The sequence below is a fragment of the Ahaetulla prasina genome, chromosome 1 (assembly GCF_028640845.1).
Source record: "Ahaetulla prasina isolate Xishuangbanna chromosome 1, ASM2864084v1, whole genome shotgun sequence".
Classification (NCBI taxonomy): Eukaryota; Metazoa; Chordata; class Lepidosauria; order Squamata; family Colubridae; genus Ahaetulla; species Ahaetulla prasina.
Window position 1 is genome coordinate 109,151,582 of NC_080539.1, and position 72,089 is coordinate 109,223,670.

General features: G+C 41.2%; 1 protein-coding gene across 1 annotated transcript; it reads right to left on the minus strand.

The window, feature by feature from the left end:
* Positions 1–19,857: 19,857 nt before the first annotated feature.
* On the minus strand, positions 19,858–27,435 carry CENPW (centromere protein W). Its single transcript, XM_058172268.1, has 3 exons — positions 27,257–27,435; positions 22,791–22,904; positions 19,858–20,845 (listed from the first exon to the last, which is right to left on the minus strand). Exons 1-3 carry the CDS (start codon positions 27,344–27,346, stop codon positions 20,819–20,821), a joined length of 231 nt encoding a protein of 76 aa, XP_058028251.1. The 5' UTR covers positions 27,347–27,435; the 3' UTR covers positions 19,858–20,818.
* Between the last annotated feature and the right edge of the window lie 44,654 nt (positions 27,436–72,089).

Sequence of the window (72,089 nt, forward strand, 5' to 3'; positions counted from 1 at the left end):
TCAGTAATAAGAATTCCCCTGATTCTATGAAAATATTGTTTGTCTAGCAAGCTTGCAAAAAAAACCAACACCCTATAATTGAAAGTACATCAGAAGTACCCCATTCAGAATTGCTACGAGTTGGGTTGCATATATATTTAATTTAATAATATTTTTAAAAATAAAAATGGCTGAATGTATGTAGGATCTTTGCCAATTCTAACACCAACTTATTTTTTAAGTGGCATTACTGATTTAGTCATTGGCAGCATAGTGGGGATCTAGTTGGGTTTAGATTAAACCAAATGATCATTCCATGTTTTTAATGATTAGTTTTTAAAAACAGATCTTGGTCGAATGATTTATTGGCCTTGTTTCCACAGGTTTAACTAGGTCAGTGAGAGAATTATTGTGAAGGACTCAATTCTTCCATCCACACAGCCCCCAGAGAGTTAAAATATAACCCAAAGCATACTTACTCACGCACATGTTAACTAACTTCACCCAGTCAGTTGTGTTATGGAAACATCTAACCTAAGTTATTTGATCCTTTCAGCTCACCTAGTATTCAGAAAAAATGCTAACTGCCCAAGTCTGTCACAGAGACCTTATTAAATGCAGTGGTGAAACTATGCCTATAGCTGCCTATACTGATGATGTTAGGAAACCTTCTTCCTGATATAATAACTCATAGGATACTAGGTACTTTTGGAAGAATGTAGATGGGGATTCTGTGTTCCCCAATTGTGATTTATGTGTCATCAGGCACACTAATAAAACTTGATTGGCTTTGTGGCTGACTGAGTTACATGTACTATGGGAAAGCTCACAATGAATAAAACAGGCAGAGGAACTATCGCCAAATGCCGACTATGTTATAAAATAAACAGAACTATCAAATGAAGAAAGTTGACTTATAGTGCAGATGGACCAGGATGTTCGAGAAGCACCAACTAGGTTTTGGGTTTCTGTTTCTTAAGCAGCCACATGCTTGTAATTTTAAAGCACTATCTTTGCTGCAAGTATTACTTACATAGCATGGAAATTTTCAAATATGATTTTTGTTTGAAAGATTGGGTGTGTTTGCAGGATTCCCTGAGCCGCAAATTAGCCAACCAGATATAAGACTAGCATGTTATTAGTTCAGTGTGTCATGCACACTGGATTGAATACATTCCGGTTAACCAAGGTAAATGAGTTGTGAGAACACAGCTACTGTAACTACTGACTAGAGCTACTGATTGGAACCATTTCCTGTAATCAGAGATATATAGGAATCCTTTGATGATACTTAGCAATTCAGGAATACTTTATTCTTTCAGTGTTAATAAAGTTTAACATAGATATTGGGGTGGAGCCAGGTCATAATTGGAGTTATGTATAGGTTTCTTAACTCCTTTTGTATAACTTGAAGGGTATCACAGAAATCCAAATACGTTAACATTTATTTACCTTTTTCTCTAGACAGAATGAATCATTCTCCACCATTGTTTAAATGGGAAAGTACCCAAATCCAATGATTTAATAGATTTTATTGAAGTGTGCATAAGCAGTTGCGATATCTATATAACCTCCTCACCACAGAAATTGAAGTAATATTATGCTTGCAAGGTACAGTATCTTCACGCTGGGATTTTACCAGCACTTTTCCTGATGTTTTCTTAACATTGTGTGTTTGTTTCTGTGCATGAGCCAGTCTGTGGGTAATGCCTGTAGATTTATAAGGTTTGGGTGGAAAAATTGAGTAAAGAGAAATGACCAACCTCTGGAAGAGTTCCCAAGATGTTCTCTTTCTTCCAAGAATACTTTACTTCAAAATACAGGGCAGAAAATGTAATGATTCTGTTAAATGTTTAGTAGATTTTCCAATCTGATAAAATACAAGTATTTTTCCAATCTGATAAAATACAAAAGCATCTTCACTTATTAGAAAGAATTATATGTTGTAGTTATTTACTAGAGGAATGAAAATTAGGTCAGATGATCATGCAATGAAAAATGAAGCTTTCTGTAAGATATATAATTCAGATGATATAATTTATTGTGACATTTATAACCAAAGAGTTCAATATAAACGCAATATGCTTGCTACTGGTTCCAATAGAGAAAAGTGCTCTTTAGATGTACATCCATACAAAGCTTTAACATTGTGTTTACTGTGGCCTCAGCATACTTTGGAAATTGCATAATGGATGCTGAGAGGTAAGAGAGGAGGCAATTGGTTCTAATGAAAATATATCATGTTGAGGAAGCTTTGACTGAACAGTACGCAAATATGACTAGTAATGAGATAGTGATCTCAGTTCTGCCCTATAAGGGGAAAAAATCTTCCTAATATAAACATTTTCCTTTCAAATAAATATTTGAATCAAAAACAAATTTGCTTTATATCGGCCAAAACATTGCATAATTTCCTCCTTTCTTCGAAACATGTCTATTTTTATAGTAATTTTATTTATTACATTCCTATATAGTGCCTTTGGCATTTAATCATACTGGCCACATGACAACAGAGACATCTTTGGACAGTGCTGGTTCTTCGGCTTTGAAACGGAGATGAGCACCGCTCATCTCCATTTCAATTAATTAATTTTATTTTTTAACAATTTTTCTAAGTTGATTGGGGATCCGTTTTTATACATTTTATAACACGCAGTCCCTTTATCCTTTCGAGAAAAACATCCAATTGTCTTGTCCATGAAAAAAAGTATGTTTCTACTTTCCTGATCTAGACAATGACAAAAAAATTATAATCAAATAAAATATATCACTTGTGATGGGAAAGTATAGGTTCTCAGTCTGTTAAATGTGTCATTCAAGATAGAGTGGGGCTTCACTTTTCTTGTTAGGGTGTGCAGTTCCTTTGAATGTTCAACTATCAGGATAAATACCAACAGCCTAGTGTAGATTATTGATCTTTCCTTCTTAAATTTTATAATCATGGTCGTCTTCTTCCAATCCAGCCTCCCTTTATATTCAGCCTGTAGGTTGAATAAATAAGGGGAAAGTATACAGCCTTGTCACATTCCATTACCAGTTTATATCACCATGTTTTGCCCATCCTGTGGCTTCCTGGCCTGTATAAATTTCTCATGAGGACAATGGGATTCCCATTTTTTTTCTCTCCATAACTTACTATGTTCAACACAATTGAACACCTTTCTATAATCAATGAAGAACCTAGTAACTTCTTTTTTTATATATTCTCTGGCTTTCTCAGTCATCTAGCATGCATCAGAAATAATGTCTCATGTTTGTTGGCTTTTTCTTACACCAGCTTGAATCTCTGGCATACCTTTGTCCTTGTAGGACTCTAATCTGCATTGGCTAAGCATTATTTCACTAGCATGTGGATGGAATTCAGGATGTTTTACAATAATTTGCACATTCTGTTAGGTTTCTTTTTTCTTTTTTTTTCTTTTTTGTATTATATTGGAAGTTGACCTTTTCCAATCTGTTGGATACTATATGTCATTCTCCAGATCCAATGGCATAAACTGGTTAGGTTAGAAACTTAACTAATTTGTATTCTGCTGCTTATCATACTTCAATATTCCATCAGTTCTTGTACAGGTTTTTTTTTTAATTTGGTAATGACCAAAGTGCAGATCTAACCAGGGGTGGGCTGCTGGGGGTTCACAGGGTTTGGGAGAACCCTAGCTAAGATTCTGTGCAGTTGGAGACCCCCCCAATCCCACTCCTGGATGGCCCCACCCAGCCCTCTCAGGAGTTCCCACGCAGCCCGTTTTGGATGCAGGTAAATGGAGGGCACACACGGAGGCTCAGGCAGGGCAAAAAACAGACTACTAGAAGTTCCAGAGGGCCTCTGGAGCCTGGGGAGGCCGTTTTTGCCCTCCCGCAGGCTCGAAAAAAGCCTCCAGAGCCCGGAGAGGGCAAAAACGCGCCTGCCCCCCAGTGGTGCAGGAGGCCGACTAAGCCATGCCCACCATGGCTATACCCATCCAGCAACCGGGCAGAGAACCCCTTGCTAAAAATTTTAAAGCACACCCCTGGATCTAACTTCATTTTCTTTCATCAAGAGCATATACCTTGATGAAAGCTTATCATGACATAATGCAAACTAATTCAAGTATTTCCAGTCAATGGATCACAAGAAATAATATTTTGATTGAATGCTGTAGCTTGTATGTCCTGATGTAATGTATGAATCCTTTTTTAAAAAAATAAAAAAATCCTTTATCAATTGGAAGTTGCTTTCCCCTCACTAAAAATATGTGACTAGGGACAAATCTGTAGCAATCCAGTTTAGTACTAAAGATGGCTACATTCCAGTATTTGTTTTATCCTTGTGACTAAATAAATTAAATGTCCTATTTTATTTTTTTTTTAAAAATCTTCATTCAAGTCTCCTTACTTTTAAAAAAAATATCCTCCTAAGATTTCTATGAGTCCATCTTTGTAAGGCAGGACACTTCAGAACAGAAAGCAGCTGCACATCTTCCAAGCACAAGTAATATTTATTTTCAAAGTTTTGTTTTTGAGATGATGAAACCCTTCACAGGCACAAGGTTTCATCCTCTTTTTTTTTTTTTTTTGGGGGGGGGGGGGTCAAATAAAATTAGCCTATTCAGCTTTCAGTGCACAGTAAACATTTATTTTCATAGATTAAAGAATGGGGTCACTAAAAGTATGTGTGGAGTGGTGGAAGAATTAAATGCCATCCGGCTGATGAAAATGGTATCATCAGGATTAACTTATCATTTGGTTTCTTGCTGAGTAGGTTTGCACCAGCCGCTCCGATTCCTGCCATTTCCTTAAACTGACCCAGAAGAGTCTCACTATTGTTTTTTTGCTGATCTTACATGCTCCTTCATTATTTGCTGACTATGCACGGAGGGTAATATTCCTGCAATCAGCTAAAATCCATCTTTTGAAAATGTGGTTATTCAATACAAGTTTGTTTAATGAAGTATAACAGTTTAGATACGTTCTTAACGGCAAGAGACAGAAGGCTAAATCTACTCCAGATGAAAAGGATCATCATTCTAGTTAAAGATGGTTAAAGTTGGATTTTGTTCCTAAGAATTTAGTTTAGCAAGAGAGAGGGCTGCATTTGTGCTACTCAGGAGAAGACCATATGATTCTATGCTATGTTCTCAAATGATACCATTTAAGCTTTTAAATACAGATGATAAGATTCCACTACTACAATTAAATTACAACCTGGTGAACACGAACTCTGTCTTGACTCAGGATGTCTTGGGAAATGAATTCGCTATTCATTCTGCAGCCATGCAATGCTTTAGATTTATAAAATGTGTCGAAAAAGAAATGGAATTATAGTTCGATAACACTTACATTACGAGATTATTTTAGGTAAAGTTCTTAAACCATAAAAATCGGAAATAGAAAAGAGAAAGCATATCCTGGTCAGATTTGTGATACATTAGCGTTTTTTTATTATACAGCATTTCCTCTTTGATAGATACGGAGTATACATAGAACTGAACCTGTTCATTCTGTATTATTTCCATCTAAGAGCTCATGTTTAGCCTAAAACTTAACAAGGGACATGCTTTAAGTTATGAACAAAATAACCTAATGGACATTTTTTTTTAACTGGAAAAAAAAAGTGTTCTTGAACTTTCAAGGGACGCATGACCAATTTTATATAATTATGTTTCTATTTAATGTTCATACTGCTTTCCAGTTATCTGCTTATTATCATTGTTCAAGACTTTCACATTGCTGAATAACCTTGGAAAACAGACCATAATTTTTTTCCTGCTACATATTTATGACCCTTATCCAGTTTTTTCCATGTCTGTGAACAGGATACAGAAATTGTCTTAGCTTTTACAATTATTATTATAAACAGTAGTTCATTATCTGCAATGTTTAGTTTCTTCCTTCCTTCCACACTCTATATCCAGTTCTATCATGTAACCCAAAATATAAGTTATAGTTGGCTTACCCAGCACCACTCAGTCATTACAGCTTGTTTTCTCAATTGTCTTATATGGCAATTACAATTTAGTACCATCTCTCATATTTATACAGTATAAGACAGATATGTTTAAGCCACATTCTAATAGATTGCTATGCCTATTCTTCTGATTTAGAATATCCTTGGAAATAATCCATAATATTGCAGCCTTTTAGGATGGTTTTTTTACTTCCCAGTCTAGCCCATAAATCTGAGATATCATGGTGTTCTTCTATGCAATTGCTAACCAGTTCTGATTTTGCTGTTTTTTGAAAAATCAAATTGAGGTGAGATTTTGCCATCTCTTTTAATCTATAATTCACTTCTAAGCTGTACTTTATGCAGGTATTAATATGTATATGCCATTTCACTAGAATTTTTAAAGCTATGATTTAAGAGTGTCGATAAATATTATAGAGCACACATTAGCTTGATGTATACACAAGCTGATGCATATTCAGAAACCTCTGCACAAATGTATAATGATATAAATACAGAATTAAAAATAAAAATTAAGAAAAATCAAAGGTCTTGGGCTCTTAAGGAGAAATATATTTAACACTTATATTTTATATTTCTGTCCAAAATTAATATAATCTATTAGGTAAAAGATTGATAATATCACATAAGTATTGTTAAGATTTAAGTAAATAAGTCAAATGTAGTTTTGTTCCCCAGATCTAATTTTAATTCTTCATATAAATTGGTTTATCTATATATTTGACCCACCCAAGCAGATAATATTGCAATATTTGTGCTATATGAAACTAAATGTTAGTAATATTCCTAAATATTGGAAATAAAATTTTAAGTGTTTGGAATAAAAGCAAGACTTTAGGAAGTATAATTGCACACAATCTTTATAAAGGATATTGCATAATTTAAACTCCATTTTAATCTTCCACAAACGTTATATGTCATTCTTTGTAATGATTATTCCAAGTCAGACTAATATGAAGTTTAGTAATTGTAAAACTAGTTTTTATGATTCTTTAAAAGTATGATATTGCACAACTTCAGCAGATTAAGTTCAACTCTATTCCGAAGCAAGGAATCCACTATTCAACATCTAGCCTTGCTAGCCATGTCCTGCCATCTTCCAAGCTTGTTTGTCTGGTAATTCTTCATGTTGTTCAGTGTAAATCATTTTTCTTGACATTTGAACCTCTAATTTTGGCCCTTGGTTCTCAAAAAAAAAATCTATACAGAGGCTTATTTGAAGGCAACAGTGTTCGAATATGAAGATGTCTTCCACTATATGGTGAGCCACGGTGGCACAGTAGAGTGCAGTACTGCAGGCTACTTCTGCTGACTGCCAATTGCCTACAATTTGGCTGTTCGAATCTCACCAAGCTCAAGGTTGACCCAGCCTTCCATCCTTCCGAGGTGAGTAATATGAGGACCCAAATTGGTGGGGGCAATATGCTGACTCTGTAAACCACTTAGAGAGCGCTGTAAAGCACTGTGAAGTGGTATATAAGTCTAGATGCTATTGCTAAACTTCTTGAGTCTTTATTTTCAAGGATAAATTTGCCAATTCTTTTCTCATAAGATTTGCCTTAATTTTCCGTGCTACAAATGGGCACCTAAAACTGTGCCATGATTTCTGTTTTATTCTTGTTTTTCATTCTTTCCAATCCCATCAAATATTTAAAAGGGCTTAGCACTTTCTCCCAGTCGGGGAAAACGGCCGTCAGGACTGGGTATTTTCTCCTTGTTGCTGATTGGACCGAGTCTTTTAATTTGTTGTTTGTGGTCCCCGCCTCCTCCTATTTCCCTCCAGCTTTTTCGACTCAGTTTGCTACGGACCGAACATGTAAGCTTTTACCTCAGGCTTGATATTCAGGCTTTGAGGTTTAAAGAGTTGTTTGTCCTTTTCAATTTTTACCTCGTTTAGTTAATTGTTCTTTATATTTAATTTTTTTCGGAATTTTTTCTATTTTTTCTATTTTTTGTACAATTTATTTTGGTTGGACGCAACAGGAGCAGGGACTAGCTCCCAAGCCCGCGGAGGGCTGCCTCGGCATTTTCGCCGGCTGGAGGGCCATAGAAAGCGCTCACGGGCTTGTCCCTGACGCGCTAAAAGCCGCATTGCTGGGACGATTCGGAGAGGCTCACAGGCAGGTCCCCGCAGCGCTCTTCATCAGCGGCTTGCTCTCTCCCTCTCTCTCTTCATTTCGGCCTCAATCAACGCCGCGAGGCGACCGGCCCGCCCGGCCTCGTTTTTCTTGGCGGTTTTATTTTTGAGGCTAGAGGCTCACGAGGGAGCTCATTAGTTTGCCTATCAAGGCGAGCAATCAGGCGGCGGCCTTTGGAGAGCGTGGCCGCAGGCAGAATAAAAAAAAAAAAAACCAGAGCCAGAGAGAGAGTATTTTTTTACGCTTTCCGCTTGAGGCCCAGCAGACAATATACTGACACCAGCGGAGCGTTTACGGCCTGAATCCTCTGCAGTCTCCATAGGAAGCCGGTTATTCAACTAAACCGTGAGTAGGCCGCAGCGGCCGTAAATTGGCGGGACAATTTTCAAAATGGCGGACGCCATTGATATTCAGTCAGATCTGCCGGCGTCACCTCAGGAGGCCTTGCGACAGGATGATCCCGGGGAGGGTCCTTCTTCAGCCCCCCCAAGTTTCCTCCCCCAGGGGTCGAAAAGTTTCTCGCCCCAAGGCCAAGAAGGGGGCGCAGGTGGAGGAGAGGCGCCATAGGGCGCTCGAAAGAGTTTTTTCCAAGGCCTCCAAGAGAGCTTACAGGTCCCCTTCGCCAAAGGAGATGGAAAAGCAGACCACTGTAGTCCTTCCTGCCCCTCCAGGCCCAGATCCATTTTCCCAGCCAATGCAAGGGTCTGGATCCTGGTCCCCAGATAGGATTTTCCCCCTGCCTATGGGCCAAGCTGGATCTAGCCCATTGTTCCGCACTCTCTCTGAGATGGAACTTCAAAATTATACGGGGGTCCCTCTGGCCCAATCAGCAAATGTGACCCAGGGAGTTGGGGCTCCCATGCAATTCGCAGATGCCAGACTGCCACAGCTGCCAGTGTTTCAGCTTCCTGAATCCTTTGGGCTAATGATCCAACAAGCCATACGTCAGGAGTTAGCTCAATCCCTTCACCGAGAGGCAACATCCTCTTCCTCTTCCAGATCCCACAGTGGGAAGAAAAGGAGAGAGCCTTCTGCTTCAGCATCACCCATGGTCAGTTCTCAAAGGGAAAAATCTATTGAGGAGGACAGCCACGCCTCCATATCAGAAGAGGAAGATACAGGAGAGGCTCTGTCAGAGGATGAGGGTCTTGGGCCGGATCAGCCTTCATTTGTGGGGCTTTTTAAGCCACACCTGTTCCGTTCCCTCCTGTTCAAGGCCCTGGCAACCACGGGCCTTGGTACCATTTCGACACCCCCAGCAGAGCCTCAGGCCCTGCCTAGCACATCAACTAACTTATTTGTGGAACCCACGGTGGTGGCAGAAACTATTCCTGCACCTAAAATGTTCGTTGACGTGGTCCAGCGTCAGTGGTCCCATCCGGGTTCGGGCTCTAACCCCAATGCCACAGACAAAAAATTCTATAATTGTGCACCAGATCTTGAAAACATCTTGCAGGTGCCCACTGTGGATGCCCCGGTAGTGGCCCTAACAACAGCCTCCCACGTCATGGGTCCTGAGAACGAGGCTCTTTGTCTGGAAGATAAAAGAGCTGACCAATCTTTGGTCAAATCCCACCAAGCCTCGGCCTGGGCCGTCAGGTCCTCCATCGCGTCTTCATTTTTTAATAGGACATCCATTATGTGGCTTAAGCAACTTCAAAGCCAGTTACCATCGTCGGACGTGAGGGCTCATCAGGACCTTAACAAGGTTATTGCAGCCTTAGAATTCTCCGCCGATTCGACACTGAACGCAGCCCGCTTTTCAGCCAAGTCCATCGGATCTACGGTCACATCCCGCAGACTCTTATGGCTGCGTCACTGGCGGGCGGACACCAGAAATAAATGGCGCCTAGCTTCCTCCCCCTACGCAGGCTCGCACTTGTTTGGTGCCTCCTTAGATCCGATCCTAGTGGAAACCAAGGACAAGAAGAAGGTGTTACCCTCTTTATTTCGACGGGGGGAACTACGACAACAGCCCTATTTTTGCCCCTCGGCCTCCCCGGCTTCTTCTTCTTCTTCCTTTCGTGGCCAGGAATTCGGAGGGTCGGGGTTTCGACGACATAGATTTCCATCGTTCAGAGGAAACTCTCAACGGACCGATCAGGTTAGAACAGGGACCAAATTCACTGCCCGTAAACCTTTCCGAGGGGGACGAGGCAAACCGTACAACCGTTTCAAATAGCCTCGCAGCAGATCTCCCCATTGGAGGCCGGCTGGCTTATTTCTCTTCCCAATGGGATTCTTCCACTTCGGACCAATGGGTCCGTGATACAATTCGACAAGGTCTGGCCTTAGAGTTTCTCTCCACCCCCCCAACGGTTTTCCTTCCTTGCCCTGTTTCCAATCGCAGCTCAAGCGCTTCCCTCGTGGAGTCGGCGGTCAACCACCTGCTGGCTATCCGGGCCATTCAATTGGTCCCTATTGATCAACAGAAACAGGGTTTCTATTCCAGGCTCTTTGTAGTAAGCAAACCGTCAGGTGGCTGGAGGGCTATTCTAGACCTTAAAGCCCTAAACAAATACATTGTGTACCAGAGCTTTAAAATGCACTCTTTACGTTCCATCTTGGAGTGCATTAGGCAGGGGGATTACATGGCCTCCATTGATTTGACGGACGCCTATTTACATATCCCCATTAGACGAGATCACCGTAGGTTCCTCCGGTTTTGCTTTAAGGGCTCTCACTATCAATACAGGGCCTTACCCTTCGGGTTGTCCTCGGCCCCCAGGGTCTTCACTAAAGTCATGGCGGTGCTAATGGCCCACATTCGGGGCATTCCTGTTAGGCTTCAGGCCTACCTAGATGATATTCTCATTCTGTCGACTTCTAAGGAAAAGGCAGCTAGGGATATTTCTTTGACCATTGAAGCATTACAATCACACGGGTTCTCGATTAATTGGGATAAGAGCCACCTTATCCCTTCTACCTCCATTGTCCACTAGGGGGCTCAAATTGATTCACAAAGCTCAATGGTCTATCTGTCGGCTGAACGTCAGGTCAGTTTAGCTGAGTTAGCTAGCATCTCTAGGATTTCACTGTCAGTCCCCTTAGAACAACTTTCCCAGCTCCTAGGGAAAATGGTGTCATCGTACGATATTATTCCATGGTCTCGCCTCCACAGTCGGCCTCTTCAGTGGTTCCTCTTGCCACACCAGAGGAAACGTTGCAGTTCATCCAAGCGACGGGTGAGTCTTCCACGGGAGGTGGCCGACTCTTTGGCTTGGTGGAATCCAGAGGTGGTGGCCAGGGGCACGGTCTTCAAGGAACCAGTGGGGGACGTGATCACCACAGATGCCAGTCTGTCGGGCTGGGGAGCACATCTCGAACAACACCTGGCACAAGGCAAGTGGTCTCCCTCGGAAACACGTCACGGCATCAACTTTCTAGAGCTACGCGCCATCCGGCTGGCACTTCTGGCCTTCGAGGATCTCATTCGGGACAGGAATGTCCTTGTCCTCACGGACAACGTGACGGCAAAGGCGCACATAAACAGGTGGGGTGGCACTCACTCTCGCGCGTTAATGACAGAAACACTCACCCTCGGTCATTGGGCCGAGTCCCACCTGCACTCATTGAAGGCGGAACATATTGCGGGGACGGACAATTGCACGGTGGACTCCCTCAGCCGGCAGACTATCGACCAATCGGAATGGTCCTTGTCCCCAGCGAATTTCCAAGAGTTGTCATCCCGTTTCGGGCTCCCTTTGGTGGACTTGTTCTCCTCCAAGACCAACAATCAAGTGCCTCGATTCTTTTCGAAGTTCCCTTCTCGGGGAGCGGAGTCAGTGGATGCCCTACGCAGCAGATGGCCTCCGGGCCTTCTGTATGCCTTCCCACCAATTCCACTGATCCCCAGAGTAATTCGAAAGCTCCTCATGGAGAAGGCAGAGTTAATTATGGTCGCCCCCTTCTGGCCCAGGAGACCCTGGTTTGCGGACTTGATGACTCTATCCATCCGGGACCCGTGGAGAATCCCGGACAACCAGGTGTCTCTCTGCCAGGGACCAGTTCGACATCCCGAACCGCAATGGCTACGCCTAGCCATGTGGAGATTGAGCGGAGCATCTTAGCTAGGGCAAGGGTTCCGGATCAGGTTATCCCCACCATGCTGGCCTCTCGCCGGGACTCTACCAAAAGAATTTATGAGGCCACGTGGCGCACATTTGATAGGTGTGCTCATCTCAAGGACTAGTAGCCTCCTCGGCTTCTGTCTTAGACATTTTGGCATTTCTGCAACGGGGTCTTGATTCCGGGCTGGCGACCAATACACTCAAGAGACAAGTTGCGGCGCTTTCCTCCGTGCTACGATGTGGTTCGCTTATATCCCTTACAAAAGAGCCTCTCATTCAACAGTTCCTCCGAGGTGCTACTAACGTCAACCCACCTGCTGTTCAACGATTTCCATCTTGGCGATTAAACGCGGTGCTCAATGCTCTAACCAAGACACCGTTTGAACCACTTAGAGATGCCTCTCTCCGTGTTCTGTCCCTGAAGGTGTCCTTTCTGATAGCCATCACCTCGGCCCGCAGGATTTCGGAACTATCGGCTTTATCAATTCGGCAGGACCTCTGCACGTTCTTCAATGATAGAGTGGTGCTACGTCTAGACCCTACCTTCCTCCTGAAGGTTAACAGTCAATTCCATAGAACACAAGAAATCGTACTGCCTAATTTCTGCCCAAATCCCAGGCACCATTTAGAAAAGGTGTGGCACACTCTAGACTTTAGGAGAGCATTGAAAATTTACATTGATCGAACATCGACCTTCCGCAAGACAGAGGCTTTCTTCGTTTCGTTCCAACCACTTTCTCTGGGTCAGAAGGTGACCAAGTCGGTTCTGGCCAGATGGATCAGGGCGGCAATAGCCACAGCATATGAGAGTCAGTCTCTCCTGGTGCCGCGCAAGATTACGGCACACTCTACCAGAAGCGCAGCATCTTCTGCCGCTTGGGGAGCCCAGGCGTCAATCGAGGAGATCTGCAGAGCGGCGACGTGGTCCACTCCCTCTTCGTTCATTCGACACTACCGGGTGGACTCCTACGCGTCGGTTGACGCTGCATTTGGCAGACGTGTCCTGCAGACGGTTTTTTCGCAACAACGACAAGCCGCCATCATCCCTCCCGGTAAGACATTGGGCTTTGGTATGTCCCAGTCCTGACGGCCGTTTTCCCCGACTGGGAGAAGGGAACGTTGTCTTACCTGAACGTCCCTTCTTGGAGAGGGGAAAACGGCCGTCAGCCCCACCCAAGGCGACTGTCAAATCTGGGTTCAGGGGCGGGAGGGCGCTAATTCTCTCTCATTTCAGTACAACACGACGACCTGCAGTCGGATCCTCGCTGAAAAAGCTGGAGGGAAATAGGAGGAGGCGGGGACCACAAACAACAAATTAAAAGACTCGGTCCAATCAGCAACAAGGAGAAAATACCCAGTCCTGACGGCCATTTTCCCCTCTCCAAGAAGGGACGTTCAGGTAAGACAACGTTCCCTTTTCCATCTACACAATAACTCCCCAGAAACTGAACAGACTAGAATCAAATTTGATATGTAGGACCAAAACTGGCAGAAAATTAAGATTAGGGTCAACCTGGTTTGGGGTTCTATTGAGAAAAAGAATCCCCCCCCCATTGCATCCTCATTGTTGTTTTCAGTCACGAAGTCGTGTCTAACCCATCGCAACCCCATAGTCCGGATCATCTTATACTCCAAAAAAACCTGATCTCTGTACACCTTATACTTGTGTTTCTGTATAGGCGCACTCTGGGTCACATGACCATGAGTTAACATTTTCTGATGTTGTCCAACTGCTTCATGTATGTATTGGGGAACTTTTCTGGTTTTCCAGATGGCTTGAGCCCATTTTCAACCTTTTGCTAGAATCTCATTTAACTGCAAATTTGGTTTTCAGAATAGTATCCTGTTGATGGACAGAGCCAAGCCCCTTTGCATATATTTTTTCCAACATTCCTTTGGCTTGGAAATAATAAAGAAGTTAGGAAAGTAGCTAAAACCAGGACTTCTGGAATTTTGCCTGGCGCCTTAATGGCAGTCCCATTCTGGATCACATAACCAGGAGAGAGGCGGAGGGTGAGGCGCTTAAGAATAGAGCAATGGGCAGCAGCTTGGAACGTCTGTCTCTCCCCTAGGGATGCATTAGAGAAAATATTTCTGGATTTCTTTTCTCCAGTCCCCAATCAGCTCCAACCTTATTTCAAACTAGGTATCTTTCGCCAGCTTCTACTCTCACCCTGAATTTGATAGTGTTCCATTCTGTTTTCAAAGAATAATCTTGCTGATGGACGGATGGATGGACAGAACCCCAGGTATCTTTATCTAACTCCTTTCCAACATTCCATTGGGTTGGAAAGAAGAAAGTGAAAGAAAGATATATTTTATTACCTTTATCCGTACAGATCATGGAGGGAGCCAGACTGAAGAGACAATTGGCAGTCACCATGACTATACATAATGCAGAATTTTAAATAAGGGGGTGATTATTTTTTAAATGGCATCCTAATAATTACACATTTGAGGAGACTCTTGTATCATTTGCTAATAAATCACCAACTATGTAATTATTCTGACAGAAGGTGAACACTTAACCTAACTGTGGTTAATATACCAAGTGACTCTAATCCAGTGCAGTTTACTCTGAAGATTGTCCAATATTCTGATTGCTTTGAATTGGAATAAAGATTTGTTATTATCTGATTTGAGAAACATGAAATGGGGGAATATCTGAACTTTGGAACCGCCTTTGTGATGTTTGGATAGTCTTTATACATTATACGAATTATTACACAGTGCTCCTAAGAAAATGAAACAAAAGAAAAATCACTGGAACTGCTTTTTTTAAAAAAAAGTACTGGCGTATGGATAAACTAAACCTATTGCCACAATCAGATTGAAGTTGGGTGCACATGTCCAATTTATACTTACAAGAAAATCTGTGATAAATTTCTCTACAGATTTTGCTTCCAAATTAACTATTATTCATAATGAAAAGCATGCAGCACTTCAGCCTAACGTTACCTGTATTTATACTGCATTTTTTTCCCAATAAAATTAATCATTTGATTTAGTAACTTAACTGTAACGTAACTTTGTAAAGTTCAATTTTACTAGTAGGAACAAAGTCGCAATTTGGGCTCAATGAAGACACATCTTCAAGCGGAATTCAATATTTAAGTAAGAAATCCAAAATGGCAAAACATCCAATTTGGGAGGGATCGGATCTCTCACTCTCTCTGGTACATGACCCAAATGAGAATCTTAAAAGGTCAAGCCAACACAGTGCTCCTCCCACTTAAAGTATTACAATAGAAAGTCAAGTATTTTTTCACTGGAATTGGCCTCCTGATCCTCAACCAGTAGCAGCTTTAGATTGGCACCCAGGCAAACAATGTCCCTGGCCTCAGAAAAAAAATCTTCATTCAAAATGTGGACCCTATTTAACCTGGCATTACAGGTAACTGTCCATTTTCCATATGGACAGGTCACCCCAATCATCGCAGAATCAGATACAATCAACTATTAATAAGATGAGAGGTAGTCACAGAGTATCTTTAAAAGGATTGTTTTAATTCTGATTAGACTCTAAAATATTCTGAAAATTGAAAAATGAACACCAATGTTTTAACTAAATAAAATGAGACTATAATAGCTGAGCAATAGTAGGTCAACATTTCCAAACTCCAAAGGCAGATTAAGAGTATTTATTATTATTATTATTATTATTATTATTATTATTATTATTATTATTATTATTATTATTATTATTATTATTATTTGCATTTATATCCCGCCCTTCTCTGAAGACTCAAGGCGGCTTACACTATGTCAAGCAATAGTCTTCATCCATTTGTATATTATATACAAAGTCAACTTATTGCCCCCAACAATCTGGGTCCTCATTTTACCTACCTTATAAAGGATGGAAGGCTGAGTCAACCTTGGACCTGGTGGGGCTTGAACCTGCAGTAATTGCAAGCAGCTGCTGTTAATAACAGACTGTCTTACCAGTCTGAGCCACAGAGGCCCCACAACTGCACCCCACAACTGCAGCAAAGAGCTGAAACTGCAGGGTTTTTCCCAACAATGCAAACTTAAAAGCAGAATGGAAAAGCAAAAGTATGGGAGGCCCCAAAAAACCCTCCAAAGTGCTTATTTTTTCAGCAAGTTACTGAACCCCTCCAAAAATACAGATATTTCTTTGTCCTTTATCAGTACTTTTAATCCGACATTGTTAATGAGGGCGGAATGGCTTTAAACTTAAATGTAATTTTTAATGAGTGTGGAAAGGCCAAAAGCATATATATATACACACACACACACGCATCAGGGTGTATTTGAGACATTTTGTTTACATGTTCATAATTTTAAAAAGTGGTGTTGGGGTTTTGGTAGTGATAGTTGGTAATATATTCTACTGTTCAATTATCTATATTCCACCAAGGAGTAACACTTTTTTTAAAAAACCAGCTAAAATAAACTATGAGTTCAGGAATATAAAATGAGCACTTTTACACTTTTGTAATGAAAATAAGCAATTAAACACCAGAACTATGTTATATTGCTTTTTATCCATCAACTGCAAGATTCTAAAGGCTTACTTTCTTGTTATTGAGCTTTCAAGCTAGTGAGGTAATTCCCTTAACACTATAAACCATAGGATATCCTCCCCAGTGTTTAATGTTTTGACTTTGCAAAAGTTCATAAAAATGTTCTACTTCATACAATGGAGATAAGAAAAATAGAGTTTTGCTTTAGTCTTCAAAAGCCAGTATTTGTAATCTATGCAACATACTTATCTGAACTGTCAAGAAAAAAAACACAAACACATAGCCTAAGATTAGATTTTGTTCAAAATAATTGACACCATTAACATTTTCAAATAGGTTAAGCATTTAAGCACAACAATAAGTCTATTTACTAGCTTATAGGACCAAGAAAAAAAAATCACTATGTGAAATTATATCTCAAGCCCATCCCACATTGATCCTTCAAATATAAATCTGATTAATTCATAGAACTTTCCTGACAGGCAGCTGTTTACTTTTTATGTACCTTTTTTTTTTACTAAAATGTTTAGGAAGAGGACTACTTTATTAAAGTATACATGTTGTTTGATTTCCCAGTTCTTCAAATATAGATGCTATTTAATTTAAAATTTGAAGAACAGGATAAATGCATAACAAAAATATGAAATATTTCAATATTTAAGTTAGATATAAAATGCTGGCTAATATTAACATTCCATTCTGACCTTTTGGTGAGGAAAATATATGTATGCTAACACCATCAGTTTTTAGTGAAATAGACAGCTATATAAATTTTATTAATACATAAATAAATTAGAACACACATTGAAACCATCAGGTTACCATATTTAGAATAAGTTTAACGTATTAGTAGTTAATGTTATCCTTTATAAGAGGTGATAGTATCTTGGTCATACAAAGCCATTCTCAGAACAATGACTCAGAAACAACTGGATTTATTCCCTACAGAGAAGGGAAAACAGTCTGAGCACAAACCACTTCAAGTTCAAAACAAGTAAAACATTTCAACTTTCAAGCTGAAGAAGACACCCTCTTACAAAGTATTTAACGACTTGTTTGTTGTTTTGTTGAGTAAAGAATGTATGCACCACAACAGATTATTCTCCTGTTTTCAATAGCTGAGGCAGTAGCAGGGGGAAAAACTGCTTTGTTTTTTCCTTGTGCTGAGAGGAGCAGCTGTGAGCACTTTTGGAGAGAATCATTATCTGACTTACCAAAGAAAAACATGCAAAGTAATATTGTTAAGTGGAGAGATTGTCCATTATGACACAATTATAGACTTACCTATAATCAAGTTGGCCAAGGGGTTGCTATGAAAGAAAACCCAGTGCATTTATTACCTTATTCTGGAAATTTATTTATCAGACTTAGCCCATCTCACTCTCATAACCCTAAATTTTACGCTAACAAATTGCCAAAGAATATATTTAGATTTTGTCAAGCATAAGCCCCTCAAATAATATATAAAACATATAAGTACATTTATATAAACAATTACTTCCAAAGTTCTTAAGTTTGCAAACTTTAAAATCTCCCCTTAGCCAATTTCACTGTAGTTTAGGTAACTGCTACCACTTAACATGGACTGTCATTCCAAATATGCTTATGGCCCTTGGCTTAAAAACAAAGGAGCAAGAAATTAAAATGGAGCTCCCATTGTTTGCTATTGCCAGAACACTTCTGAGTTTTGTTCTGGCAGCAGAAGGTACACTAGTCCCATTTAAAACTTTGGTCCTTAGAACACAGTCAACTCAAAATGTTGGCTTATTTTACTCCAATGTCAAAACAATACACAATCCTAGTGCTTAGCTTTGAATATTGGCAGAGAAAAAAATTCACATCCTTCAGCCAAGAGTAATACATGCATAGCTCTAAAAATGTCTATGACAACTTTTTCTCCTTGTTCTAATAACAGGGAAACTACTATTCCAATTGTTCAAAGATACTATTTAAATAGGAAGGTTCAAGGATGCTATTAAAATAGGAAGGTCCAGGATTTTCTACCTTACACTAGAAGCATGAGAAAAAGCTCACCTCCCAGACTGCTAATATTAAGGTGGCCTAATTGCCCTAATGTATAAATACCAAAATTTGTTTAAAACTGAAGTTAACTAATGATTTTTAAACATGTGAAGAACTGTTGTTGTAAATATGAATACGCAAAACAGGAAGAATATCAGCCAACAGTTAGAGAAGATGCAAAACTATATCTCCAGAAATTAAGGTAGAACAATATAAAGCCAGGTCAAATGTATAAAACAGAGACCTATTCAAGCATGACTAGACTGTTATCCAGTCTTCAAAAATGTATTTGGGGTTTTTAAATAAATGTGATATTACAAGCTTCAAACATAGATATGATTTAAAGCTTCAATATGTAACTTATAATCTTAAATGTACTTCATTGCATATTTCCTCTAAAACTTCAAAATTTTCTAAATCTGGCCAAAGAAAAAATATCACATAGCTTTCTCCATAAGAATTATTTTGGGGTGAGGATTATTACTATTCTACTTTACTGCAAAAAAATCAACTGATAGCCTGTGCTTTTATCTGTAGCTTTTGTTAAGTATTCTCTGTATTAAAAACACTTCTATATTGACTAATATAAACACTGTTTCTTGACAATAGCCTCTAAAGCGTTAACCAGCCACTGTTGATTAATGACACTTCTTAGTGTGAAAAATAGAATATATTCAGCACACTGTCAAAACAAAGAAATTTAACTTCTCTCTTGTCAGATTGCATTAACAAGAGGCATGAAAGTTCTGAAGCTGTTCCCTTCCTTCATATAAAACTGCAATTAAAATGAAATCCTTAATCACCCTACATCTGTCAGCAATAAGATGCTTCCTGACAGCGCTTTAATGTAACATAATAATTCTTTAACAGAGGCAGATTCAATGAACCAGAAATCTACATAAAAGGGAAAATATATGGGATACTTTACTCTATCCCCATCTTATGGTTGCAAAAGGAACAGCCATTTTGAAAGAGATGAGATTTCTAAAAAGAGCACTGACAAAATGAAAATTACACTGGTTGTATTGTTGTCTGTATCAAAGGCGTTGATCATAGTACTGATTTACAGAATTAACATATCAGATTTCATCATAGAATCATGAAGCAAAACACTATAATCTGTTTAATTAAAATGGGACTCAGTCCAATACTTGGTATATTTTTTACCAAACCATAAAGTTGTACAAAAGAATGGACGTTTTAAAAGTAAGCAGCTTTCTTTTCCAAAAAGAATTTATTTCTGCCTGAAGGGTGTCATGGTGTAGAAATTCCAAAAACTGTAAGACAGAAGATAAATCTCTTTACAGCTAGTAATACACACATATACAAACTGAAGGTTCCAGTTATATTCTTCCTGTGTAACGTTATGCATGTAGAGTTCAGATGACAGAACTGATATTTCTACTAAAAATGAAAACTGAAAAGAATAAATCTGCTTCATGCTTTTCATTTCCTTTATGATCATCAACATCAGTAGCTGTTTAATAAAAGAAAAGAAATATATCACTGCTGTCCCATCCAAGGAAATATTAAAACTGGGTCTGGCAAAGATTGTTTATCATTTTATTTTTTTTGTCCAACAAATAAAAAAATAGCATGAAAAATAACATGAGAAGAATACAGTCTATAATACAAATGGTATTATGGCTTTATTACTACAAATGGTACTATTTGAAATATTTTTATATTTCATTTATAATTTTGTGTTTTAAAAGTCTGTCTGCCAATACAAGAGTACGAAGTCAAGTACAAAGCTATTTCTTTAGCTGAAAGATTATTTATTTAAAATGTGATTTAGGATTAGAAGTTTAAAAGGGTATAAACAGTAGACAACTTGCACATTAAAAATATCCTCTGAATAATAAAGTTTTGGTTTATAAAGGTCTGTAGGAATACATATTGACTATCAGTTAAGGTAATGTTTAAAAATTTCAGATAAGGCACCTTATATAATCATTACAAAAAAAAGAAATATTTTATAATAAATATTTAAACTATTTCAATCACTGATGTTGGTTTTACTAATTAATTTACTAAATTTCATCAAAAGCTACATTTAACTGAGATTTATTTCTGAGACATTATTTAATGCAAAAAAAAATGCAAAACAAAAATATCTAAACTGCATCATGTATAAGACCCTGTGAATGTCAGTGAATTTAAGAACTCTTTCCTTTAGCCTCGACTCTTCTTTAAAATTATCTGAAAAGAAAAAAAAATATAGATCCTTTAGATACAAAAGCTTAATATTCCATTTAAAATTAATCATCTATTTAATATGAAATGCTTTAGATGGTTTTCATTTTTTCAAATTCCTTTCCTCTAAACCAAGTGTCAAACTGGCAGCCTGCAGACCAGATGCATCATGCACAGGCCACGCCCATCCTGGGTCCGCAAAGGCAAAAAACTTTGCAATACGTCACATGATGGTATGTGACGTGATCAGGTTCGACACCCATGATCTACACAGTGTATTATTATAATGGTCACTCTAGTAAAACAGTGATCTTGCGCCTACATAAATAAGGCTTTTGTATCAGTTAAGATGTGTCTTTTCATTTCTAACCAGCAGTGCAAATAGAGTTTAGGATTTATTGATACCTAGTAGAAAAATACTTATGTAGGAGTGAGTGAGGTAAATATTTACCTGTAGGTAAATATTCTATTCCATATTCATTTGAAACAGGGAGTGTGTGAGGTCTTCTAAAGAGAACCATAACTATTGTGAATATTACTCTACTGCAAATATCCCACTGGAGAAGATAGTGGCTTAGTTTCATATGTTCCTGGATGATACTGATTACCTGATCCAATTCATTCAAAGTTCAAGTTTGATTTTGGCAGTGAAATTGCTTTGGTTGGTCTAAGCTAAAATGACTTGCTTTGGGGGTAGGGAGGAGTGTTCATCTTCTTTAACCTTATGGCAGCTTTTTATACCATCTGGCTGAATCAATTATTTTGGATGAAGGAGGAGGATGTTATTTAGTAGTTCTGCTGCTCCCTCCTGCTTTGGCCTTAGCAGGCTTTGGCTTGGCTTAGTAGTCATGGGATCCTTCATTCTGTTACCTTTGTTTATATTCTATACAAAGGTATCAAGTGAGGCCATCAGGGGCTTATGGTTGGGTGATACGATAGAACTTTATTTTCTCGTTATTAAAGTAAGGCAGTGCAGGTACCAGAGAAGTGTTTGAGTCCTGTTACTGGCAAAAAGGCAAAACTCAGTAAAACATATGGATTGGTAGCTCAGAGTTCCGGCTATTAGATAGGTATCTAACACTCTTTGGCGCCGCGCTCCTTGTGAAGTATCAAATAGACAGGCTCTATGTATTCTTGAATTCATCTTTATCTTTTGAGGACTAGATGGCATAGGTCCGTGATGGCAAACCTATGACACACAGAGACCTCTCTGCTGGCCTGCGCATCGTCGCCCCAGGTCAGATCTCCATGGCGTTTCTTTTGTGAGCTTGTTTCCACGCAAACGACGAAACAGAAGCTCACAAAAGAAAAAGATCTTACCTCTTGCTGCGCTGCCGGTGTTCTGATGCCCTGCCTCCCACCGGCCAGCTGGTCTCTGCTGAGCATGCACGCATGTCCACGTTTGTGCATGTCTGCGCACGTGCGCACACACACACACCTTTCAGTTTGGGCATGCACATGCACGCAGTTTGGGCAATCGGTGTCTAAAAGGTTCGCCATCACTGGCATAGGTGATCATGTCTTTAGCCAGCAATGCCATGTCCAGCGGCCCTGAACTTTTTGGGCAGGAATGGCCTGGTCACAATAGCCCATACTTTAGTAATCTTCCATTTAGATTACCACAAAGTTCTTTCTGTGGGAGTTAATATCATTGTGATGAATATTCCTTTTACTGTATTAATTTAATTATATTTTAGTGCACAGAATTACTGTAAAAAGCAGTTACACTTAATCCAATCTGCTGAGTAATGATACCCTAATTTGAACATACTTGTTCTAGCATAATTTTATAATAATATAATACAACTGATTATTTTTCTCACTATAATAAAGTTTTAACAAAAATCTTCTTTATACAGGGTAGTCTTATCTGAATGTTCTCTTAGACTTTAATACAATTGTATGCAGCTTTAACATTATAGTATGCAAGAAAGAATTTAACTATGATTACCTTTGCGGAAGACACAACATGTTCATATTTAATTATTTTACTCTTTTCTTCAATAGCCTTGGTCCTGGCTTCTTCTGCTAATCGAAACAGGAACAACAAGAAGTTCAAATGTACCTTTTAAAGAAAAATACAAAATTCAAAATCTTCCAAAAAATGTCAAGTACATTACACATACTAGGTTAAAAAATGATTTATAATGATACTAATTAAAATGTTTTCAAAGTGGAATTTATCAGTATATCTGTCTAATTTCATTTTTTTTTACTTCTGTGACATTAACATTTCCAATCAAATGGAGAGTTATACATTTCTGATAATTTTTGAAAACGATGAATTAATAAATTCTGTTTCAAAAACATTCTTGGACGTGGAAAGGCATGAATCAGTCTACAACTCTTTCTCTAGAATCATGTCATCTGGCAGCCACATGATCCAAGGAAAAGATGCATCTGCTTTAAAGAGTTGCAAACAAATGATATGCTCAAGCATATTCTTAAGTATCTTTCTAAAATTAGACATGAAGTTTTATACAACCTGAATATACCTATTGTTTTCTCCAATTTTTTAAACCTTACGGTTAATGTTGATGCCTGATAATTACCTAGGTAAGTCACTGAAATTTTCTAGGCAAGATTTCAGAAGTGATTTCCCCTTGTCTGCTTCCTAGGGCTAAGAGAGAGGGCCTGGGCCAACATCCCACAACTTTCTTCATGTCTGAAGCAGACCTAGAACTCAGTGTCCCTACACCCAATTAGTTCTTTCTTCCAATAATCTACCTAAAAAATGGGATTTAGATCAGGTACAAATCTAAGAAGGAACGTAGAGTTTTTTATTGTTTTCTTTTCAGGATTTCTTTTTCAGGATTACTGCAGAGCCAGTCTGGAGTAGTGGTTAGGATGCTGTCCTAGAAACCAGGAGAATTTGAGTTGTAGGAGTCCCTTAGGCATGTAAGGTAACTTTTGGCCAGACACTCACTCTCAGCCCAACCCACCTGGCAGCGTTTTGTTGTGAGGAAAATAGCAAGTAGGAGTATTAAATAGGTTTGCTGCTTTCAGTTAGTTAGTTGATGTGTGGGTAGGTGGGTAGGTGGGTAGGTAGGTAGGTAGGTAGGTAGATAGATAGATAGATAGATAGATAGATAGATAGATAGATAGATAGATAGATAGATAGATAGATAGATAAAAATGGGATAAAATGTTACTTAAAGGTCATAAAGAAGCATTTCCTTTCAAGTAAACAACATGCAACAGCATTTTACATTAGTTATGGATAATCCTGAGCCAATCCAGTAGATACCATCAGTCTTGTCCCAACCCTTCTGGCATTTTATCTTAAAGGTTTTGTCATCAAGCCTGGGTCCCTGATGAAATGGACGAGCCCGTTGGTTGTGTTAACTATGATTATCAGTGCTTTTGTTGTGGGATGTTATTCTTGGTTGCTTTTTTATTTGTTATTTATAATTTTTGCTGTTTTTAGTTTATTATTATAATTTTTTATGTAATTTACTTGGGTTTTTAATTGTTAGCTACCCAAAGTCATAACTTAAGATGGGCAGCCATAGAAATTTCATAAACAATCTCCTTTTCTTAGCCTGGTTTCAAAGTGACTGATATACATAACAGTGCAGTATTTTCATTCACACACACATATACACATCCTATATTTATATCTCTACATATGGAACAGATATAGGTTATTGAGGCAACGATATTGAGGCATCCAATTTCAAATTTTCCAGAGTAACTGCCACTCATGTCTTGAACTTTGAGAAGTATTAATTTAGCTAAGGAACACTAAGCGGATGCCACAAAGAGGGTGTCAACCTATTCTCCAAAGCACCTAAAGGCAGAACAAGAAACAATGGATGTACATTGGGTCTATACATACGGATAGACCTTGACTTATAGCTGTTCATTTAGTGATCATTCGAAGTTACAGCAGCATTGAAAAAAAATTACTTATGATTGTTTTTCTTGCAGCATGCCCGTGGTCACGTGATAAAAGTTTGAATGCTTGGCAACTGGTCTGTATTTATGACAGTTGCAGTGTCCCGACGTCATGTGATTACTTTTTACGAGTTCTGACAAGCAAAGTCAATGGAGACACCAGATTCACTTAACAATCTTGTTACTAACTTAACCGCAGTCATTTACTTAACTGTGGGAAGAACGATTAGAAAATGGAGCAAAACTTACTTAACAATTGACTTGATTAGCAACCAATATTTTGGGCTAAATTGTGGTCATAAATCAAGGATTACCTGCTTATTGCATATGCTTGACTTTTAGAGAATTTTGATGCATTGTTCTTGCAAAGTCCAAACACCTGGTGAATTGCTGTTTAAAAACCAGATTGCAGCCAATCAGAATGACTTCTATTTTGTTACCTAAACTCTTCAGCCTGAAATATTCATGCCCAATATTGTGCAGTATTGAATAAATAAAAGCAGTACAATCAATGGGATTTACTTCTGAGAATATGTAAGATGTTTACACTATAAATGAATCATATTATTACACTAGTAAGGATGTTATTTTTTATATATAAAAAACCCAATATTCTAAAGTTCTATATTTCTTACTATAATTTCAGTTGATACCTGATATAAATCCATTTTATACTCCACATTGACTTATTCGAAGCCTGCACAATTTCTGAACCAAGCTTTGTACAACCTGTCAACTATATATTACAGTCCCGCGATGGCGAACCTATGGCACGCATGCCACAGGTGGCACACAGAGCCATATCGGTGGGCACGCAAACTCAGCTCTGGTGCATGTGATTTTCAGACTTTCTGGGCCCACCGGAAGTAGGGAAACAGGCTGTTTCCTGCCTCCGGAGGGCCTGGGGGTTGGGGAAATTCCCATTTTTTGGTCTCCCCAGGCTCCAGAGCCTCTCTAGGAGCCTGGGGAGGGTGAAAACGGCCTTCCCCCCTCGGAGGCCCTCCGGAGGCCAGAAACGGCCCATTTGCCAACTTCTGGTGGGACTGGAAGGCCTGTTTTTTGCTCTCCCCAGGCTCCAGAGCCTCTCCAGGAACTGGGGAGGGCGAAAACAGCCTTCCCCACCCTCCTGGAGGCCAGAAATGGCCCAATTGTCGACTTCCGGCTCCACACACATGTGCGGGGGGACGGAGCACATAGCATTATGGGTGTGGGCACGCACACGATCCCCCTCGTTCCCCACACTTTTGGCACACTATGGCAAAAAGGTTAGCCATCCCTGTTATAGTCTATCATGCTTTTAATCCGTTTGCAACTATATAACGCATTCAAATTGTTGGATTGCAGCTGATTTACAACTCGTAGAGCACTGAGTGACTATGGTTTACATTTTTGTGGTCAGGCATTTATCAGATCTCTAGATGGCGATTAGTTTGATTACCAAAGGCTGTGGAAGAGTGTTACTGTAATCACTGTACAAAACACAAAATAGATAACACACATCAGTGTCCATTCCTAAACATTGACGACAAAATAATTATGTCACATGCAAACTCAACCCTTTCCCCTGTGTTGTGGCAACATCTCAGAGGTTATGATATTATGCATGGCCCAGAAAAAAAATCATTACAAAAATTTCCTTCCAAAATATCAAAACGTATGTTTTTCCATGTAAACTGATTTGTCAACAGAACAGAGGAAAAAAATCTAAGTTCTTTGTTCAAAAGCGACAACTTGTAAGAAACTTTATTGGCATGAGAGGACTTGAGAGAAGGGGTTGGGCACAGATTTGCATTTTTTAAACTTAGACTTAGAATAATTTTGTCACTTTGAATGTACACTAATCGGCATACATTAAAATGAAATTTCGTTGCATACAGGTCTCAGAGGGTCTCCACCTCTAATATACACTACATAAACATGACAAAATAGATACAAAATTATACATATACCCACATATATTATGACAAAGAGAAACAACACAAACTAGTTCAGATGTATAGATGTATACGGTGAGACCAAAACAGCCAAAGAAGCTTCTGACAACTTTTACAGTGTTCAAACATTGGTTGCAGAGGATCGAGCTTTCCTTCAGTCCTCTGCCATCGTGCACACACAACACATGTGCACACGACACAAGCAATCCCAGGTTAAGTATTGCTTACCAGGCTACTATTTGTGCTATAATGCACAAAGATGATTCATAGAATTATGCTGTCATTACACGCCAAGCTTAAACAAAAGGAACCACCCACAAGAAGGATTGGGGGACTGGAATTCCCACGTTTCAGGCAAGGCACTTTCATAAATGAATGGATAGGAATGGCAGGAAACAGTTTTCCAATGAGTTTCCCTAAAAGTTGCCGAGTGGGAAGCCAGACACTGAACGGTCGCCTCCCACATTCGTCCCATCCCTCGCTGTCGTCGCAGAGCAGGACACGGGTCCGCAAAGGCGCTCCGCAAGACTAGGGCAGACAGCAGCCACTTTCCTCCTTTCTAGCTTCCCTCCCCATTCCCACTCACCAGTAAGTCGGTGTTGCCGCCCAATCGGAGCTGGGGCTTGTGCTTCTTCATCAGGTTCTTCAGAGTGCTTCGTGGCACGGTGCGCTTCATCGCAGCGGCGCGGAAGCCCTTCCTCGGAATCAATGTCGGAGTCAGCGAATATCCGGAGAGCGGTTCGCCCCCCCCCAAACCACTCCACAGACGAACCGAGCGCGCTTGCGCCGTATAAATTCAAATCTGCCGCCGTGCGCCATTACGTCACATGAGCGGCTGATGCATCAACCCGCCTACTTTCTCCTTGGAGCGATTGGTGGAAGGGAATGCCATTCAGCGGGACTATAGAGAGAAGCCGCTGAATAAATGGGGCTCTTCATTAATATCCAACGCGATCTGTAGTTGCTTCTCACTTCCAAATGCACGCATAATCAACGACGGTCTTTTGTACAGCTGACCTATTTAAACTCAATAGGGTTTGAGCGGCCGCTGAACGTGTCTTAATCCGTCAGGAATTTATTTTAAAAGTTGCAAATGTATGTGCAGATTTCTGCTTAGCGTTAAAGAGTTGGAAGGGAATCTTGCCTGCGAAGGATTACACTGTGATCGGAAAGGCTTCTAAGCCTTCTAATGCCCTCAACTCTTATGATCACAAATGGGACTCTCTTCCAACTGAACAACTTTGACTTTTGGGGAGTCATCAAATGAAGAGTCTTGTTTTTAACTTTTTCACTAATTTTATTACTGAAATATAACAGAGTGAATATAAGTGAATATAATAAGCTACTGAAGTTCGCAGATGACACAACAGTGATTGGTCTCATTCAAGACAATGATGAACTAGCCTTGTGGTGCAACCAAAACAATCTGGAACTGAACACACTCAAATGGTGGTAGACTTTAGGAGAAACCCTTCCATACTCCCACCTCTCACAATACTAGACAACACAGGATCAACAGTAGAAACCTTCAAATTTCTAGGTTCTATCATATCGCAAGATCTAAAATGGACAGCTAACATCAAAAACATCATTAAAAAAGGACAACAAAGAATGTTCTTTCTGCGCCAACTCAGTAAGCTCAAACTGCCCAAGGAGCTGCTGATTCAGTTCTACAGAGGAATTATTGAGTCTGTCATTTGCACCTCTATAACTGTCTGGTTCGGTTCTGCAACCCAACAAGAAAAACACAGACTTCAGAGGATAATTAGAACTGCAGAAAAAATAATTGCTACCAACCTGCCTTCCATTGAGGACCTGTATACTGCACGAATCAAGAAGAGGGCCGTGAAAATATTTACAGACCCCTCGCATCCTGGACATAAACTCTTTCAACTCCTGCCCTCAAAACGACGCTATAGAGCACTGCACACCAGAACAACTAGACACAAGAACAGTTTTTTCCCAAAGGCCATCACTCTGCTAAACAAATAATTCCATCAACACTGTCAAACTATTTACTGAATCTGCACTACTATTAATTTACTCATAGTTCCCATCACCAATTACTTTCCACTTAGACTGTATGACTGTAACTTGTTGCTGGCAATCCTTATGATTTATATTGATATACTGACCATCAATTGTGTTGTAAATGTTGTATCTTGATGAACGTATTTTTTCTTTTATGTACACTGAGAGCATATGCACCAAGACAAATTCCTTGTGTGTCCAATCACACTTGGCCAATAAAAAAATTCTATTCTATTCTATTCTATGTCAGTAATATATGAAAGTAAAAAAAATTCTATTCCATTCTAAACCATATATGTTGCATTGATAAAAAAAATAGCAAGAGATGAAAAAAATATGGGTATCAAACAAATATGATACCAATTTAAAACTTACTCAACTCAAGCTTCTAGACCACAGATGAACAGATTGTTTCACCTTTCCCTTTTTAGAATTCGTTATTTTAAAAATTGATCAACACATCCGAATCCATTATAGCTGTGTCCTCACTTTCACAAACAGGTCTCAGGCTGGCTCAAAATTGCAATTATTTATCTGGGAATATTTTCATTCATTCATTCAATTTTGCTATAGCCACCCAATTCCAAAGGTGTAAGGAACAGAGGAGAGACCTAGGTGAGAGAGGAGTGAGTTCTCTAGTCCTCTTCACAGTCTCTCCACCATATATGTGATCTGTCAAGTGAGATGTGATTGGACACAAATGTAGCACTCCTCCAGAACAGCACTATACATATGTACAAAACTAATTTGAGTGACAAATGATAGAGCAAGAGCATCTCTATCACAGTTACCTGTTCTATGGGCAACCTGCAAAATGGCTAAGCTCTGCTTTTGGGGAACCTGCCTGCAGTTGCTCAATACTATTTTACCACAATCCCACCATAAAGAAAGGTTAGTCCCAAACAGCAGAATCTGCTACCATCAGGAATGGGTCTCTCCAAAAGTTCTAATCTTGCAGGTGTCTTCTCCTGGGCATCCTAGGCCCAAACTTTAAGCAATAGCTTATATCTAGGGTATCAAACTCTATTTCATTAAGGGCCACATCAGGTTTCTGTTTGACCTCCTGCAACCCTCTGCCAGTGTAAATGGAGTTCGGGGGGGGGGGCGCCCACAGCCCTTGCAAGCTCTGTTTTCACTAGCAGAGGCACCACAGGCTGGTCTTCTGCTGTTTCCAGGGTGGCCCTGTGAGCCGGATTTAAGCACCCCCTCAGGCCAGATCCGGGTCCCGGGCCTTGAGTTTGGCTTATGTCATAACCATAAACAAATTGGATGTATATGTTAATTGCAATCATAAGCCACATGCTAGAGACTTTAAAACAATCTAATTCAGTTCATACAGGAAATTCAGCTACGGTATGTCTGTAGATAGGTGTCCAGCTTCTCATTGAACACCTTTTATTAAACCTCAACATACACTAAGGCTAAGAGCCTTGTCTTTTTGTCCTCTCGAAATCAAGCATCACTTTTTATATTAAAATTAAAATTGAATGTGTCATCTTAGTAGTGTTTCTATGTTTGTTTTAGTAGCATTTCTATGTTTATTTTTCCTAGATTTAATGTGTAACTATAAAAGACCTCCATAATCTTTCAACTAGTAAAAACTTATTATCTAATTCTGCAATATGTATAAAAGATACATTGCAAGTTTATTGCCTCTGGATACATTACAAATGTAAATTACCATTTACCATAGTTATGTAAAGCTTGGTATATTTATACAAGAAAGTCTGTAGAGATTCTCAGTCATCCAGGTCATGGTTGTCCCAAAGATGCTTTTTCAGGAGGCAACTGGACTGTCTTGTTTTTATAGAAGAATTAGCATTGAAAATGAGGCAAATATTTTGCATATGGTTCTTTAAATTTGACATGTCATATTCAAGTGAAAACTAATTGATGTTTATCCAAGTATTAATAATTAGTAGAAATTTTGAAGCATATTTTTCCAGTACTCTTCAAACAGAACAATCTAGCAGAAACCACTCCATAAAGATATAGATTATCAGTTTGATTATTTTAGTTTCATAATAACGTGATGAATGATTGTTTCCCATTTTTTCATATATTTGGATAAAGAATATTTGTACACTGTTATAACTTTATCTAGAAACGAAAAACGAAATAAATGTAAATAGGTTAATATTCCTTTGTGAGATATGTGTCAATATAAAATATTTGGGGAATAAAAAACATTTGCCCCAAAGTGCTATATACATATATTATTATGTGCATAATAATGTGAAATCACAGCGGTCAGTTCTTTAGCTGGTGTTGGCTTTCATACACATTGAGTTCTTCCCAGGAATCTAGGACCGTGATGGCGAATTTATGGCATGTGTGCTAGAGGTGGCACACAGCTTCCTCTCTGATGGCACATGAACTGCTGTCCCAGTTCAGCTCTGTTGCGCATGCATATGCGCCTCCTGCTGGCCAGCTGGTCTTTGGGTCTCTGCCACACATACATGGGGGCGGGGCATGTGGGAGGGGGCTGCACACGTATGCGTGGGGTGGGGTGCATGTGCAGGGCCTCATCTGCATTGCATTTTGGGGGGTTAGGGTTAGGCTTTGGGGCACTGGGTCCAGAAAAGGTTAGCCATCACTGATCTAGGATAGTATAAAACATGCTTATTCAAGCAGTGTGGCCTTTTGTAATTGACAGATGGAAACTTTTTATGCATTTTTATGGAAATTTTTCTAAGTGGCATCAAAAAAAAAAATTGGTATGGCACCTACAGTGCTGATAACCACTGGGACCACTTGGCTGATTTATGCCATAATCTTTCAATTCTGATTTTCAAAATGTTGATACTGTCTTGTATTCTGCTGCCCATTGGTATTTCTAGATTAGTTATATTAATAATATTAATTATTGTATTCTACTTGTTTTATGTATAACTCAAGGTTGTGAACATACTTAACACTCCTGCTTCCTATTTTTCTTCACAACAACAACCCTGTGAAGTGTGTTGAGCTGAAACAGTGTGACTGTAAAGGTACCCAGCTGGCTTTCATGCCTAAGGAACGTCTGCAACTTACACAGTCTTGGTTTCTAGGACAGCATCTTAACCACTACACCAAACTGACTGTTTAAAGAAATAATAAACATTGATACATTTATATGTGCATAAATATTAAAATATTTATTGAAGTACATATTTTGCACATGCAATTATGAAATTGTAATTAAACTCTAATTGACACGTAAAATGAGAGGGAGAAAAAAAAGTTTAATCGTTTTCCATTTCTTCACAGATTTCTCATCTCACTCCCCAAACAATGGAATTTGCAAAGCACCTAAATGATAGGCAGATATTTAACCCAACTCTGCTTTTCATTATAATGTAGTTTTTAAGGAGTCTTTACAATCTTATTTATTTATTCTAAAAGAAAGGCCTCATTCTATTTCACCCATTCAATGAAGTATGAAACAACACTCACAAACGTATAAGTAGTAAAAATGTGCATCAAACCATTTGATGGGCAAAATGTATGCTTCAGGTCATGTAAAGTTAGAAATGAGCAGAGCTGAGTTGGATAGGGACTAATGCATAAAGACAAAGTATCTTTGAAATTAAATGAGCAAGCAGAAATTCTTGCAGTCCATAGATCAGAAATAAAATATTGAATGGCATACAATATCTGAGGAATGTGTTCAACAGCCAATTGTTTCTTGCAATCAGTAGTCTCTGAACATGTGCAAAGAGATTTTGTAAAGCATATTTTGCTTTCATGAGTTTCTAATTCCCAAGATAAAGTTTGTAGCTGACAGTTCCACCAAAATGTTTAGGAATCTGTAAGATGGAGAATACAGTTCATTCCACACCCCAAAAAACAAAGAATCGAGTAATAGACAGCAGACACAAAGCAAGATATATAACCCCAGTGACATATAAAATGATTCATGGATATTAAAAGTTTATATAAATTTTTATAACTGCAACTGCAAGGAAATTAATATGATGTATATCCCTTTGTATACTTTAAAGTCAGCCTAAATTTAATTAGGATGCCCCAAACAATGTCTCAGCCAGTAAAAATAAACTGAAGAGAAATTGGTATTTCTGAATGGACCAGCACTAATGGCATCCAGAGCATGTGATGTTGCTTCTAATTTGGGTGAGTTAGTCTAGTCAAAAGTAAGAAAAATACTGTGCCAAGACTCATCATAATTTCATTTTGTGAAAGTCCTGAAAAATAAACATCTTATTATTCGAAAACATTGTTGAAAACATAACCAATTTTGTTGTATATATTATGTAAAATGACAATAAAGGCTATACTAATACTAATACTAATACTAATACTATACTATACTATACTTATATACTATATTATTGTTTCTTGCAGGAATTTTTAGCTGCAAAGAATTCTGACATTTACTCTGTGGAAAATAGTGCTCAAAAGGATGGGGGGAAAGAAACCTGTGTGTAAAATAAGAATCTCTACACAAGCCCTTGCTTAATTATGTGCCAAGAATCCGAAGTTCAAACGAAATTTTTTCAGGTAAATCACAAAATGCCTGACAGTTTAAATGAATTTAAGACAATATATATAACAGGAACTGTAGCAAATGCACCTCAATTCAAGCAAGAGTCAATTAAAGCAGCATTCATCACAATGATTAAATAGCAATTAGGAATGAATTTTATGGATGGCAACGATCCTTGAAATCTTACCCTCCAAGCTAATTGTATAAGCCAAGGATGATAGCAAAAAGTCAATTGTACTTCTAATTCCTTCCATCTCTGTTGCAGTGAACACTTCTGTATCTATATGGCAATTACATAAACCTTGCTATATTAAATCTAGAAGATTTTTCATCTACTAGTAGAGCAAGAAGAAACAGTAAATTATTACCTTCCAACACAGTGGGATACTGGAGGCATAATGCAATTATGTTTTATGTTCTTCCTATTATTATCATATTCAGAAGAACTCTTGGAAGAACACAGTCTAAGAACTCTGCTATTTATTTCTGGGTTCTCTGCCTAAATTAAATCCAGATGGTTCAAACAAAATATGCTACATTTTGTGGAGGAAAGGCTATAAAAATGGTGGTTCATCAGTCAGTCTAATCTAAGCCTTGTGTGAGAAAGTGTGAGAATGTAATGTAATGGTTTAAATAATGCGTGAAGTTTATATATTTCAGATCTGAAAGAATGCAGAACTATCACAGAATATGTTGTAGTATATCCAATGTTTTCAGCTATTGCCATGAGAAGATTGCCTGCAAAGTGATTAACTCTAAACCTTCCTTGTAATTGTCACAATAAATTACACTCTTTTCAATGTTAAGTAGTTCAACAACTTGACAAAACGTTGGAAGAAGAACACTACATGGCTGAATCTACTCTGCATGATAGACACCAAATAGCAATTTGTTCTAACATGATGAAAGCAAGCTAGAAACCAAAAATACTACAGTAACATTCTAATAATTGTCATTAGAGTAGCTAAATGCAGACCAGATTATACAAGCAATTGTGACTCTCTCGATGGGAAAATAAGAATTTTAGCAGAAGATAGCAATTGTGCATTTCCATTTCCAAGGTTATTTATTTATTTTATTTACTATCAGTTTTTGGGTTCGATATTGAACAAATATCTTACATTTAATTCAAGAGATCAAAATCAATATAAAGTCACATACATTTGAAATAATCTACCTAAATCAATGCACTGAGATATATAGAACAAATATCCCTAAAGTGGTATTTCTGATGCATTTATCTATAAAATAATTTGGGACTTAGGTAATACTTCCTTCATGTACTTCAAATTTTTAATTTCCTTAAGATACAAGCTTAATGAGATGGGAAATAGTGTTGAAAGAGAGATAATATTTTGCCAAGTGCAGTCATAATGATTTTATAGGATAAAAACCATATATATTTCAATCCTGGTTCAATAAAAGTTCCTTTATCTGTCACCAGAAATATCTTATACATTATATATAAATATACATATATACATACATACATGTGTGTGTAGTGTGTGTGTGTGTGTGTGTGTGTTCGTAGATTTCCACGGGTATAGGTATGTAGGTCTTGGCATATTCTGGTCTTTTCTCGTGTAAGGTTGAGAGTATCTTGGCGACGTTTCAACGAACGAGTCCCAGCCATGAAAACTGACACCGAACCCAGGATAACACACAACACCACCACCAATCATCCTCACCAGATTCAAACCCAAACCCATCCCACAGATGAAACATAACCAACATCCAGAAGCCAGACCATGCTGGCACCACTGGCTGCTGCACCCCCCTCCGATCCCCACACAAAGCAAGCTGACACACGCCAGGAACACATGACAAGACCTCGGACTCAGAGCCAAACCAAAACCCAGGATGCTGCATCACAGCCATCTGCTCAAGACATCACATCACAGAACTCCAGAGGCCACAACACCAAAGCTCAGGACATCACAACACAACCTACTACCCAGGATGTTATAGCATAAGACTCAGGAGGTCACATTTCCAGAACTCAGGACATTTCCAGGAAGCCCATTACCACTACAGGAGGTCACATTCCCAGAACTCAGGATGTTTCCACACAGCCCATTAACTAGGTCATTGCAACACAAAAGACTAGGACCACACCCACACTGGATGCTACGAAACAGCCGACCAATCTGCAAACACCCACTCCATCTACCAATCAAGATGCAACCACACAGCCAACCAACCCGCTCACAGCAACACTCCCCATCTCCCCACCAGCATTTATAGAGAGACGGCCGCGCCAACCACACTTTGCTCGCACAAGCATAAAGCCGAAAGCACCAGCCTGAAGATGATGAGTGAGACCTCATCGAAACGTCGCCAATTTACTCTCAATCTTACACGGGAAAAGACCCGAATATGCCAAGACCTACACATACACACACACACACACACACACACACAAATATAATACACATATAGTATGTATATGTAGTGTGCGTGTGTGTGTGTGTATCCATGTCAATCCTTTTTATTACTTTAGAATATAAAATACAAAAATCTAAAAGCAAATAATAGAAAAAATAGGGGAAAAGAAAAAGAGAAGTGTAGAGAAAAAGGGAAAAAGAAAGAAAAGGCATTGACTTCTGACACCAGTTGGTGCAGTAGAATAAGAAGTGACATCAAACCTCAACTTTTTACTTTTATATAATAGTATAAACTAGCCATTTCTATGACAACATATCTATCTAATCAATAAAACCCAAAATCAAAGTTTCAATTTTTTTCCACCTCAAGCACAAAGTCCAGAAGCAGTTTCCAAGTAGAAACAAAAGTACTTATGTTTTTTTCTTTTATCAAAGCAGTCAATTTAGCCATCTCTGCTAATCCATCAGCTTTTGCAACCATTCATCCATTGTGGGGATTAATATCCTTCCATTTTTGTGAATAAAGTAATTTTGCTGCTGTCAATATATATAACATCAAAGTTCCAATTTTTTTTCCAAATCTTTTTCCATTAAACCTGAAAGAAAAGTTTCTGGTTTTATCTTTATATCACTTTAAGAAGCTTCTGTATTAGATTATGAATCCTATTCCAATATTAAGTGTTACCAATATCAAATCAAAATCAAATAATATCAAAGAAATAGTTTAAAGTTGGAAATAGTCCCTTTTTTTGGCTCTTCACAATTTTGATCTTTAAATCATTCCAATGGCATCACAGGATTTGAAATTTGGCATCAATTTTTGGAATTCAAGAGGAGTCTTCAAAGTTTTAACCAGCTTCCTCTGTAAATCCTATTTAAAAAGTATCATCCAGGATTTCTTTTGCAACTGTTCTCTGTCCAGATCCTTTTCTTGATTAGTGTTTCGTATTCCCATTTTGGTAAACTTTGTTGTCTTCCATGCCTTCAAATGCTATATTGTTGTGTCAGGTAAGATTTGTATTTTAATTTTTTTCCCTCATCTTTTAAAAAATTAACTGTTGGAATCTGTACCATAACCAAGATATTAGTTATTAATATCTCAGTTCATTTTGTAAAACAAATTAAAGTGATAGCTGATTTGCTCATTTTAAATCTTTTCTACTTGATCCTTTAGTTCTCTCTAGTGTTCCTTTGCAACCTTCATCAAATAGAACTAAACCCATATTACGATCTCATATTCATAATATGGGTTTAGTTCTATTTCAGTCAATTCCCACAAATTATTGTGGGAATAATATACTTGTTCTTCAAAATTTACAAGAAAAATAACCAATATTCCAAATCTCTTTGGCCTCCCACTTCATTTAAAACTATCTTAAATCTTTTCTTTTCTTTTTGCCAACTGTTTATAATTTTAAGCTCCTTAAATCCAAAGAAGCACGTAAAACTCACCTGGTCTCAAATTAAGCTTGCCATCCTGAAGATCTCTAATATTTGTACTGTAATTAAATTAAACATTTCCAAATGTGATTAGAAAGTAAATTTAGCTGGCTTAATAGCAGGGGTGGGATTCTACCAGTTCACACCTATTCACTAGAACCTGTTGTTAATTTTCTAAGCAGTTCAGAGAACCTGTTTTTGGAAGAAATCGCCTTTTGTTTATTCCCACTTTATAGGGATAATCCTGTAAAGAAGGCAGGAAGGAAACATTCTGGTGTTGTTTCTAACATAATCTTTATTGCCCTGTTTACAGAAACCTTTATTACATTCTTGGCAGTATGCCTAGACTTACTGTTGCCCCCAGAGCTTCTCCGGAGTTTTTTTTCTTCGCTGGTACTTTGCTGGGGCATGACTTTCTTAAAGGGGAAGGGTTGTTTTAAGCTTTTTACACTGCTGTTGGGAGGAAATACTCCCCTGTTGGAGTTCTACCAGCCGGGATGCAACGATCAGCCCTTTGAAGAAGTAATTGAATAATGAAGCAGAGCTGCCGGAAAGAAGTTTTTAATGACAAGGAACCAAGATGAATGACATTCAGCAAAGCTTCTTGGCTAGCTAGAAAGATTGACATTAAAACATGAGTTTACATACCCTTTCTGAATTTTAGTCTAAAACTAGTTTTTGGTGAAGTTTAATTCTGTGTTTATTGATGGGATAATTTTCACTATTCAGCTTTGTTTGGAAGGAAAAAGGTTAATCTCTGTTCCTGAAAAAAAACTGGGTTGCAAAATCTGGCTAGTTTCTGTGTCTGTTTGTTTGGGTAATTTTTTTAACAAGTAACAACTACTGTGTTTGCTCTTTTGCTATATTTTAGCATTAATTGCTTTCTTTGTAGTTAGGCTTATTTCAAGTGTTTACATTTGAGCTTGCCTGGGGTGTAAGCTCTGGCAATGAGCCAGACAAGGTTCGTGTTTTAGTTTTAAAAGGGTTTAAACTGTTGTGATTTAATTACCATATTTTTCGGAGTATAAAATGCACCTGAGTATAAAACACACCTTAATTTTTGGAGAGGAAAATAGGAAAAAAAGTTCTGTCTACCAGTATTCATCTGGCTACCATCCTTAGTCTGGTCAGCTTCAGCACATTAGTTCACTGGTTTTGAGCGTGTGCACACACTTTTTATCCCCTGGTTGGGGATAAAAAACAGCTTCTAAAGCACAGCTAATTGTCAGAGAGAGAAGCAACGAGAAAAGAAGAGGAAGTGCAGAAGATCAATTCACTCACTAACACCTTGTTAGGGCTGAAAAAAAGCTTCAAAAAAGCTATATTCAGAGTATAAGACACACCCAAATTTTCAGCCTCTTTTAGGGGGTGGAAGTGCACCTTATACTTTGAAAAATACAGTATTTGTATTGTGTTTTAATTTTTTTCTGCCTCACGGTTTCTTTTTCTATCTGGGGAGGGGGTCTTCCTTCACTGCTTTAGTGGTTCCTGGCACTGTCCTTTTGAGGTGTACTTCCAAGATGCAGGATGCAAGCTTGGCACTGTGATCTTTCCTTAAATCTGGATGATTTCCTTAAGATATCTTGTGAGGTGAGTGAGACCAGCTGGTATCTTTAAGAGGTGCAAATGGATCTAAAGATTGCTTCTCCTGGGTGTGGTCTTTCCAGAGAACTTAAATGACCTCTCTGCTAAAGGGTTTTACTTTATGAGCAAGAGTTGGTGGCTGATAGTTATTGCCTTTTAACTATTTTAATTCCTCAAGGTGCTCTGGCACCCTGCCTGATTTGTAACTCCGGCTTGCAGGTCTTTTTATTCTAATGATTGGTATTTAGGGCAGCTTTTTGCAAGCAAAGAAGCTTTTTGCATTTTTGTACAGGTAATCCTTGACCTACAACAGTTCATTGAAAGGCCGTTCAAAATTACAATGGCACTGAAAAAAGTGATTTATGATCATTTTTCACACTTATGACCATTGCAGCATCCCCACAGGTCACGAGAGGCCAGGCGAGGAGAAACACATCTCGATGTGAGTGATGTTGAGTTGGCCACTCCCACCCAGTCACATGACCACCCAGCCACATCTACCCAGCTGGTCATTAGGGCAGACAACGGGTTAAATTATTTGAATCCCACCACTGCTTAAAAGCATTATTTTGCTTTGCTGTTGCCAAGTGCAAAAAATGTCACCTCCCTTGGCTCCTGATGCTCAAACTTGTACTTCTGCGCATGCGCGTTATGGCGGCGTTTTGAAACTCATGGAGACGGCGGTCGGAAAGTCCTTGGGCCGTGATGCCGTTCAGCCGCTTGCCTAGCTGCCTGCGCTCTGGCCCCGCTTTTGTGATCATCTCGGCCGCCGAGAGAGAGGTCCCTGGGCCTCATTGAACTCTCGGCTGCCGAGTACAGAGTCGGAGGGGTTTTGGAGCAGCGAATGGCGGTGGCCATGTTGGGGGGGGTTTGAAGAGACGCCCGGCATGATTCAGCTGTTTTTCCGGCCGTTCGGGCCGTGGAAGGATATCAACGAAGGAGCATCCCGAACACCGACGGAGGGTATTGAAGGTGGTATGCTGGATACCGGGTGTTTCGGATGGCTGGTAATTGTGCTTGCTGGGATGGAACCTGGAGGGGTAAGAACTCGGAGGGGTAGGAACATCGCCCCCCCCTCCCAGCTTGGACTGGAACATCGCGTCTCCCCCACTGCTGACTTTTGCCCTTGCCTGTCAAAATGGGGGGGTAGGAACATCGCCCCCTCCCTGCATGGACTAGAACATCGCGTTTCCCCCACGGAGGTTTGATCTGCCGGCCTAGTGGGGGAGGCATGGACGGCATGAGGGCACCGGCGGAGTCGTTTCAATCTAGGGTGCGTAACCGGGAATTCGAGGGAGACCTTTTTAGCTTGTGGTCCCACGGACTCCTACGGACTAGGACCCACATGGTTATCTATTTAAGGGTGGGTCCCGGCGATTTTTTGGATACGACGATAACATCTCCGACGGCTAAGGATGGACACTTTTCCGCAATTGTGTGGACGACTTCTCCATGAGATATTCATTTGCCGAACTACTACGACTGCGAGGTTCCCCCACCTCGCAGGAATGGCCCTCCAAGCTATCGAGGGCTTACCTTAACGAAGGGTCTTGGGACCCAGAGAGGTGGCATGCGGCCAAGAAGAATTTGTGGGGTTTTTTAAATAGTTTTTTAAACAAGAGTTTTTTAAGGGGGGGGGGATTTGACGGGTGGGGGTGAGGACCCGTCGGGGAGGGATCCAGCCCCTGTGCTAGTTCGCGACATTACGCCATCCTGTCTGAAGGCAGGGGGGGAGGACGTTCCAGGTTTAGAGGGTTGTTCGATCTGTACGGTTAGTGGGAGAGGCAGATATGGCGGGGGGAGGGGCCGCATCGAGTTGTGGGAGCACGTGTTCGATGTTTGAGAGCGATCACGTGCTCTGGCCCCTCAGTCCCTACCCGTTCCTCGGGTGGCCATGATCCTCAGAGCTTGGATCTTCGGCTGTTGTTATGTAATGCCCGGTCCATGGCTAATAAGGCTCCCCTGATTTGTGATCTTATTCAGGGGGGGTCCGCGGACCTCGTGGGCATTACGGAGACCTGGTTGGGCCCTGAGGGGGGGTCCCCTTGTTGAGATGTGCCCTCCAGGTTTCCGAGCATTTCATCAGCCGAGGGTCCAAGGTAGGGGTGGGGGGGTGGCGGTTGTCATTAGGGAAGATCTAGAGCCGAGGGAGACCACTGTTCCTCAGATTGCCGGCTGCGAATCCCTCTATGTGCGGTGGGGCTATAGGAATCAGTTGGGCTTGGTGATCGTGTACCTGGCTCCTTGCTGCGTGACCACAGCCCTGCCCGAGCTGTTGGAGGTACTGGCTGCTGTGGCGGTTGAGACCCCCAGACTTATAGTCATGGGGGATTTCAACTTGCCATCAGTAGGCTTGTCATCGACGGCAGCTCAGGAGTTCCAGGCTTCCATGACGGCCTTGGACCTGATTCGAGTAAATGATGGCCCTACGCACACAGGGGGAGGCACGCTGGATCTGATTTATATCTCTGGACAGTGGTTAAATGATCTGGTGTTAGATGATTTAGTAACTGAACCAATGTCATGGTCGGATCATTTTCTCCTTCGCCTAGACTTCCGAACCGCCATTCACCACCGCAGGGAGACGGAACCTATACGGTGGTTTCGTCCCAGGCGCCTGATGGACCCTGAGAGGTTCCAGACGGAGCTTGGGCCATTCCCTGAGGATCTGGCCCACGGCACGACTGAGGAACTGGTCGTGGCCTGGGAACAGGCCGCGGCCGGGGCCCTGGACCGTGTCGCGCCTTTGCGGCCTCTGACCCGGCGTAGGTCTCGTCCGGCCCCCTGGTTCTCCGAGGGGCTGAGGGAGATGAAATGCCGGAGAAGACGCCTAGAGAGCACCTGGAGGTCCAGTCACTCCGAAGTTGATCGGACACTAGTGAGGACCTTTACTAGGACCTACCTAGTGGCAATGAGGGAAGATAACCGCCCGGCCGCCCTGTTTCGGGTGACCCGCTCTCTCCTACATCAGGAGGTGCGGGATGACCCTTTGCAGGGACGAGCCGAGGAGCTTAGTGGTTATCTATATGATAAAATCGCTCAGCTGAGGGACGGTCTGGACCGAATTTGGGATGATCCAAGCGAGGGAGAGGAGGCACGTCTTGTTGAGCACATTTGGGATGAGTTTGACCCTGTGGCTCCCGAGGACGTGGACAGGTTGTTGGGGAGGCTTCACGGCACGACATGTTTACTGGACCCGTGTCCTTCCTGGCTGGTACTGGCCACTCAGGCGGTGACACGAGGCTGGCTCCAGAGGATTATCAACGCTTCTTTGTTGGACGGGGTTTTCCCTGCCGCCTTGAAAGAGGCGGTAGTGAGACCCTCCTTAAGAAGCCCTCTTGGACCCAGCTATTTTGGGTAATTATCGTCCAGTCTCCAACCTTCGCTTTGTTGCGAAGGTTGTAGAGAGTGCCGTGGTGCGACAGCTACCCCAATACCTGGATGAAGATGTCTATCTAGACCTGCTCCAGTCCGCTTCCGACCCGGATACAGCACGGAGACAGCTTTGGTCGCATTGGTGGATGATCTCTGGAGGGCCAGGGACAGGGATATTCCTCTGCCCTGGTCCTATTAGACCTCTCAGCGGCGTTCGATACCATCGATCATGGTATCCTGCTGCGCCGGTTGGGGGATTGGGAGTGGAGGCACCGATATCGGTGGTTCTCCTCCTATCTCTCCGACCGTCGCAGACGGTGTTGACAGGGGGCAGAGGTCGACCGCGAGGGCCTCACTTGTGGGGTCCCACAGGGGTCGATTCTCTCACCCCTGCTGTTCAACATCTACATGAAGCCGTTGGGTGAGATCATCAGTGGTTTCGGGGTGAGATACCAGCAGTACGCTGACGACACCCAGCTGTACTTTTCCACCCCGGGCCACCCCAATGAAGTTGTTGAAGTGCTGTCCCGGTGTTTGGAAGCCGTACGGGTCTGGATGGGGAGAAACAGGCTCAAGCTTAATCCCTCCAAGACGGAGTGGCTGTGGATGCCGGCACCCCGATTCAGTCAGCTGCAGCCGCGGCTGGCTGTTGGAGGCGAGTTACTGGCCCCAAAGGATAGGGTGCGCAACTTAGGTGTCCTCCTGGATGATCGGCTGTCGTTTGAAGACCATTTGACGGCCGTCTCCAGGAGGGCCTTCCACCAGGTTCGCCTGGTTCGGCAGTTGCGCCCCTTCCTTGATCGGGATGCCTTATGCACAGTCACTCATGCGCTCGTTACCTCTCGCTTGGATTACTGTAATGCTCTCTACATGGGGCTCCCCTTGAAGTGCACTCGGAGGCTTCAGTTAGTCCAGAATGCAGCTGCGCGGGTCATAGAGGGAGCTACGCGTAGCTCCCATGTAACACCGCTCCTGCGCAGACTGCACTGGCTGCCTGTGGCCTTCCGGGTGCACTTTAAGGTGTTGGTTACGACCTTTAAAGCGCTCCATGGCTTAGGACCTGGGTACTTACGGGACCGCCTGCTGTTACCACACGCCTCCCACCGACCTGTACGCTCCCATAGAGAGGGACTTCTCAGGGTGCCGTCCGCTAAACAATGCCGGCTGGCGGCCCCCAGGGGAAGGGCCTTCTCTGTGGGGGCTCCCACACTCTGGAACGAGCTTCCCCCGGGTTTACGCCAAATACCTGACCTTCGGACATTCCGTCGCGAACTGAAGACTCATCTTTTTATCCGCGCGGGGCTGGCTTAAATTGGGATTTTAATGTTAATTTATTAATTTTAAACGGGGTTTTTTAGAATGGTAAATTTTAATCACCAGGCTAATTTTAAATAAGTTTTTTAAATCGTATTTTAAACTTGTATATTGTATTGTCGGTTTTATCATGCCTGTACACCGCCCTGAGTCCTTTGGGAGAAGGGCGGTATAAAAATCAAATAAAATAAATAAATAAAATAAATAAATAAACTTGCAGGAGAAAGCTGTTTTATGTACTCCTCACAATGAGCTGCAATTCAGAACACTTGTGGACAATATCTGGTTCCCTTCCTTCTCCAGAGAGATTTTGAAATACCAGTTACTTGCCAATCCTTTATTCTTCACAATAGTCATTGTCTCTGCTGTTCAGAGACCTCTCCAGTCAGTCATGCCTCACATGGGAGTCCAAAATAGTTAACACTTTCAAATAATTATGTTGTTTCCTAGGAATGACACACCAAGTAATTTAACTACAAGTAAGTATTATCAACTGACCAATAAATCCAGAGTTCCAGAAATACCATTAGCAAATTAGTAGCATAAAACCTGCCCCAAAGTAAATTTACTAAGAAATCCTCTAAATCCTAAGTTGCTCTAAGGTAGAAGATACTGAATTCTACATGAGGTACTTTTCTGCATTTTCAAAGTGATGGTCGTCTTTCATTTGATGTTGATTTTAATGACAACTTACTTTGTTAATAGCAATAGAAAATGAAGTCTGAAAGCAAAGGGAACACTGACAATCTTGAATCTCGCTTTTCACTAAGGAAACTTTGGGTATTATAATTTTGGTTATGATATAAGTCCTCTGTCTATCTACATAGAAATTGAAAGCGCAGACATACTGAACACATTAGTTTCTCAGTGCACATTTCATGACTTTATCACTTTTCTTGGCTTGGCAGAGAAAAAAGTGATTAATCAATCAGACATAGGTTTTCTAGGCCTGGTCTTGATTTATGCATCCGCATTTAGTAAACCCTAAAAGCAGAACATTCTGATTTATTAGTAGAAAGCATATCTTGTTTGGTCTCGGAAAGACTTATACTATGGTGACAGGAAATAATATGTGAGTTCATTATATGGCTACACAAATATAGGTTTTCTTCTACTGCTGGGCCTACCACAAGCAAATAAAAAACTTTTATTTGAAGTGAGGAAAAGAAAAGTAGTAAAATAAAGGCACAACATCTTTACACAATTTAAGCAACCATTTTTATTATCATTTCTTTCACTGAATAGTTTCCTTGGGGATATAGTTTGTAATCTGCCAGTGTGACTTTTTTAAAAACCAGAATTAAATAAAATATAGCCTATTCTAGATCCAGATGCCTATTTATGAAGGGGAGAACTTAATATTTTCTTTCCATAAAATTTAATTTTGCAGAATTTACACATATATAGAGAGGAAGAACGTTTAAAAATATTGGAAAAGATTGTTGTTCAGTGTCCCAAGAATTCAGATTTTCATCTTCTCCCAAATACTACAGGTGGTACAAAAGCATCAGAGGAGAGAAGAAATAGAGTGTTTCCCAACTGTTAAGTCCTCAACCCATGTTACATTATTTTATTTATTTATTTATTTATTTATTTGTCAATCATATATAAGATAACAGGTAAAAGTATAAACATAATTTGGATACATGAAAAGAGTAAAAAAGGAATATTAGGAAAGGGATGGTAGGCACACAGGTGCACTTATGCACACCCCTTACAGACCTCTTAGGAATGGGGTGAGGTCAACAGTATACAATTTAAGGTTAAAGTTTTGGGGAAGCTTGGGGAAGAAACTACAGAGTCAGGTAGTGCATTCCAGACATTGACCATTCTGTTACTGAAGTCATATTGTCTGCAATCAAGTTTGGAGTGGTTTACCTTGAGTTCGTATCTATTATTTGCTCGTGTATTGTGGCTGAAGCTGAAGTGGTCATTGACAGGTAGGACATTGTGGTAGATAATTTTATGTACTATGCTTAGGTCAGACTGAAGTCTGCATAGTTCTAAGTTATCTAAGCACAAAATTTTGAGTCTGATGGAAGAAATGTCCTTCTGTGTTCAGTTCCAAGTGGGGGAAAAGACACTGGAAACATGGAGACTGCTTGGAAAGATGGTTTAATGGTGGACAGGAATCACATGGCTTGAGTTCCTGAACGGAAAAAAAATGGGGCCGAGATGCTGAGAGTTCCTGGGTTTTATGCCCTCTCTGAGCTCTGAACTTCCTGGGGCACAGGAAGAGTATCCTGATTGGTTGTCAGACTCCCAGGTCTTAGCTAGCCTTGCCCGGCTAATGTAATCTTCTCAGGTGCCATGTGGTGAGTTTCTATTGCTATATGAGTCCTTTGTGTTGCAGATGGGATGCTGAGGCCTTAATGGCCCATTGACAAAGGTGGAGGGAATGAGTTTCTGCCTCCCTTTTGGGGGAAAATATTCTGCCTTTTTAGTATATCCTACAATATTTCATTTTTCTAGGAGATGGGTGGATTTTAACTTCCAACATTACTTAATGGCACAGATTCAGTCTCAAAAATAGATTACAGACACATTGAATAAATCATCTACTACACATTTCAGGTATCTCATTACACCTTGTCTAATGGGATAAATTTCTAAAAACATGAAGATTGGCAGTTCTTGTCCTGGGTAAAATGTGCAAGTTTTTGGCTAGGCAAAAAGCATAAATAAAGAGAAAAATGATACTTTTACATTAGCAAAGAGAAAATACATTTTTTTGCACTAGGCAAAATATTAACAAGTCAAATAGTGTAGCTTTACAGTGATTGGCAAGAAGGAAACCCTCAAAATGCAAAATCCCAATTCAGGTGGTAGGAAGTTATTTTAATTTGGTAGCAAATTTCACTTCGCAAAGCTAAATATGTTTTTCAGAGCAAAGAAAAACAAGGGTAGCTATTTTAGTTCATGAGGCAAGAGTATTATAAAATGTGAAGGTGGCATTTGAATTCAGAAGGAACTCTTTTTTTTTAATTGAAAAAGTTTTACAACAAACAAGTTTTTACAAAAAAATTTCCCCCTTCACCCTCCCCCCTTCACCCCCCCTCCCCCGCCCCCTTCACCCCTCCCCCACATAGACTTCCCAGAGCAAAATACAGGGTATAACATCTAACAAACATATGCTAAAATACTGCAAAAACCATACCCCATTATCCCTTCCCCCCCATTGATTCCTTAACTCCCCATTCCCCTTTTAAACTAATACCAAATACAATACAATCCCTACCATCACTCATATGCTATTTGATACTTTTTGGTCTGATACTTATTTTGAATATAATCAATCCATTTTCTCCATTCCACTATGTATCGTTCTTGTGAGTAGTTTTTCAAATACGCAGAAATTTTTGCCATTTCTGCTAAGTTTGAAACTTTAAGGGTCCGTTCTTCAATTGTAGGCAGTTCTTCTTTCTTCCAATGTTGCGCCACCAAAAGTCTCTCTGCTGATATTAAGTTCAATATCAATTTAGTCTCTATTACTGAACAATCCGTGATTATGCCTAGTAAAAACAGTTGTGGCGTAAACTTTATCTTCTTTTTCAAAATGTTCTGCATAATCCACCATATTTTAATCCAAAACGATTTAATTTTTTTACAAGTCCTCCATATATGATAATAAGTAGCATCTTCACAATCACATCTCTAACATTTGGGTTGCACATTCGGATACATACATGCCAACTTCTTAGGATCTAAATGCCATCTATAAAACATTTTATAAAAATTTTCTCTTAAATTTTGTGCTTGAGTAAATTTAACATTCCTAACCCAGATTTTCTCCCATGTTTCCAACATTATAGGTTGTTGAATATTTTGTGCCCATTTTATCATACAATCTTTAACTAATTCCGTTTTTGAATCTATTTCTATCAAAGCATTGTATAACCTTTTAATATGCATTTGACTTTGATCTCTAATTTGTTTTACCAAATTTTCCTCAATTAGCGCAATACCACTTTTCTGGTCTGCACTCCATATAGAGTGCAATTGTCCATACTGAAACCATGTATAATTTTTCCCTTCTTGTTTCAATATATTCAAAGATTTCAGTTGTAATTTACCCTTTTCCACAAAAAGAAGGTCTTTGTATGCAGTCCCCTTTTGTTTTTGTTCTATATTTATATTCTCTATCGCATGTCTGGGGATTGTCATATAGGTATCTTATTATCTAATTTATATTGATACTTTTTCCAAACCCTTAACAAAGCATTCCTGAGAATATGACTTTTGAAAGTATTATCTACTTTCTTATTATATACTAAATAAGCATGCCATCCATATAACAAATCATGACCTTCTATATTCAAAATTCTTTCTTCCGTTAAATTAAACCAATCACTAATCAATGACAAAACAATTCAGAAGGAACTCTTGTGAGAAGAAGTGCTCCTGAGCATAAGCAGAAATTATTTATTATTAAATGTATATGCCACAAAAGGCAACCTTAGATAGCTCAATAAAAATACCAAAGAAAACATTAAAATGATATAGAAGGGTGATAAATTTAAAATTCAGTTAAATTAAATTGACCAAGATGGAGTGGAAGCGAGCAAGTGCATATAGGGAGGAAGTGGGGCCATGTCTAATTCACCACCTCCAGGATGTCATACTCCCATTGAGGCTCCAGCCTCTTGACAAAATGCTAAAAGAATAGCAAGTAACTCAAGTAGCAGAATGTCCCATTAAAAAGGAAAATCCCTAAAACACTGTGGACATACCATACTATGAATTTAAACCAAATGTCAATTAAGCCTGGCAGATACTCATTAAATTAGAAGAAACAATGAGAATTATTAAGAAATACATGACAGAAAAAACTTCACCTCTAGTTTAAACTACATTTTTAGGAAGAGAAGCACTTGAGAGACAGGGGAAATTTCTCCTTGTGTTTCAAATACAGAGATTCCTTTGACTAAAGAGTCCAGGTGAGAAACAACAGCATATTAAGATAGTTTCACTGACATGGATGAAACACTGAGTTGTTTTTCTTTGTGGATGAGTCTAGAAATACATGGGAAAAATTAATGGACCAAGGGAAGTTTCTCCAAATTAATCATCCTCCAGCCCATTAATTTCCCATCCACTTGTAGATTCATCCACTAAGAAAAACAATCCAATGTTTTATCCATGTCCACAATATAGCTAAGCTCTGTCAGTTGTCAATTAGTATGAATCATTCCTGATGTGAATGGAAGAGCATGTAGAGAGTTCCCAAGAATACAATATCACTTGATAAAGAATAGTTGGCCAATCAGTAACAATTTTACTCCCTCTGGTCACAGAGGAGGAGACCATCTAACCTGTCCTTTAGCTACCAAGAATGGTACCAGATCAGCCTCATCCTCACAATTCTGAGGCCCATATTTGGAGAATAAGACAAGATTTCGGGAAAGGCAGAATCCCCTCGCTTTCCTCTAAAAGAAAAAGTTCTGCTATGGGAGGAATTAACTGGATACTATGTTCTATTACTCCATTTAGTTGGGTGATATTTTTTCAGGTGTTAATGAGGTGTTAATTTTCAGAGCATTTGGAAATTTCCACCTAAATGCCAGCGTACCACGAACAAACATAATTGGTACCATCTGTTTTAAAAATTTCAAAGACAAAAATAGTGAGGCTACTACTTACACCCAAAACGGGAAAAGGGTTTTGTAAAAAATATACTGAACTTTGCCTTGTTAATCACAATTCAAAGACAAATAAGCACAGGGAAGAAACTTACTAGAAAGGAGCCAAGCTGAGAAACTATGTCCTTTTAATGGGTTTAAATTAAAACAACACTCAGTCTAGCAGACAGAGCTGGTACACAACTTTCATTCAGTTCCATGAAGCTTTCTTCATGTCCCTTTCTTGCCCCCTTAAATAAATGCAACTCAGCAGCAACCAAGAAGAGTGGATTGCTTCATAAAATGCCGAGGTGAAGTTCCTTTTCCCAATCCCACTTTTCATCAGTTCAGTACAGCTGTGAAAATGAATGAGATGGCAAGTGTTCAGCTTTTTTAAGCAGATCCTCTTTCTGACGAATTCCTTTCCTTATTTTGCTATTTATTTGTGGCGAAAAGTAGATCTCACTTAGGTCATAGGAAGACTTACATTTAATTAACTTAGTAAAAATAACTTTAAGGGAAGTTGGCAATGCTTTTCCCTTGTCCTCCACACTGTTTTTTCTCCAATTTGAAACATTGCTCCTTCCTCCTCTGATTTAAGAGATTCATAAACTGACTCTTCCTTCAAATGTACTGAGTGGTGAAAGTATCAACATTTTATATGTAGTCATTAACATACAGTGTAGAATAGAACAGGGGTCTCCAACCTTGGTCCCTTTAGGACTTGTGGACTTCAACTCCCAAAGTTCTGAGACCTCTGAAATAGAATATCCTTAAACATATCAAATTGGGTCAGGCTTTTAAATCTTTCTGTGGTGCAAACGGGCACCCTCCCCCTTTACTAAGTATACAGAAAACCGGATCCATTAGGATAGGCGTTATAGCCATCAAATGCAATGATAGCAGGGACAGGTTTTTCTTGAAATGTGCAAAAAAACCAAAAAGCATTGATACTTATACTGTTTCTGAGTTTAATCTGCTTCAAAATGAATATGGATGGAGCCTTATGTACGTAGGGTTGGTTTCCTGAGGTATCTTACTGAGTCATTAGTAATATTGATCTACAGCATGGGTGTCAAACTCACGGCGTCACATTGCCATCATGTGACATTTTGCGATGTTTTTTCCCTTGGCAGAGCTGGGGCAGGCGAGATCTGCATGTGACACATCCAGCCTGCGGGCTGCCAGTTTGACACCTCGGATCTTCAGCATTAGGGGCACTCACAAGGAGTTAAGTGGCATCATGTTTATCATCAGTAAATGATGTAAATTATGGAATTTGCAATGATCGTGCAAAGAGATTTGCATAATACATGTGACATTATATGATTTGCACCAATTCCTTATGTATCCCATGGGGGTTCCAGCCCAGGAATATTTTATTTTATTTATTATTATTTTATTATTTATTTGATTTTTATACCGCCCTTCTCCCGAAGGACTCAGGGCGGTGTACAGGCAGAATAAAACCAACAAAGAACAATATACAAAGTTAAAATATCAATTAAAAACTTATTAAATGAGCCTGAAAAATTTAAGAAATTTACCATAAAACCAAAAACCCCATTAAAATTGCTAAAAATTTGAGTTTAAAATTCCATTCAAGCCAGCCCCGCGCGAATAAAGAGATATGTTTTCAGTTCACGGAATGTCCGAAGGTCAGATATCTGGCGTAAGCCGGGGAGTTCGTTCCAGAGTGTGGGAGCCCCACAGAAGGCCCGTCCTGGGGCCGCCAGCCGACATTGTTTGGCGGACGGCACCCTGAGAGTCCCTCTCTGTGAGGCGTGCGGGTCGGTGGGAGGCATGTGGTAGCAGCAGGCGGTCCCGTAAGTACCCAGGTCCTAAGCCATGGGCGCCTTAAAGGTCGTGACTAACACCTTAAAGTGCACCCGAGAGGCCACAGGTAGCCAGTGCAGCCTGCGCAGGAGAGGTGTTACATGGGAGCTGCGTGCAGCTCCTCTATCACCAGCGCAGCTGCATTCTGGACTAACTGAAGCCTCGGACGCACTTCAAGGGAGCCCCATGTGAGGCGTTACAATAATCCAAGCGAGAGGTAGCAGCGCGTGAGTGACCGTGCATAAGGCATCCCGATCAAGGAAGGCGCAACTGCGAACCAGGCGAACCTGGTGGAAGGCCCTCCTGGAGCGGCCGTCAAATGATCTTCAAGCGACAGCCGATCATCAGGAGGACACCCAAGTTGCGCACCCTATCCTTTGGGGCCAGTAACTACTTCAACAGCCAGCAGCGGTTGCAGCTGGCTGAATCGATATGCCGGCACCCACAGCCACCCCGTCTTGGAGGGATTAAGCTTGAGCCTGTTTCTCCCCATCCAGACCCGTCGGCCTCCAAACACCGGGACAGCACTTCAACAGCTTCATTGGGGTGGCCGGGGTGGAAAATACAACTGGGTGTCGTCCTTCAAATGTACTGAGTGGTGAAAGTATCAACATTTTATATGTAGTCATTAACATACAGTGTAGAATAGAACAGGGGTCTCCAACCTTGGTCCCTTTAGGACTTGTGGACTTCAACTCCCAAAGTTCTGAGACCTCTGAAATAGAATATCCTTAAACATATCAAATTGGGTCAGGCTTTTAAATCTTTCTGTGGTGCAAACGGGCACCCTCCCCCTTTACTAAGTATACAGAAAACCGGATCCATTAGGATAGGCGTTATAGCCATCAAATGCAATGATAGCAGGGACAGGTTTTTCCTGAAATGTGCAGAAAAAACAAAAAGCATTGATACTTATACTGTTTCTGAGTTTAATCTGCTTCAAAATGAATATGGATGGAGCCTTATGTACGTAGGATTGGTTTCCTGAGGTATCTTACTGAGTCATTAGTAATATTGATCTATAGCATGGGTGTCAAACTCACGGCGTCACATTGCCATCATGTGACATTTTGCGATGTTTTTTCCCTTGGCAGAGCTGGGGCAGGCGAGATCTGCATGTGACACATCCAGCCTGCGGGCTGCCAGTTTGACACCTCGGATCTTCAGCATTAGGGGCATTCACAAGGAGTTAAGTGGCATCATGTTTATCATCAGTAAATGATGTAAATTATGGAATTTGCAATGATCGTGCAAAGAGATTTGCATAATACATGTGACATTATATGATTTGCACCAATTCCTTATGTATCCCATGGGGGTTCCAGCCCAGGAATATTTTATTTTATTTATTATTATTATTATTATTTATTTGATTTTTATACTGCCCTTCTCCCGAAGGACTCAGGGCGGTGTACAGGCAGAATAAAACCAACAAAGAACAATATACAAAGTTAAAATATCAATTAAAAACTTATTAAATGAGCCTGAAAAATTTAAGAAATTTACCATAAAACCAAAAACCCCATTAAAATTGCTAAAAATTTGAGTTTAAAATTCCATTCAAGCCAGCCCCGCGCGAATAAAGAGATATGTTTTCAGTTCGCGACGGAATGTCCGAAGGTCAGATATCTGGCGTAAGCCCGGGGGGAGTTCGTTCCAGAGTGTGGGAGCCCCACAGAAGGCCCGTCCTGGGGCCGCCAGCCGACATTGTTTGGCGGACGGCACCCTGAGAGTCCCTCTCTGTGAGGCGTGCGGGTCGGTGGGAGGCATGTGGTAGCAGGCGGTCCCGTAAGTACCCAGGTCCTAAGCCATGGGCGCCTTAAAGGTCGTGACTAAAACCTTAATGTCCACCCGAGAGGCCACAGGTAGCCAGTGCAGCCTGCGCAGGAGAGGTGTTACATGGCAGCTGCGTGCAGCTCCCTCTATCACCCGCGCGGCTGCATTCTGGACTAACTGAAGCCTCGGACGCACTTCAAGGGAGCCCCATGTAGAGGCGTTACAATAATCCAAGCGAGAGGTAGCAGCGCGTGAGTGACCGTGCATAAGGCATCCCGATCAAGGAAGGCGCAACTGCGAACCAGGCGAACCTGGTGGAAGGCCCTCCTGGAGCGGCCGTCAAATGATCTTCAAGCGACAGCCGATCATCAGGAGGACACCCAAGTTGCGCACCCTATCCTTTGGGGCCAGTAACTACTTCAACAGCCAGCCGCGGTTGCAGCTGGCTGAATCGGGATGCCGGCATCCACAGCCACTCCGTCTTGGAGGGATTAAGCTTGAGCCTGTTTCTCCCCATCCAGACCCGTACGGCCTCCAAACACCGGGACAGCACTTCAACAGCTTCATTGGGGTGGCCCGGGGTGGAAAAGTACAGCTGGGTGTCGTCAGCGTACTGCTGGTATCTTCCCGTGACCCGAGTGGCCAGGATAATCGGGACCTGGGCCTCCGGCTGATGTTATGTAATGCCAGGTCCGCGGTTAATAAAGCCCCCCTGATTTCAGATCTTATTCAGGAAGGGACCGCGGACGTTATGGGCGTTATGGAGACCTGGTTGGGCACCGAAGGGGGGGTTCCCCTAGTGGAGATGTGCCCACCAGGCTTCCGAGCATTCCATCAGCCGAGGGCCCAGGGTAGGGGTGGAGGGGTGGCGGTTATCATCAAGGAGAGTCTGGAGCCGAGGGAGACCACTGTGCCTCAGATAGCTGGGTGTGAATCCCTCTTCGTGAAGTGGGGTCGTAGAACTCAGGTGGGCTTGTTGATCACGTACCTGGCTCCTTGCTGCGTGACTACAGCCCTGCCTGAGCTGCTGGAGTTGCTGGCTGGGTTGGCAGTGGAGACCCCAGACTGTTGGTCATGGGGATTTCAATTTGCCATCAGCGGCGTAGCATCCTCAACAGCTCAGGAGTTCATGGCTTCCATGACGGCCATGGACCTGATTCAGTTAATTGATGGCCCTACCCACGTCGGGGGAGGTACCCTAGACCTGATTTTTATCTCTGGCCAGTGGTTTAATGATCTGGTTTTAAATGATTTAGTTGTGGAACCTTTGTCATGGTCAGATCATTTTCTCCTTCGTCTAGACTTTCTGACCGCTACCCACCATCGCAGGGAGACGGAACCAATGCGTTGGTTCCGTCCCAGGCGCCTGATGGACCGGAGAGGTTCCTGGCGGAGCTTGGGCCGTTTCCTGAACACCTGTCCCACGACTCGACTGAAGAGCTAGTTGCGGCCTGGGAGCGGGCGCGGCTGGGCTTTGGACCGTGTCGTGCCTTTGCGACCTCTGACCCGGCGTCGGTCTCAACCAGCTCCTTGGTTCTCCGAGGAGCTGAGGGAGATGAAGCGCGGAGAAGGCGCCTAGAGTGCCTGGAGATCCAGCCGCTCTGAGGCTGACGGACACTAGTTAGGTCCTATAGTAGGACCTACCTAGTGGCAATGAGGGGTTCGTTCTCGTTCCTCCCTCATTGCGTCGGCAGATAACCGCCCGGCCGCCCTGTTTGGGTGACCCGCTCGCTCCTCCAACAGGAGGCGGGAGGACCCTACAGGCGTGCCGAGGAGTTTAACGGTTATCTATCGACAAAATCGTTCAGCTTGGGACGGATTGGATCAAAATTGGGTAGATCAGGCGAGGTTCGAGGCCCGTCTTGTTGAGGTGGTTTGGGATGACTTTGATCCTGTGACTCCGAGGACATGGACAGGTTGCTGGGCAGGCTGAACGCCACCACATGTTTACTGGATCCGTGCCTCCTGGTTAGTACTGGCTACTCAGGAGGTGACACGAGGCTGGCTCAGGGATTACAAATGCTTCTCTGCGGGAGGGGTCTTTCCGCGGCCTTGAAAGAGGCTGTGGTGAGACCCTCCTCAAGAAGCCTTCCTGGACCCAGCTGTTTTAGGAACTACCGGCCAGTCTCAATCTTCGCTTCTGGCGAAGGTTGTAGAGAGTGTGGTGGCATGTCAGCTACCCCAGTACCTGGATGAAGCTGTCTATCTAGACCCGTTCAGTCCGGCTTCCGGCCCGGATACAATCGGAGACAGCTTTGGTCGCTGGTGGATGATCTCTGGAGGGCCAGGGATAGGGGTTATTCCTCTGCCCTGGTCCTATTAGACCTCTCAGCGGCTTTTGATACCATCGACCATGGTATCCTGCTGCGCCGGTTGGAGGGTTGGGAGTGGGAGGCACCGTTTATCGGTGGTTCTCCTCCTACCTCTCTGATCGGACGCAGGCAGTGTTGACAGGGGGCAGAGATCGACTCAAGGTGCCTCATGTGTGGGGTGCCGCGGGGTCGATTCTCTCACCCTCCTGTTCAACATCTATATGAAGCCGCTGGGTGAGATCATCAGTGGCTTTGGGGTGAGATACCAACTGTCGCTGATGACACTCAGCTGTACTTTTCCACCCGGGCCACCCCAGTGAAGCTGTCAAGTGTTGTCCCGGTGTCTGGAAGCCGTCGGGTCTGGATGGGGAGGAACAGGCTCAAACTTAATCCCTCCAAGACGGAGTGGCTGTGGATGCCGGCACCTCGGTACAGTCAGCTGCAGATGCGGCTGTCTGTCGGGGGTGGATCATTGGCCCCGATGGGGAAGGTACGCAACTTGGGCGTGCTCCTGGATGGCCGGGTGTCCTTTGAAGACCATTTGGGGACCGTCTCCAGGAGGGCCTTTTATCAGGTTCGCCTGATCCGCCAGTTGCGCCCTTCCTGGACCGGGATGCCTTATGCACAGTCACTCATGCCCTTGTTACCTCTCGCCTGGACTACTGCAATGCTCTCTACATGGGGCTCCCTTGAAGAGCACCGGAGACTTCAGCTAGTTCAGAATGCGGCTGCGCGGGTTATTGAGGGCGTCTCGGGCTCCCATACCACCTATCCTGCGCAGACTGCACTGGCTACCTGTTGTTTTCCGGGTGCGCTTCAAGGTATTGGTGACCACCTTTAAAGCGCTCCATGGCTTAGGACCGGGCTATCTACGGGACCGCCTACTGCCGGCTTCTATCTCCCATCGTCCGGTACGCTCCCACAGAGAGGGACTCCTCAGGGTGCCGTCAGCCAAACAGTGTCGACTGGCGGCCCCAGGAGGGCCTTCTCTGTGGGAGCTCCGACCCTGTGGAACGAACTTCCCCTCGGACTTGACAATTACCTGACCTTAGGACCTTTACTTGAACTTAAAACTTATTTATTTCATATGGCTGGACTAGCCTGATTTTTATTTTTATTGGATGGGTTTTTAAAATTGTGTTATTTTATAGGGGAGTATGTTTTTTAACGTTTTGGGCATTTAAATTAGTTTTTTAAGGGTTGTTTTTAAATTATTGTGTGTATTTATATTTTATCTGCCTGTTCACCGCCCTGAGTCCTTCGGGAGAAGGGCGGTATACAAATTAAAATATTATTATTATTATTATTATTATTATTCACCCCAAAGCCACTGATGATCTCACCCAGCGGCTTCATATAGATGTTGAACAGCAGGGGCGAGAGGATCGACCCCTGCGGGACCCCACAAGTGAGGCCCCACGCGGTCGACCTCTGCCCCTCCGTCAACACCGTCTGCGACCGGTCGGAGAGATAGGAGGAGAACCACCGATATACGGTGCCTCCCACTCCCAATCCCTCCAACCGGCGCAGCAGGATACCATGGTCGATGGTATCAAAAGCCGCTGAGAGGTCTAACAGGACCAGAGCAGAGGAATAACCCCTGTCCCTGGCCCTCCAGAGATCATCCACCAATGCGACCAAAGCCGTCTCTGTGCTGTATCCGGGTCAGAAACCGGACTGGAACGGGTCCAGATAGACATCTTCATCCAGGTACTGGGGTAGCTGTCGAGCCACAGCACTCTCTACAACCTTCGCAACAAAGTGAAGATTGGAGATCGGACGATAATTACTTAAAATAGCTGGGTCCAGAGAAGGCTTCTTAAGGAGGGGTCTCACCACCGCCTCTTTCAAGACGGGAAAACTCCTCCAACAAAGAAGCATTGATAATCCTCTGGAGCCAGCCTCGTGTCACCTCCTGAGTAGCCAGTACCAGCCAGGAAGGGCACGGGTCCAGTAAACATGTCGTGGCATGGAGCCTCCCCAATAACCTGTCCACGTCCTCGGGAGCCACAGGATCAAACTGATCCCAAACAGACTCAACAAGACATGCCTCCTCTCCCCGCTTGGATCATCCCAAATTCGGTCCAGATCGTCCCGGGCTGAGCGATTTTATCGTATAGATAACCACTAAACTCCTCGGCACGTCCCTGCAAGGTCATCCGCACCTCCTGATGAAGGAGGAGCGGGTCACCAAACAGGGCGGCCGGGCGGTTATCTGCCGGCGCAATGAGGGTGGGCGTGTCGCCTCGCCTCCCCATTGCCACTAGGTAGGTCCTAGTATAGGACCTAACTAGTGTCCGATCAGCTTCGGAGCGACTGGACCTCCAGGTGCTCTCTAGGCGTCTTCGCGGCGTTTCATCTCCCTCAGCCCTCGGAGAACCAAGGGGCCAGACGAGACCTCGCCGGGTCAGAGGCCGCAAAGGCGCGACACGGTCCAAGGCCCCGCCGCGGCCTGTTCCCAGGCTGCGGCAGTTCCTCAGTCGTGCCGTGGGCCAGATCCTCAGGAAGGCCCAAGCTCCGTCAGGAACCTCTCAGGGTCCATCAGGCGCCTGGGGCGGAACCAACGATAGGTTCCGTCTCCCTGCGATGGTGAATGGCGGTTCGGAAGTCTAGGCGAAGGAGAAAATGATCGGACCATGACATTGGTTCTGTTACTAAATCATCTAGTACCAGATCATTTAACCACTGACCAGAGATATAAATCAAGTCCAGCGTGCCTCCCCCCATGTGCGTAGGGCCATCATTTACTCGAGTCAGGTCTAAGGCCGTCATGGAAGCCTCAAACTCCCGAGCTGCCGTTGATGACAAGCCAACTGACGGCAGGTTGAAATCCCCCATAACTATAAGTCTGGGGGTCTCAACCGCCACAGCGGCAAGCACCTCCAACAGCTCTGGCAGGGCTGTGGTCACGCAGCAAGGAGCCAGGTACGCGACCAACAAGCCCAACTGGCTCCTATGGCCCCACCGCACATAGAGGGATTCACAGCCGGCAATCTGAGGAACAGTGGCCTCCCTCGGCTCTAGATCTTCCTTAATGACAACCGCCACCCCCCCACCCCTACCTTGGGCCCTCGGCTGATGAAATGCTCGGAAACCTGGAGGCACATCTCAACGAGGAACCCCCCTCTGGGCCCAACCAGGTCTCCGTAATGCCCATAAGGTCCGCGGACCCGCCTGAATAAGATCGCAGATCAGGGGCCTTGTTAACCACGGACCGGCATTACACAACATCAGCCAAGGTCCAAGCTCTGAGGATCATGGCCACCTGAGGAACGGGTGGGGGCTGGGGGGCCGGAGCACGCGATCGCATTTAGACATCGAACACGTGCTCCCAACTCTCGATACGCCCCCCCCGCCATATCTGCCCCTCCCACTTACCGTACAGATCGAAAAGCCCTCTGAACCTGGAACATCGCCCTCCCCCGCCGCCTTCGGACAAGATGGCAAAGTGCCGCGAACTAGCACAGGGGCTGGATCCCTCCCCGACGGGTTTTCACCCCCACCCGTCACATCCCTCCCTCCCCTTAAAAACCCCTTATTAAAAAATCTATTTAAAAAACCCCATAGGTATATCGAACCTAAGAAATTACTAACTTTTATCCCATAGTTGCAGTTACAAGATTTTTCTTACGTTGTATTCTTATCACAGTAACTAGGCAGTGAGTTGCCTTTAATGAATCAGATCTATGGCTCTTCTAGATTAATTCTGTTCCATACTAGCTAGAAAAATTATGTGTGATCTTAATAGAAGGATCTTTTCCATATTTTCCGATATGCAGATAATATAGTCTCTCATTTATGTTCCAGACCTTTTCATCTTTTCTTCTTTATTAAATAAACTCTAGTTGTTTTTGCTGCTATTTTCTTTTAAGTTGTAAGGAATAGGGAACAAGAAATACTAGCATGATTTTCAACATGGTCTTCTTCGTTCTACACCTTTATCTCACCAGATTGCATAGTTCCTTCGATAATAAGAAATATAGAGGTATAAAAATATATACTGATTTTTCTAATCATTCTGTTATTTAATTCCACTACATAGTTGGACTAGATTCAAAATGCTTGTGTAATGATTTATCTTTGCTAAGTTTCTCCCACACTTGTTTTACCAGAGTACAACTGATAAATCACCTCTTCATAAATATCATTACTTCTTAGTGAAGTAAAAAAGTCAAAACAATACTTATTCTATTATAAATTTAATCAGTATATTAATTTTCTGCATATTTTAACTGATGCTACTAAAATTAAACATTAACTAACAGCTGAAAGTCCTCCTCAAGGAGTAACACTGATATGGTTGTAGTCTAGTTTTTCATCATGTTGTCTAATAAACGTAATAACTGCAACAACCCTTGGAAGTTGAGAGCCTAAAATACATTAAATAAATATTGTTGGAGAAATACGTAAATTTTCAAGGGTCTATATATTTTTTTAAAAAATAGAAATTGAAATAAAAGCTTAACAAAATCTTATAATCCCCATATTAGACACTAAAAATAAATCCAAACTACAACCTATCCTTTGTAATTCTTTCATTCTAGATGAAGTTGTGGGGAAAGAACCTATATTAATAGGAGTTTGTGGAGGCATGATACTATCCTATCATGAAAGTATCCTAAATCTAGCAATTTAGTACTCATTCTTCCTCCTATAAAGAAAGTCTACTTCTCTTACTCTCCTCTGGGCATATGTGTGAGAAACATTAATTTGTATAACTCTGCTTCCCACACATCTACTTCTTCCATGTTTGTTTTGCTTGGTTTTAAAAAGCAGAGCTGGACCACTGACAAAACCCTAAAATGAAATAAATAAACCTCAAATTTGAACCTCCTGCCATATAATCTAATGCCCAGGCTGTTAGAATTTTTAAACATATGAGGAATGATTGCAACTATATATGTTTTACATTTATTAAATTCCTAGTATTCATTCATTCATTCTATGGAAAACTGTTGACCTACCTAAACACCAGAGAGAAGAGCAATATAGTTAGTCAGGCAGAGAGGGAACAAAAGTTCCTACAGATTGAATATCTTCCTCAGGAGAGCACATAAGGATTAAATCACAAATAATAGATCAGTTTTGCTATTTACTCTTATAGAAATATAGTCTTACCCAGGTGCTTTCAATCTCTGCTTTAGACAAGACCCTATAGAAAGCATGCCCAAACATCTGGACTTCCAAATTCAAGCCAACAGTATTTTTTTTTAAAAAAAAGACCTGGCTTCAAATCATTTCTAAAGGTCAAACTACTAATTCTTTTCTCTTGTCTAAGAAGAAGATCTTCAGCAAAGGACAAAAAGAACTCTGAGTTATTTATTGGTGAAAGTAGAACTTAATCCAAATGGCCTGCTGTTTACAGGTACTCATACTCTACGTGGCCTGTTCAGATTTATGATCAGTGGTCAAATTATATTGTGCTTCTTGAACAAAATAGTACATAATGATAATGACCACGCAAATTTAATTTCTTAATTCCTTAAAAAAATATTTTCCAAAAACTGTAAATCTGGTTTCCATCATTAAAAGAGAAGCAGATTGTGTATTTAATTTGGCAGACTTGATATACACAGGTACCAAAGTGATCATAATAAAGTTTTACAGGCTTATCATAACCTATTGGCTCAAACTCTGTAATATGTATGTATGTATGTATGTATGTATGTATGTGTGTATATACATACATACATACATACATACATACATACATACATACATATATATATATATATATAGGTCTTTGGTTATTCGGGTTTTCTCCCGCGTAAAATTTGAAGTGTCTTGGCGACGTTTCGACGAAATCCCATTCGTCATCATCAGGCTAGGTGCTTACAGCTTCCTATTTGTAGGAGAAATGTATGATCGCTGCTGTTTCTTCCTTTTAACTGCTAGTGGGGGTTTGAACTGATTGGTTGGGAGCTTGGCTGTGTTCTGATTGGGTGGAGGTGTGTTCTCATTGGTTGGGAGTTTGGCTGTGCTCTAATTGGATGGTGGGGTTGGCTGTGCTCTGATTGGCTGGGGGTGTGTTCTGTTGGGGGGGCTTAGTTGTGCTAGGTTGGTTTGAGATGCAGGGAGATTTGAATTGGTGAGTTGCATTGCTGTTATTTGGCTTCGTGTTTGTGGTCGTGCTTCATCTTCATGGTGGGTGTCAGTCTGCTGCATGTATGGATTGGAGGCGTTTTGAAATGGCTAATGATGCAGTTGCGGTCTGGCTTCTGGTCCATGGTCGTGCTTCATTATCGGTGTGGATTTGAGTTTGCTTTCTGTATGGATGTATGGTGGTGACATGCTGTGTGGCACTCACTCACGTCGCCAAGACACTTCAAATTTTACGCGGGAGAAAACCCGAATAACCAAAGACCTACATACAAACACCCGCGAAAACCTCAGAAAACAAATATATATATTTTCACAAATATAAATAAATATAAACAAATATATATATATTTTCACTTAGATTAATAAGTTGTCTAATGTAAGGCAAATTCCAAAACCTAATGAAATGAAAACCAATATAGTATAGTGCACTGTGGCCAACCATTGTCCTTCACCCCAACCTATCTTACAGGGTTGGTGTTTGTTATGTATACTAGTGGATCTTTAGTATACATAATGTGGATTTTGGTATAGTGTTTCAAGTTAGAGATCCCATGGCCCTTTAGAAGTTCCGGAAGTACAAATCCCCATAGTCCCAGCCAAGATCGTTTGCAATGGAAAATGATAATTGTAGCTCAATATTTTTTTTTTGAGCCATTGGTTTCCCAACTCCATCTTACAACATGCTTTATTCCACCACTTTTCTTTAGTGGTGACGTAATTCATATTTCCATAATCAACTTAAAGGTAAAGGTAAAGGTTCCCCTCACACATACATGCTAGTCGTTGCCGACTCTAGGGGGCGGTGCTCATCTCCGTTTCAAAGCCGAAGAGCCAGCGCTGTCCGAAGACGTCTCCATGGTCATGTGGCCGGCATGACTCAATGCCAAAGGCGCACAGAACGCTGTTACCTTCCCACCAAAGGTGGTCCCTATTTTTTCTACTTGCATTTTTATGTGCTTTCGAACTGCTAGGTTGGCAGAAGCTGGGAGAAGTAACAGGAGCTCACCCCGTTACATGGCAGCACTAGGGATTCGAACCACTGAGCTGCCGACCTTTCGATCGACAAGCTCAACGTCCTAGCCCCTGAGCCACCGCATCAACACATTATTTAATCTATATATTTAATTTATATAGTAATCAACTTACTATTTTGCAAAATTGGAAAACATTATATATCTGTAATTTAGTATAGATTGATAGTCCCCCCCAATAAATTTAAAAGCACAGAAGCAGTGCATGAGGATTAGGTGGACAGACATATCTTTAATTTTCACAGTATCTTTTAAAAACCTTCCTATTCACTCGCACATACATAATTCACAATGAGGCAATCTTTATTCTGGTAACAGTGTGCTGCAATCTCAGCATTTTCTCTCCAATAGACTATATTTTCATAAAGAAAACCTCATAATATCCATTTAGTGCATGTCCAGTTTGGCCTTTGTGGCTATCCAAAATAGAGGCACTTTGGATCTACATGGACTGAGTAGATAAGTGATGCCAGTTCCCAGCCTCTCTTAGGAATTAGCACACTTAAGATTGGCCTCTAAGTAGAAGTAGTGGTGGATCCAAGATTGGATCCGATCCAAGATTGGATCCGATCCAAGATCCCGCAGCAGGAGACAGGCAAATGACTGCCTAGGGGCAGAAGGGGCAATAGCAAACAATTCCAACATAAATTCCTAGGATTATATAGGCATTATATAATGCTGGCAAGCAGAGGGATTCCATGCATCCTTAAGTAATAATAAGTATATTCTAATTCATCCACAGCCATAGAAACACATGAGCTGACTTAGGGGCCATCATTCTGTGGATGAGTTCTTTGGGGAAAATGGTAGCCCACAAAAATTTTGCTTTTTTTTCTTCCTTAATTTCAGTGAGGGGCAGCACAGTGGCTCAGCAGTTAAGACTTTGTTTGAAACCTGAGTGCCACATGATGGGGTGAGCTCCTGTCCCTGTCTCAGCTCCTGACAACCTAGTAATTTGAAAGCATGCAAATGTGAGTAGATAAATAGGTGCCACTTCAGTGGGACGGTAACAGCACTCTGACATCATGTTGGCCCCATGACTGCAGAAATGTCTTCGATGCTGGTTCAATAGCCTTGAAACAGAGATGAGCACTGCCCACTGTAGTTGGGTAACTATTAGCAGAGTAAAATCCACAGGGACTCCTTTACCTTTTTACCGTTATTTACAATAAAGCTTTCATTATCAAAATCAGCAATTTATTTAAACAAAAATTACGGTATACCACTTAAATTAACCCTTACAGTATCCTTATGTCTTTAATATTTACGTATATGACGCTATGTGCTCTGGGTCAAATTCTAAAGATGTATATCCACAAGCATGAGTTCACAAACTGCTTTATCTCTTCTGTTTCTCCTTTATAAGCAGACTTGAGGAGCTTAGAACTGTATAAAGCTGTTGTTTGACTTGGTCTTAGCTGTTCCTCAGTGTGGACAGTGCAGGAAACTCCTCAGTCTCTTTTAGCCAACCTTGCACTAATTCTGGCAACCTTTAGATTTGACTGGATGGTATTGTAGTTTTCTCTGCCAAGTGTCAGCTGCTACCATTGTTTACTGCTGCATGGACTTAAGAATCTTCACAGACTTTAGAAGATTATAAAAAGGGGTACGATGAGATTTAAATAAGCTAAGAAAATATGAAATTTTTAAGCGTATGTAATGAAATTGAAATAGATTAAGATAAAACTTCCAATAAAATATATGAATATAAACATGGACTTTTCAAGATATAAGAAATGCTTGCTTCTTTTTTAATTTGCTCTTCTATTAAGAATAGATTATGTGGAAATTGTTATTGAATAAGAAAAGAATGGTAATTAAGCTAAATTATGAACAAAAATTGTTTTTTTGTGAAATGTGAAAGCATATTGATCCTTTTTTTTAAGATGAAGGAAGAAATAAAAAAGGACTGGAGACCTTTTTGAAATTGTAGGGTGAGAATGGATGTATGAGAGAACTTTCTAGATTTTACTTTGTTTTTTATCTTACTTTTCTTTTTTGGAATTGGATTATGAAACAATAAGTGAGGGGAGACCTTTTTGAAATCAAAAGGTGAGGTTTAAATGAATGAGAGATTTTATAGCTATTCCCTTGATTTTTTTTTCTTTCTCTTTTCTTTTTTGTTATTGGTCTGTTTTTGAAAAAAATAGGTAAAATTATTGTAAAGAGAATTTTTGGGGGAAACATATATTTTTATGAAAAAGGGAGGGGCAAGAAAGGGGGAAAATATAGGGACTAGACTTGATTTAATATTAATTTCAGGATAGGGGGATGGAACAGATGTTTTAATAGAAATGTGCAAACAAATAAAATTTTAAGAGTGGAAGGGAAAATATTAGATAATACAATGGGGGGGGGGATTTGAAATGTGTTTGATTATGTACCTGGCTGATATCTTGTTCAAAATGATGTCTATGTGGTTTGTTTTAAAAAAATAAAAAATTTTAAAAATTTTTAAAAAAGAATCCTACAGACTTTCAATCTTTGTCTGAGAAAGAAAAGGATTGTGACCAGTTGCTGGCATTTCTGGAAGCATTCACATGGGAGTGAATTCTGCACGTGCTTTCCCATCCCACCAGTTGCCCACAGTATCAACACAATGTTTCTCCTTTGTCACCCACATTGACTTCTACTCAGTGGTGGGATTCAAAAAATTTTACTAGCGGTTCTGTGGGCATGGCTTGGTGGGTGTGGCATGTCTTGGTGGGCATGGCTTGGTAGGTGTGGCAGGGAAAGGATATTGTAAAATCTCAATTTCCCACTCCAGGGGAAGGTTACTGCAAAATCTCCATTTCTTCCCGATCAACTGGGATGTGGGAGGCAGATAATAGATGGGGCGGGGCCAGTCAGAGGTGGTATTTACCGGTTCTCTGAATTACTCAAACTTTCCACTACCGGCTCTCCAGAACTGGTCAAAACCTGTAAATACCACTATCAACGGAACACAAATCTGTTCCAGCTATTCACATGGCCTTCAAATCTTTGGGGTCAGGGCAGACAGAAAGGGAGAAGAAAAGGAGAAATAAGAACTTATATTGTCCACTACAAGACTCAATTTCAATGCATGTTCTCTCAGCTCAGTCCGCAATTGTTTATTGTTGTGAAGAGAAAACAAAACCAGAAGAATGGAATGCAGTATATATATGTATATAAGCTGCCAAAAAAATAAAGGGAACACTTAAACAACACAATGTACAGTATATACATACATACATACATACATACATACATACATATATATATATATATATATATAGGTCTTTGGTTGTTCGGGTTTTCTCCCGTGTAAAATTGGAAGTGTCTTGGCGACGTTTCGACGAAGTCTCATTCATCATCTTCAGGCTTCAGCTTCGTGCTTCTGGGAGCAATGTGTGATTGCAGCTGTTTCTTCCTTTTTAACTGCTAGTGGGGGTTTGAACTGATTGGGTGGGAGCTTGGCTGTGCTCTGATTGGATGGAGGTTTTTTTGTGCTCTGATTGGATGGGGGTGTGTCCTGTTTGGGTGGGGGTTTGGTTGTGCTCAAATTAGTCTGAGTTGCAGGGGGATTTGAGCTGGTGAGCTGCATTGCTGTTGTTTGGCTTCGTGTTTGTGGTCGTGCTACATCTTCATAGTGGGTGTCTGTCTGCTGTATGTATGGATTGGAGGGGTTTGAAATGGCTAATGTTGCAGCTGCGGTCTGGCTTCTGGTCCTTGGTCGTGCTTCCTGATCAGTGTGGGTTTGGGTCTGCTTTCTGGGTGGATGTGTGGTGGTGACATCCTGTGTGGACCTCGTGAGTGTGGGTCTGGTGTCATTCCTCGTGTTAGGGACTCGTTTGTCAATAAGGGCGGGTTTCCAAATGGCTGGTAGGCGGGAGGTATCATCTCGTTTGTTCATGCTGTGTGGGCGTTTTTCTATCTCGATGGCTTCTCTGATTATTCTGTTGTTAAAGTGTTCAGTTTTGGCGATAGTTCTGGTCTTTTTAAAGTCAATATCGTGTCCTGTGGCTTTAAGGTGTTGGACCAGGAAGAAGTTGGTTCCTCTTGAATGAGTTCTTGTGTTCTTCAATGCGTGCACTTATTCTTCTGTTGGTTTGTCCGATGTATGTGGTGGGGCAGGCGGTGCATGGGATTTCATATACTCCTTGATTTTCTAACTCAATTTTGTCTTTGGGGTTTCTTAGGATGGTGGATATTTTTTGGTTTGTGCAGAATGCTATCTTGACGTTATGTTTGTGGAGGATCTTGCTGATTCTTTCTTTGGTGCCTTTTATATATGGGAGGAGGGCTGTGCCGTTTTCTTGTTCTCTGTCTTGGATTTTAGTGGGGGGTTCTTTTTGGATTAGTTTGGTAATCTTATTTCTCTGGAATCCATTGGATGTTAGTACGTTTGTGAGAGTGTGTAGTTCTGTTTTTAGGTATTGTTCGTCAGCTAAGCATTTTGTTCTAGAGATGAGTGTCTTGGCTACGGAGTTGATCTGTGCTGGGTGGTGGTGTGAGAGTGCGTGCAGATAGCGGTTTGTGTGTGTTTTCTTCTGGTAGATGGTGTGTCCTAGGGAGCCATTGGGTTTCTTGTAGACTAAGACATCTAGGAAGGAAAGTTGGTTGTTAACTTCTGTTTCCATGGTGAACTGTATTTTGGGGTGTAGGCTATTGAGGTGTGTGAGGAAGTTGTGAAGTTTTTCTTTCCTGTGGCCAGATTATGAAGGTGTCGTCTACATATCTGAGCCAGAGTTTGGGTTTGTGATCAGATTTTTCTAGTGCTTGGGTTTCAAAGTGTTCCATGTAGAGGTTGGCAATGACAGGTGAGAGGGGTGATCCCATGGGTGCTCCTTCTATTTGTTTGTATTTTTGTCCGTTATAGATGAAGTATGTGTTGGATAGGCAGTGGTTGGTCAGATCTAGGATGTGCTTGGGGGGGTTATATTTGTTTTGGATAGCTGTCAAGGCTTCTTTGATTGGCACTTGGGTGAAGAGGGATATGACATCAAAGCTCACGAGTAGGTCGCTGGGCTGTAAGTTTTGTTTCTTTATGATATCTATGAACTGGAATGAGTTTTTTACGTGTGAGGTGATGGATTCTGCATAGGGCTGTAGTTGTTTGGCGAGAAATTTGGCTAGGTTTTGTAGAGGTGAGCCTATGGAGCTGACTATGGGTCTGAGTGGGGTTCCTTCTTTGTGTATCTTGGGGAGGCCATAGAGCTTAGGGCATCTGGATGATTTCTCTCTGGGAATGATTCTTTGTTGGATTTCTTCGCTGATGGGGGAGGCTTTTATTTTGGATCTAGTGGTTTTTCTAGGTAGGTGGTGGGGTCTGTTTTTAGGGGCTTGTATGCAGGGTCTTGGAGTAGGTTGGTTAATTTGGTTTGGTAGTCAGATGTGTTCATAACCACCGTGGCATTGCCCTTGTCTGCTGGTAGGATTATTATGCTGGTGTCTTTTTTCAGGTTAAGTAGTGCTGTCTGTTCCTCTTTGGGTAAGTTGCTTTTGGGTGGCTTGCTGCTGCAGAGGATGTTGGTGATTTGAGTCTGATTTTGTTAGCGTTATGGGGGTTGATTTTGGTCAGGGTGGTTACAACTCCGCATATAATGGTTTCAGTGGGGATGTGTTTGGGAGTGATGCAAAGTTGAATCCTTTGGAAAGGACATCGGTTTCAGCTTTGGTGAGGATCCTATCTGAGATGTTATGCACTGTTTGTTTCATGTGTGGCTGTGAGGGGGGAGGGGTTTGTTTTTGGCGTTCTTGTAGTCTTCGGAGTTTGTTGGTGTGTGTGTCTGTCTTGAGGATGGTCTGTGTTTCGGCTCTCCAGACGGCAAGTTGTTTGGATTTGTCCCAAAGTGCAGGGTGGATCTTGTTGCTGAGTTTGAGGTGAAGTGTGAGGAGATCTTTGTTGATTTGATCTAGGAGGAATCTTTTTGTGTGAAGTTCATTTCTGATTAGGGCCAATTCTGTTCTTTTTAGGATGCGTTTGGCGGCTGCAGAGTTGGAGTGGAATTTCAATTGGAAGCATGTGGGGATTAAATTTTGATCTCGGCAGTTTCGTAGGAATGCAAGGTCACATAAAATGGAAGCTCTTTGGACTTCTAGTTTTTCATAGGTCCTGGTCAGATGGTGGATTTCCTCCCCGTAGAGGTGCAATATTTGTTTTCTGAGGTTTTCACGGGTGTTTGTATGTAGGTCTTTGGTTGTTCGGGTTTTCTCCCGTGTAAAATTAGAAGTGTCTTGGCGATGTTTCAACGAAGTCTCATTCGTCATCTTCAGGCTTCAGCTTCGTGTTTCTGGGAGCAATGTGTGATTGCAGCTGTTTCTTCCTTTTTAACTGCTAGTGGGGGTTTGAACTGATTGGGTGGGAGCTTGGCTGTGCTCTGATTGGATGGAATGCAAGGTCACATTTTATGTGACCTTGCATTCCTATGAAACTGCCGAGATCAAAATTTAATTGGATTTAATAAAATCCAAGACAGAGAACAAGAAAACGGCACAGCCCTCCTCCCATATATAAAAGGCACCACAGACAGAATCAGCAAGATCCTCCACAAACATAACCTCAAGACAACATTCTGCACAAACCAAAAAATATCCACCATCCTAAGAAACCCCAGAGACAAAATTGAGTTAGAAAATCAAGGAGTATATGAAATCCCATGCACCGCCTGCCCCACCACATACATCGGACAAACCAACAGAAGAATAAGTGCATGCATTGAAGAACACAAGAACTCAGTCAAAAAAGAGGAACCAACTTCTTCCCTGGTCCAACATCTTAAAGCCACAGGACACGATATTGACTTTAAAAAGACCAGAACTATCGCCAAAACTGAACACTTTAACAACAGAATAATCAGAGAAGCCATCGAGATAGAAAAACGCCCACACAGCATGAATAAATGAGATGATACCTCCCGCCTACCAGCTATTTGGAAACCTGCCCTTATTGACAAACGAGTCCCTAACACGAGGAATGACACCAGACCCACACTCACGAGGTCCACACAGGATGTCACCACCACACATCCACCCAGAAAGCAGACCCAAACCCACACTGATCAGGAAGCACGACCAAGGACCAGAAGCCAGACCGCAGCTGCAACATTAGCCATTTCAAACCCCTCCAATCCATACATACAGCAGACAGACACCCACTATGAAGATGTAGCACGACCACAAACACGAAGCCAAAAACAGCAATGCAGCTCACCAGCTCAAATCCCCCTGCAACTCAGACTAATTTGAGCACAACCAAACCCCCACCCAAACAGGACACACCCCCATCCAATCAGAGCACAAAAAAACCTCCATCCAATCAGAGCACAGCCAAGCCCCCACCCAATCAGTTCAAACCCCCACTAGCAGTTAAAAAGGAAGAAACAGCTGCAATCACACATTGCTCCCAGAAGCACGAAGCTGAAGCCTGAAGATGATGAATGAGACTTCGTCGAAACGTCGCCAAGACACTTCTAATTTTACACGGGAGAAAACCCGAACAACCAAAGACCTACATACAAGCACTCGTGAAAACCTCAGAAAACATATATATATATATATAAACTCATGGAGGAAAGCAGAATATAAAACTCTGAAAGAAATACATTTTAAACAGTTTAAATTTGTAAAAGCATTTTAGTTTTTAATCTTTCAAATCTGCATCATGAGCAGCAGCAGAAAATGGCCCTTATTCTCAACTAACATAAAGGGCCATTCAAAGAGAACCTCGGTGGAAGACGATGAAATCCAAGAGCTCAAATTCAGCCAATGTGTTCAATTTATTTATCCTGAGGTTTGTTTTTATTTTATTTTTTTAAACTATGCAGTGCCTTACCACTGAGTGTAAGGCGTGTAACCAATACAGGGCTTCAAGCCATAATATATAAAGTTGCTGAGCTCGAGTTCTTGTATTTAGGTCAATTAACAGCTCAACCTTGTGAGGCTCTTCTCAGAAGTGAACTCCATATGGCTAATGGGTAATGGTTTGGCTGCCTACGGAGCCAACGAAGCTGTCCCAAAGATTTATTTAAATCAGATATTTCATACAACTCTGGCATATATTAAAATGTTTTCTTAGTCCATTTATTTGACTTCCTTAGGGCATTTCCAGCTTATGAATATTAAAAAACAAAGCTCAGAGTAAGAAATTGAGGGGCGGGGGAACGGTTTTTAATATGGTTGCATTTTTATTTATTTCTTTTATTTTTGCATTGAGTCCTTAGTTGACCAGCCAAAATATCTTACATTGGACTTGAGTTTAAGAAATATTGCTACTCCTGTCTTTGAGCCAGGTTGCACTGATAAGATCTTTGAGGAGAAGAAACAGCTAGATCTCTCTGCCTTGGCCAATTTGTTCACATAAATTGTTTACTTACACATGTTTAAACAACTACTGACAAGGCTCTCTTTGGAAAAAATCTTTTCTAAGCCTGTCTTCACATGGAAACGGGTTTCAACTGATGCGCACAGGATCCTTTGTGCTTTCTCACTTCTGTTCCTGCCTTGATTGATTGTCACCCAGCAAGACGAGGAAAAACTTTGGGTTTAAAAAAAAATACAACAATTAAAGCTTGTGGTTACTCTGCTTTTTTGTTGTTTATCTGTAGGTTTATAAACATAGAGGGGAAAAATATATTGGCCTTGTGTTTTAAACCAAATATTTCCAGGCCACCCAATCTGACCACTTAAAGACCTTTTCAGTTTATTCTCACTTAGGGATCAGAACTTAGTTGCAGTAGCGCTCCACTCAACTGGTATAATAGAAGGGCTGAGAGAGGAGATCTGGTTCATAGAAATGTTAGGTAAGTCAATAAAAATATTCAAAGACTGCAAAATTTCCCTGCAAGTTTGTTTATCTTGTGTATTTTAAAAATAAATCTCCGTTATATAAACCTGAAAGAATCTAGCATGCCAAATCCAATCTGGTCTAGGATACTTCCAATTCTTGTCTTTCACAAGCCCAAGGACCGTATTATTGGAGGAATGAAAAATGGTTGTGTTTGCATGACTCTGAATTCTACTGGCTAATTGTATTTCAGCCAAGCATATTGGGCAAATCCTGTCTATGTGATAAGTATGCAGTTCAATGGATCATGCACACCCAGAAAAGTAATTTAACAGAGTAAACTATGCTTGAAATAAGTACAAGGCGGTATATCACATGGCTGCAAATAAATCTTTCCCAATAACACTCTAAAATATAGGCACTCAAATGGCTGACTGGTATATTGGCTTTATATGTACAGACTTTATTAAGGACATCCCACTTAATTTGCAAAAAGCGAATTACAGAATTTGTTGTGGGACTTCCTAAACATATACATATATCCATGAATATATAAAACTATAGAACCACTTTGCTTTAGGAGTTAAGGCACTAGGCTAGAAAACAATGAGTTCTACTCTCACCTTAGGCACAAAGCCAGCTGGGTGACCTTTAGCCAGTCATTGTCTCATAGCCCTGGAAAGCAAGCAGTGGTAAACCATTTCTAAAATCTTGCCGAAAAAACTGCAGGGACTTGTCCAGGCAGTTATTAGGAGTCAAAGCGGAATTGAAGGCACAAAATAAATATAATTTATAAATATGAAATAAATAACTAAATTAAATATTGTAGCAAAATATTAGTGCTATTGTGAGAATAAAACTAAATTTATGATATTATTTAAAACTAGAACTCTACAACTAATAAATAATTAAAATCTAAAAAGCATGATATTGGTAGCATTAAAATTCTAAATATCTAAACTGCTGCATTTAATTTAGGAGGAAGTATTAATGCCCTTGGAAGTTTGGAGTATATTTTTGTACACATAGCAATAAAATTCTTGACTATTTATCAGCCAAAAATTTTATTTCAGTCAACAAGCAAGAAGTATTGATATCAATTCCACCTAGTTTTAGAAGCAGTTGAGCAAAATGTAGTGATATACAGAGAGATGGACTCTAATTGGTCAAATAAAAGAATCTGCATATAAAAGAGATTGATATGTTCTTGGTTCAAATGCTGTGATATGCTACAAAGATCAGAATTGTGCAAACCATGATATTCCCTGTGACAGTCTATGGAAGCAAAAGTTGGACTTTGAAGACACAGAATGTGAAGAATATTGTTGTTTTTGAGCATCGGTGCTGGAAAAGACTCCCAAAAATACAACGGACAGCCATGAAA

Coding starts and splice junctions, on each gene's coding strand:
- CENPW (XM_058172268.1), bottom strand. CDS start 27,346: ATGAAGCGCACCGTGCCACGAAGCACTCTGAAGAACCTGATGAAGAAG. Junction 22,905..27,256: donor GCGGCAACACCGACTTACTG/GTGAGTGGGAAT, acceptor TTTCTTTAAAAG/GTACATTTGAACTTCTTGTT. Junction 20,846..22,790: donor ATGTTGTGTCTTCCGCAAAG/GTAATCATAGTT, acceptor TTTTCTTTTCAG/ATAATTTTAAAGAAGAGTCG.